At 32.9% G+C, this 71,413-nt stretch overlaps 6 protein-coding genes across 9 annotated transcripts in view; all 6 read right to left on the bottom strand.

Moving 5' to 3' along the window:
• The window catches only part of LOC147804268 (uncharacterized), a 10,035-nt gene extending 1,330 nt beyond the window's left edge, over positions 1-8,705 (bottom strand). Inside the window, exons 1-10 of the mRNA XM_087151484.1 lie at positions 8,690-8,705; positions 7,673-7,918; positions 7,226-7,588; positions 5,942-6,196; positions 5,477-5,839; positions 4,193-4,447; positions 3,728-4,090; positions 2,453-2,698; positions 1,988-2,350; positions 434-1,093 (exon numbers count right to left, since the gene is read on the bottom strand). Coding sequence (XP_087007610.1) covers positions 434-1,093; positions 1,988-2,350; positions 2,453-2,698; positions 3,728-4,090; positions 4,193-4,447; positions 5,477-5,839; positions 5,942-6,196; positions 7,226-7,588; positions 7,673-7,918; positions 8,690-8,705 — 3,130 coding nt within the window. The remainder of the gene's footprint in view (positions 1-433; positions 1,094-1,987; positions 2,351-2,452; positions 2,699-3,727; positions 4,091-4,192; positions 4,448-5,476; positions 5,840-5,941; positions 6,197-7,225; positions 7,589-7,672; positions 7,919-8,689) is intronic.
• Positions 8,706-8,765: 60 nt separating this feature from the next.
• Positions 8,766-10,412, bottom strand: LOC147804267 (uncharacterized). The gene is made up of 2 exons (XM_087151483.1): positions 10,397-10,412; positions 8,766-9,760 (listed from the first exon to the last, which is right to left on the bottom strand). The coding sequence occupies exons 1-2, from the start codon at positions 10,410-10,412 to the stop codon at positions 8,781-8,783; spliced, it is 996 nt and encodes a 331-aa protein (XP_087007609.1). The 3' UTR covers positions 8,766-8,780.
• Positions 10,413-10,476: 64 nt separating this feature from the next.
• LOC147804266 (uncharacterized) lies at positions 10,477-16,315 on the bottom strand. The gene is made up of 5 exons (XM_087151482.1): positions 16,277-16,315; positions 15,884-16,049; positions 14,138-14,989; positions 12,392-13,243; positions 10,477-11,497 (listed from the first exon to the last, which is right to left on the bottom strand). Exons 1-5 carry the CDS (start codon positions 16,313-16,315, stop codon positions 10,488-10,490), a joined length of 2,919 nt encoding a protein of 972 aa, XP_087007608.1. The 3' UTR covers positions 10,477-10,487.
• A 1,078-nt stretch (positions 16,316-17,393) lies between these two features.
• LOC107450705 (uncharacterized) lies at positions 17,394-23,384 on the bottom strand. 4 transcript variants are annotated; one of them, XM_087152222.1, is made up of 3 exons: positions 22,768-23,384; positions 22,582-22,686; positions 17,394-18,400 (listed from the first exon to the last, which is right to left on the bottom strand). In XM_087152222.1, the coding sequence occupies exons 1-3, from the start codon at positions 23,345-23,347 to the stop codon at positions 17,409-17,411; spliced, it is 1,677 nt and encodes a 558-aa protein (XP_087008348.1). In that variant the 5' UTR covers positions 23,348-23,384; the 3' UTR covers positions 17,394-17,408. The 4 variants fall into 4 exon arrangements, with proteins under 4 accessions (XP_087008348.1, XP_087008349.1, XP_087008345.1 ...); XM_087152223.1 differs by having other exon boundaries at positions 22,582-22,683; XM_087152219.1 differs by lacking the exon at positions 17,394-18,400 and adding an exon at positions 19,115-20,135 and having other exon boundaries at positions 22,768-23,383.
• Positions 23,385-38,103: 14,719 nt separating this feature from the next.
• LOC107450707 (putative monocarboxylate transporter 5) lies at positions 38,104-50,328 on the bottom strand. The gene is made up of 5 exons (XM_016066561.5): positions 49,616-50,328; positions 45,251-45,456; positions 43,467-43,610; positions 40,150-41,383; positions 38,104-38,665 (listed from the first exon to the last, which is right to left on the bottom strand). Exons 2-5 carry the CDS (start codon positions 45,441-45,443, stop codon positions 38,515-38,517), a joined length of 1,722 nt encoding a protein of 573 aa, XP_015922047.3. The 5' UTR covers positions 45,444-45,456; positions 49,616-50,328; the 3' UTR covers positions 38,104-38,514.
• A 4,272-nt stretch (positions 50,329-54,600) lies between these two features.
• Positions 54,601-70,479, bottom strand: LOC139426722 (monocarboxylate transporter 12-like). The gene is made up of 5 exons (XM_071186514.2): positions 70,095-70,479; positions 62,909-63,114; positions 62,659-62,807; positions 57,574-58,772; positions 54,601-54,814 (listed from the first exon to the last, which is right to left on the bottom strand). Exons 4-5 carry the CDS (start codon positions 58,298-58,300, stop codon positions 54,663-54,665), a joined length of 879 nt encoding a protein of 292 aa, XP_071042615.1. The 5' UTR covers positions 58,301-58,772; positions 62,659-62,807; positions 62,909-63,114; positions 70,095-70,479; the 3' UTR covers positions 54,601-54,662.
• Between the last annotated feature and the right edge of the window lie 934 nt (positions 70,480-71,413).

Genomic DNA, 71,413 nt, shown 5'->3' with positions numbered 1-71,413 from the left:
GTAACTAGCGTAGTATAGCGGTCTCGATTCTGAGTTTACGACTATCTAGGTTAAACTCCGTACCTTTGAAATTTTGAGCTGAATCCGGAAGTCAAAGAAACACCTGGATCAAGCATTTGATGAAACTAAGTTTTGTATTTGTCTTTTTAAAGAAACAAGCTCGCGTTTCCGTTACGTGGAGCGAAAACCATGAAACTCTCTAACAATTTGAAAAACTGCAAAGGGATTTCTTGCAATGATATGCCAACCACTGAGGATCTTTTATGTCAGTACCGAGGTTGGTGAGAGTCGAGATCAAAATTCATATCGACCAGCAACGCTAAGATTCTATCCCTGGGCGATTCCGTGTGAGAAATGCAATCTATTCCTTGAGCCAAGGCATGGTGAACATATTTTATAAACATATTTATAGAAGCATAAATTTTTAACCTACCTGATTCATTGTTTGGTCCTTCTGGTTTATTAGGTCCTCCTGGCCCGAACGGTCCTCCTGAACCTTTGTTTGGTCCTTCTGGCCCAAATGGTCCTCCTGGCCCAAATGGTCCTCCTGGTCCCTTTGGTTCTCCTGGTCCATTTGGTCCTTCATTGCTTGGACCCTCAGGATATATATTGACCTCAGTGTCTACATTAATAGGTCTTTCGGCATTTGGTCCGTTTGGTCCTCCTGGTCCGTTTGGTCCTTCTGGGTTCTTTGGTCCTCCTGGGCCATAAGGAGACGCTCCTGGTCCCTTTAGTCCTCCTGGTCCGTTTGGTCCTTCTGGATTCTTTGGTCCTCCCGGACCGTTTGGTCCTCCTGGTCCGTTTGGTCCTCCTGGTCCGTTTGGTCCTTCTGGATTCTTTGGTCCACCGGGGCCATTCGGTCCATAAGGTGACGTACCTGGTCCCTTTGGTCCTCCTGGTCCGTTTGGTCCTTCTGGATTCTTTGGTCCTCCAGGACCGTTTGGTCCGTTTGGTCCTCCTGGTCCGTTTGGTCCTTCTGGATTCTTTGGTCCTCCTGGTCCCTTTGGTCCTCCTGGGCCGTTTGGATATATATTGACCTCAGTGTCTACGTTAATAGGTCCTTTATTTGGTCCTCCTGGTCCATTTGGTCCTTTTTATAAAAATGAATAAGTAATTTTAAATTTCGTTTTATTAAGTATCGTAATTAGTGTTACAAAATGAGTACGATTCCGAAGCTAAATCTTTCATTAAATAATGTTCCTCATTTAAAAATTGTAGGAAAAAACTGGTGTTATCTACTGTAACAGTTACTGTTATGTAAAATTATCTGCTAGAAAAAAATTACTAATAATTTTAAATATATTAGACTTTTTTTGAAACGGGATGAAAAGTGTTATTTTAATCTCTATAAAACGGTATAAAAATTTTATTGCAAATGAATTCTGGAATTATTCTTATATTGACATGTTTTTTTGAAGTCTTTGTTAACTAATGTTAATTTTCAAAAGTTTTCAACCATTCCATTGGTGTTATTTTCGGAAAATAGAGTTTTGCCAAATAGGAGTTCTTTATAACTTGCTATTCTTTAATATGTAGTTATTTTTTTTTCTGTTTGTAACTAGCGTAGTATAGCGGTCTCGATTCTGAGTTTACGACTATCTAGGTTAAACTCCGTACCTTTGAAATTTTGAGCTGAATCCGGAAGTCAAAGAAACACCTGGATCAAGCATTTGATGAAACTAAGTTTTGTATTTGTCTTTTTAAAGAAACAAGCTCGCGTTTCCGTTACGTGGAGCGAAAACCATGAAACTCTCTAACAATTTGAAAAACTGCAAAGGGATTTCTTGCAATGATATGCCAACCACTGAGGATCTTTTATGTCAGTACCGAGGTTGGTGAGAGTCGAGATCAAAATTCATATCGACCATCAACGCTAAGATTCTATCCCTGGGCGATTCCGTGTGAGAAATGCAATCTATTCCTTGAGCCAAGGCATGGTGAACATATTTTATAAACATATTTATAGAAGCATAAATTTTTAACCTACCTGATTCATTGTTTGGTCCTTCTGGTTTATTTGGTCCTCCTGGCCCGAACGGTCCTCCTGAACCTTTGTTTGGTCCTTCTGGCCCAAATGGTCCTCCTGAGCCTTGGTTCGGTCCTCCTGGTCCCTTTGGTTCTCCTGGTCCATTTGGTCCTTCATTGCTTGGACCCTCAGGATATATATTGACCTCAGTGTCTACATTAATAGGTCTTTCGGCATTTGGTCCGTTTGGTCCTCCTGGTCCGTTTGGTCCTTCTGGGTTCTTTGGTCCTCCTGGGCCATAAGGTGACGCTCCTGGTCCCTTTGGTCCTCCTGGTCCGTTTGGTCCTTCTGTATTCTTTGGTCCTCCCGGACCGTTTGGTCCTCCTGGTCCGTTTGGTCCTCCTGGTCCGTTTGGTCCTCCTGGTCCGTTTGGTCCTTCTGGATTCCTTGGTCCACCTGGGCCATTCGGTCCATAAGGTGACGTACCTGGTCCCTTTGGTCCTCCTGGGCCGTTTGGTCCTTCATTGCTTGGACCCTCAGGATATATATTAACCTCAGTGTCTACATTAATAGGTCTTTCGGCATTTGGTTCGTTTGGTCCTCCTGGTCCGTTTGGTCCTTCTGGGTTCTTTGGTCCTCCTGGGCCATAAGGTGACGCTCCTGGTCCGTTTGGTCCGTTTGGTCCTTCTGGATTCTTTGGTCCTCCAGGACCGTTTGGTCCGTTTGGTCCTCCTGGTCCGTTTGGTCCTTCTGGATTCTTTGGTCCTCCTGGTCCCTTTGGTCCTCCTGGGCCGTTTGGATATATATTGACCTCAGTGTCTACGTTAATAGGTCCTTTATTTGGTCCTTCTGGTCCATTTGGTCCTTTTTATAAAAATGAATAAGTAATTTTAAATTTCGTTTTATTAAGTATCGTAATTAGTGTTACAAAATGAGTACGATTTCGAAGCTAAATCTTTCATTAAATAATTTTCCTCATTTAAAAATTGTAGGAAAAAACTGGTGTTATCTACTGTAACAGTTACTGTTATGTAAAATTATCTGCTAGAAAAAAATTACTAATAATTTTAAATATATTAGACTTTTTTTGAAACGGGATGAAAAGTGTTATTTTAATCTCTATAAAACGGTATAAAAATTTTATTGCAAATGAATTCTGGAATTATTCTTATATTGACATGTTTTTTTGAAGTCTTTGTTAACTAATGTTAATTTTCAAAAGTTTTCAACCATTCCATTGGTGTTATTTTCGGAAAATAGAGTTTTGCCAAATAGGAGTTCTTTATAACTTGCTATTCTTTAATATGTAGTTATTTTTTTTTCTGTTTGTAACTAGCGTAGTATAGCGGTCTCGATTCTGAGTTTACGACTATCTAGGTTAAACTCCGTACCTTTGAAATTTTGAGCTGAATCCGGAAGTCAAAGAAACACCTGGATCAAGCATTTGATGAAACTAAGCTTTGTATTTGTCTTTTTAAAGAAACAAGCTCGCGTTTCCGTTACGTGGAGCGAAAACCATGAAACTCTCTAACAATTTGAAAAACTGCAAAGGGATTTCTTGCAATGATATGCCAACCACTGAGGATCTTTTATGTCAGTACCGAGGTTGGTGAGAGTCGAGATCAAAATTCATATCGACCAGCAACGCTAAGATTCTATCCCTGGGCGATTCCGTTTGAGAAATGCAATCTATTCCTTGAGCCAAGGCATGGTGAGCATATTTTATAAACATATTTATAGAAGCATAAATTTTTAACCTACCTGATTCATTGTTTGGTCCTTCTGGTTTATTTGGTCCTCCTGGCCCGAACGGTCCTCCTGAACCTTTGTTTGGTCCTTCTGGCCCAAATGGTCCTCCTGAGCCTTGGTTCGGTCCTCCTGGTCCCTTTGGTTCTCCTGGTCCATTTGGTCCTTCATTGCTTGGACCCTCAGGATATATATTGACCTCAGTGTCTACATTAATAGGTCTTTCGGCATTTGGTCCGTTTGGTCCTCCTGGTCCGTTTGGTCCTTCTGGGTTCTTTGGTCCTCCTGGGCCATAAGGTGACGCTCCTGGTCCCTTTGGTCCTCCTGGTCCGTTTGGTCCTTCTGGATTCTTTGGTCCTCCCGGACCGTTTGGTCCTCCTGGTCCGTTTGGTCCTCCTGGTCCGTTTGGTCCTCCTGGTCCGTTTGGTCCTTCTGGATTCCTTGGTCCACCTGGGCCATTCGGTCCATAAGGTGACGTACCTGGTCCCTTTGGTCCTCCTGGGCCGTTTGGTCCTTCATTGCTTGGACCCTCAGGATATATATTAACCTCAGTGTCTACATTAATAGGTCTTTCGGCATTTGGTCCGTTTGGTCCTCCTGGTCCGTTTGGTCCTTCTGGGTTCTTTGGTCCTCCTGGGCCATAAGGTGACGCTCCTGGTCCGTTTGGTCCTCCTGGTCCGTTTGGTCCTTCTGGATTCTTTGGTCCTCCAGGACCGTTTGGTCCGTTTGGTCCTCCTGGTCCGTTTGGTCCTTCTGGATTCTTTGGTCCTCCTGGTCCCTTTGGTCCTCCTGGGCCGTTTGGATATATATTGACCTCAGTGTCTACGTTAATAGGTCCTTTATTTGGTCCTTCTGGTCCATTTGGTCCTTTTTATAAAAATGAATAAGTAATTTTAAATTTCGTTTTATTAAGTATCGTAATTAGTGTTACAAAATGAGTACGATTCCGAAGCTAAATCTTTCATTAAATAATTTTCCTCATTTAAAAATTGTAGGAAAAAACTGGTGTTATCTACTGTAACAGTTACTGTTATGTAAAATTATCTGCTAGAAAAAAATTACTAATAATTTTAAATATATTAGACTTTTTTTGAAACGGGATGAAAAGTGTTATTTTAATCTCTATAAAACGGTATAAAAATTTTATTGCAAATGAATTCTGGAATTATTCTTATATTGACATGTTTTTTTGAAGTCTTTGTTAACTAATGTTAATTTTCAAAAGTTTTCAACCATTCCATTGGTGTTATTTTCGGAAAATAGAGTTTTGCCAAATAGGAGTTCTTTATAACTTGCTATTCTTTAATATGTAGTTATTTTTTTTTCTGTTTGTAACTAGCGTAGTATAGCGGTCTCGATTCTGAGTTTACGACTATCTAGGTTAAACTCCGTACCTTTGAAATTTTGAGCTGAATCCGGAAGTCAAAGAAACACCTGGATCAAGCATTTGATGAAACTAAGCTTTGTATTTGTCTTTTTAAAGAAACAAGCTCGCGTTTCCGTTACGTGGAGCGAAAACCATGAAACTCTCTAACAATTTGAAAAACTGCAAAGGGATTTCTTGCAATGATATGCCAACCACTGAGGATCTTTTATGTCAGTACCGAGGTTGGTGAGAGTCGAGATCAAAATTCATATCGACCAGCAACGCTAAGATTCTATCCCTGGGCGATTCCGTTTGAGAAATGCAATCTATTCCTTGAGCCAAGGCATGGTGAGCATATTTTATAAACATATTTATAGAAGCATAAATTTTTAACCTACCTGATTCATTGTTTGGTCCTTCTGGTTTATTTGGTCCTCCTGGCCCGAACGGTCCTCCTGAACCTTTGTTTGGTCCTTCTGGCCCAAATGGTCCTCCTGAGCCTTGGTTCGGTCCTCCTGGTCCCTTTGGTTCTCCTGGTCCATTTGGTCCTTCATTGCTTGGACCCTCAGGATATATATTGACCTCAGTGTCTACATTAATAGGTCTTTCGGCATTTGGTCCGTTTGGTCCTCCTGGTCCGTTTGGTCCTTCTGGGTTCTTTGGTCCTCCTGGGCCATAAGGTGACGCTCCTGGTCCCTTTGGTCCTCCTGGTCCGTTTGGTCCTTCTGGATTCTTTGGTCCTCCCGGACCGTTTGGTCCTCCTGGTCCGTTTGGTCCTCCTGGTCCGTTTGGTCCTCCTGGTCCGTTTGGTCCTTCTGGATTCCTTGGTCCACCTGGGCCATTCGGTCCATAAGGTGACGTACCTGGTCCCTTTGGTCCTCCTGGGCCGTTTGGTCCTTCATTGCTTGGACCCTCAGGATATATATTAACCTCAGTGTCTACATTAATAGGTCTTTCGGCATTTGGTCCGTTTGGTCCTCCTGGTCCGTTTGGTCCTTCTGGGTTCTTTGGTCCTCCTGGGCCATAAGGTGACGCTCCTGGTCCGTTTGGTCCTCCTGGTCCGTTTGGTCCTTCTGGATTCTTTGGTCCTCCAGGACCGTTTGGTCCGTTTGGTCCTCCTGGTCCGTTTGGTCCTTCTGGATTCTTTGGTCCTCCTGGTCCCTTTGGTCCTCCTGGGCCGTTTGGATATATATTGACCTCAGTGTCTACGTTAATAGGTCCTTTATTTGGTCCTTCTGGTCCATTTGGTCCTTTTTATAAAAATGAATAAGTAATTTTAAATTTCGTTTTATTAAGTATCGTAATTAGTGTTACAAAATGAGTACGATTCCGAAGCTAAATCTTTCATTAAATAATTTTCCTCATTTAAAAATTGTAGGAAAAAACTGGTGTTATCTACTGTAACAGTTACTGTTATGTAAAATTATCTGCTAGAAAAAAATTACTAATAATTTTAAATATATTAGACTTTTTTTGAAACGGGATGAAAAGTGTTATTTTAATCTCTATAAAACGGTATAAAAATTTTATTGCAAATGAATTCTGGAATTATTCTTATATTGACATGTTTTTTTGAAGTCTTTGTTAACTAATGTTAATTTTCAAAAGTTTTCAACCATTCCATTGGTGTTATTTTCGGAAAATAGAGTTTTGCCAAATAGGAGTTCTTTATAACTTGCTATTCTTTAATATGTAGTTATTTTTTTTTCTGTTTGTAACTAGCGTAGTATAGCGGTCTCGATTCTGAGTTTACGACTATCTAGGTTAAACTCCGTACCTTTGAAATTTTGAGCTGAATCCGGAAGTCAAAGAAACACCTGGATCAAGCATTTGATGAAACTAAGCTTTGTATTTGTCTTTTTAAAGAAACAAGCTCGCGTTTCCGTTACGTGGAGCGAAAACCATGAAACTCTCTAACAATTTGAAAAACTGCAAAGGGATTTCTTGCAATGATATGCCAACCACTGAGGATCTTTTATGTCAGTACCGAGGTTGGTGAGAGTCGAGATCAAAATTCATATCGACCAGCAACGCTAAGATTCTATCCCTGGGCGATTCCGTTTGAGAAATGCAATCTATTCCTTGAGCCAAGGCATGGTGAGCATATTTTATAAACATATTTATAGAAGCATAAATTTTTAACCTACCTGATTCATTGTTTGGTCCTTCTGGTTTATTTGGTCCTCCTGGCCCGAACGGTCCTCCTGAACCTTTGTTTGGTCCTTCTGGCCCAAATGGTCCTCCTGAGCCTTGGTTCGGTCCTCCTGGTCCCTTTGGTTCTCCTGGTCCATTTGGTCCTTCATTGCTTGGACCCTCAGGATATATATTGACCTCAGTGTCTACATTAATAGGTCTTTCGGCATTTGGTCCGTTTGGTCCTCCTGGTCCGTTTGGTCCTTCTGGGTTCTTTGGTCCTCCTGGGCCATAAGGTGACGCTCCTGGTCCCTTTGGTCCTCCTGGTCCGTTTGGTCCTTCTGGATTCTTTGGTCCTCCCGGACCGTTTGGTCCTCCTGGTCCGTTTGGTCCTCCTGGTCCGTTTGGTCCTTCTGGATTCCTTGGTCCACCTGGGCCATTCGGTCCATAAGGTGACGTACCTGGTCCCTTTGGTCCTCCTGGGCCGTTTGGTCCTTCATTGCTTGGACCCTCAGGATATATATTAACCTCAGTGTCTACATTAATAGGTCTTTCGGCATTTGGTCCGTTTGGTCCTCCTGGTCCGTTTGGTCCTTCTGGGTTCTTTGGTCCTCCTGGGCCATAAGGTGACGCTCCTGGTCCGTTTGGTCCTCCTGGTCCGTTTGGTCCTTCTGGATTCTTTGGTCCTCCAGGACCGTTTGGTCCTCCTGGTCCGTTTGGTCCTTCTGGATTCTTTGGTCCTCCTGGTCCCTTTGGTCCTCCTGGGCCGTTTGGATATATATTGACCTCAGTGTCTACGTTAATAGGTCCTTTATTTGGTCCTTCTGGTCCATTTGGTCCTTTTTATAAAAATGAATAAGTAATTTTAAATTTCGTTTTATTAAGTATCGTAATTAGTGTTACAAAATGAGTACGATTCCGAAGCTAAATCTTTCATTAAATAATTTTCCTCATTTAAAAATTGTAGGAAAAAACTGGTGTTATCTACTGTAACAGTTACTGTTATGTAAAATTATCTGCTAGAAAAAAATTACTAATAATTTTAAATATATTAGACTTTTTTTGAAACGGGATGAAAAGTGTTATTTTAATCTCTATAAAACGGTATAAAAATTTTATTGCAAATGAATTCTGGAATTATTCTTATATTGACATGTTTTTTTGAAGTCTTTGTTAACTAATGTTAATTTTCAAAAGTTTTCAACCATTCCATTGGTGTTATTTTCGGAAAATAGAGTTTTGCCAAATAGGAGTTCTTTATAACTTGCTATTCTTTAATATGTAGTTATTTTTTTTTCTGTTTGTAACTAGCGTAGTATAGCGGTCTCGATTCTGAGTTTACGACTATCTAGGTTAAACTCCGTACCTTTGAAATTTTGAGCTGAATCCGGAAGTCAAAGAAACACCTGGATCAAGCATTTGATGAAACTAAGCTTTGTATTTGTCTTTTTAAAGAAACAAGCTCGCGTTTCCGTTACGTGGAGCGAAAACCATGAAACTCTCTAACAATTTGAAAAACTGAAAAGGGATTTCTTGCAATGATATGCCAACCACTGAGGATCTTTTATGTCAGTACCGAGGTTGGTGAGAGTCGAGATCAAAATTCATATCGACCAGCAACGCTAAGATTCTATCCCTGGGCGATTCCGTGTGAGAAATGCAATCTATTCCTTGAGCCAAGGCATGGTGAACATATTTTATAAACATATTTATAGAAGCATAAATTTTTAACCTACCTGATTCATTGTTTGGTCCTTCTGGTTTATTTGGTCCTCCTGGCCCGAACGGTCCTCCTGAACCTTTGTTTGGTCCTTCTGGCCCAAATGGTCCTCCTGAGCCTTGGTTCGGTCCTCCTGGTCCCTTTGGTTCTCCTGGTCCATTTGGTCCTTCATTGCTTGGACCCTCAGGATATATATTGACCTCAGTGTCTACATTAATAGGTCTTTCGGCATTTGGTCCGTTTGGTCCTCCTGGTCCGTTTGGTCCTTCTGGGTTCTTTGGTCCTCCTGGGCCATAAGGTGACGCTCCTGGTCCTTTTGGTCCTCCTGGTCCGTTTGGTCCTTCTGGATTCTTTGGTCCTCCCGGACCGTTTGGTCCTCCTGGTCCGTTTGGTCCTTCTGGATTCTTTGGTCCACCTGGGCCATTCGGTCCATAAGGTGACGTACCTGGTCCCTTTGGTCCTCCTGGGCCGTTTGGTCCTTCATTGCTTGGACCCTCAGGATATATATTAACCTCAGTGTCTACATTAATAGGTCTTACGGCATTTGGTCCGTTTGGTCCTCCTGGTCCGTTTGGTCCTCCTGGTCCGTTTGGTCCTTCTGGATTCTTTGGTCCTCCAGGACCGTTTGGTCCTCCTGGTCCGTTTGGTCCTTCTGGATTCTTTGGTCCTCCAGGACCGTTTGGTCCGTTTGGTCCTCCTGGTCCGTTTGGTCCTTCTGGATTCTTTGGTCCTCCTGGTCCCGTTGGTCCCCCTGGGCCGTTTGGATATATATTAACCTCAGTGTCTACGTTAATAGGTCCTTTATTTGGTCCTTCTGGTCCATTTGGTCCTTTTTATAAAAATGAATAAGTAATTTTAAATTTCGTTTTATTAAGTATCGTAATTAGTGTTACAAAATGAGTACGATTCCGAAGCTAAATCTTTCATTAAATAATTTTCCTCATTTAAAAATTGTAGGAAAAAACTGGTGTTATCTACTGTAATAGTTACTGTTATGTAAAATTATCTGCTAGAAAAAAATTACTAATAATTTTAAATATATTAGACATTATTTGAAACGGGATGAAAAGTGTTATTTTAATCTCTATAAAATGGTATAAAAATTTTATTGCAAATGAATTCTGGAATTATTCTTATATTGACATGTTTTTTTGAAGTCTTTGTTAACTAAGGTTAATTTTCCAAAGTTTTCAACCATTCCATTGGTGTTATTTTCGGAAAATAGAGTTTTGCCAAATAGGAGTTCTTTATAACTTGCTATTCTTTAATATGTAATTTTTTTTTCTGTTTGTAACTAGCGTAGTATATCGGTCTCGATTCTGAGTTTACGACTATCTAGGTTAAACTCCGTACCTTTGAAATTTTGAGCTGAATCCGGAAGTCAAAGAAACACCTGGATCAAGCATTTGATGAAACTAAGCTTTGTATTTGCCTTTTTAAAGAAACAAGCTCGCGTTTCCGTTACGTGGAGCGAAAACCATGAAACTCTCTAACAATTTGAAAAACTGCAAAGGGATTTCTTGCAATGATATGCCAACCACTGATGATCTTTTATGTCAGTACCGAGGTTGGTGAGAGTCGAGATCAAAATTCATATCGACCAGCAACGCTAAGATTCTATCCCTGGGCGATTCCGTGTGAGAAATGCAATCTATTCCTTGAGCCAAGGCATGGTGAACATATTTTATAAACATATTTATAGAAGCATAAATTTTTAACCTACCTGATTCATTGTTTGGTCCTTCTGGTTTATTTGGTCCTCCTGGGCCGAACGGTCCTCCTGAACCTTTGTTTGGTCCTTCTGGCCCAAATGGTCCTCCTGAGCCTTGGTTCGGTCCTCCTGGTCCCTTTGGTTCTCCTGGTCCATTTGGTCCTTCATTGCTTGGACCCTCAGGATATATATTGACCTCAGTGTCTACATTAATAGGTCTTTCGGCATTTGGTCCGTTTGGTCCTCCTGGTCCGTTTGGTCCTTCTGGGTTCTTTGGTCCTCCTGGGCCATAAGGTGACGCTCCTGGTCCCTTTGGTCCTCCTGGTCCGTTTGGTCCTTCTGGATTCTTTGGTCCTCCCGGACCGTTTGGTCCTCCTGGTCCGTTTGGTCCTCCTGGTCCGTTTGGTCCTCCTGGTCCGTTTGGTCCTTCTGGATTCTTTGGTCCACCTGGGCCATTCGGTCCATAAGGTGACGTACCTGGTCCCTTTGGTCCTCCTGGGCCGTTTGGTCCTTCATTGCTTGGACCCTCAGGATATATATTAACCTCAGTGTCTACATTAATAGGTCTTTCGGCATTTGGTCCGTTTGGTCCTCCTGGTCCGTTTGGTCCTTCTGGGTTCTTTGGTCCTCCTGGGCCATAAGGTGACGCTCCTGGTCCCTTTGGTCCTCCTGGTCCGTTTGGTCCTTCTGGATTCTTTGGTCCTCCAGGACCGTTTGGTCCTCCTGGTCCGTTTGGTCCTTCTGGATTCTTTGGTCCTCCTGGTCCCTTTGGTTCTCCTGGCCCGTTTGGATATATATTGACCTCAGTGTCTACGTTAATAGGTCCTTTATTTGGTCCTTCTGGTCCATTTGGTCCTTTTTATAAAAATGAATAAGTAATTTTAAATTTCGTTTTATTAAGTATCGTAATTAGTGTTACAAAATGAGTACGATTCCGAAGCTAAATCTTTCATTAAATAATTTTCCTCATTTAAAAATTGTAGGAAAAAACTGGTGTTATCTAACGTAATAGTTACTGTTATGTAAAATTATCTGCTAGAAAAAAATTACTAATAATTTTAAATATATTAGACTTTTTTTGAAACGGGATGAAAAGTGTTATTTTAATCTCTATAAAATGGTATAAAAATTTTATTGAAAATGAATTCTGGAATTATTCTTATATTGACATGTTTTTTTGAAGTCTTTGTTAACTAAGGTTAATTTTCCAAAGTTTTCAACCATTCCATTGGTGTTATTTTCGGAAAATAGAGTTTTGCCAAATAGGAGTTCTTTATAACTTGCTATTCTTTAATATGTAATTTTTTTTTCTGTTTGTAACTAGCGTAGTATATCGGTCTCGATTCTAAGTTTACGACTATCTGGGTTAAACTCCGTACCTTCGAAATTTTGAGCTGAATCCGGAAGTCAAAGAAACACCTGGATCAAGCATTTGATGAAACTAAGCTTTGCATTTGTCTTTTTAAAGAAACAAGCTCGCGTTTCCGTTACGTGGAGCGAAAACCATGAAACTCTCTAACAATTTGAAAAACTGCAAAGGGATTTCTTGCAATGATATGCCAACCACTGAGGATTTTTTATGTCAGTACCGAGGTTGGTGAGAGTCGAGATCAAAATTCATATCGACCAGCAACGCTAAGATTCTATCCCTGGGCGATTCCGTGTGAGAAATGCAATCTATTCCTTGAGCCAAGGCATGGTGAACATATTTTATAAACATATTTATAGAAGCATAAATTTTTAACCTACCCGATTCATTGTTTGGTCCTTCTGGTTTATTTGGTCCTCCTGGCCCGAACGGTCCTCCTGAACCTTTGTTTGGTCCTTCTGGCCCAAATGGTCCTCCTGAGCCTTGGTTCGGTCCTCCTGGTCCCTTTGGTTCTCCTGGTCCATTTGGTAATTCATTGCTTGGACCCTCAGGATATATATTGACCTCAGTGTCTACATTAATAGGTCTTTCGGCATTTGGTCCGTTTGGTCCTTCTGGGTTCTTTGGTCCTCCTGGGCCATAAGGTGACGCTCCTGGTCCCTTTGGTCCTCCTGGTCCGTTTGGTCCTTCTGGATTCTTTGGTCCTCCCGGACCGTTTGGTCCTCCTGGTCCGTTTGGTCCTTCTGGATTCTTTGGTCCACCTGGGCCATTCGGTCCATAAGGTGACGTACCTGGTCCCTTTGGTCCTCCTGGGCCGTTTGGTCCTTCATTGCTTGGACCCTCAGGATATATATTAACCTCAGTGTCTACATTAATAGGTCTTTCGGCATTTGGTCCGTTTGGTCCTCCTGGTCCGTTTGGTCCTTCTGGGTTCTTTGGTCCTCCTGGGCCATAAGGTGACGCTCCTGGTCCCTTTGGTCCTCCTGGTCCGTTTGGTCCTTCTGGATTCTTTGGTCCTCCAGGACCGTTTGGTCCGTTTGGTCCTCCTGGTCCGTTTGGTCCTTCTGGATTCTTTGGTCCTCCAGGACCGTTTGGTCCTCCTGGTCCGTTTGGTCCTTCTGGATTCTTTGGTCCTCCTGTTCCCGTTGGTCCCCCTGGGCCGTTTGGATATATATTGACCTCAGTGTCTACGTTAATAGGTCCTTTATTTGGTCCTTCTGGTCCATTTGGTCCTTTTTATAAAAATGAATAAGTAATTTTAAATTTTGTTTTATAAAGTATCGTAAATAGTGTTACAAAATGAATACCATTCCGAAGCGAAATCTTTCATTATATAATTTTCCTCATTTAAAAATTGTAGGAAAAAACTGGTGTTATCTACTGTAATAGTTACTGTTATGTAAAATTATCTGCTAGAAAAAAATTACTAATAATTTTAAATATATTAGACTTTTTTTGAAACGGGATGAAAAGTGTTATTTTAATCTCTATAAAATGGTATAAAAATTTTATTGCAAATGAATTCTGGAATTATTCTTATATTGACATGTTATTTTGAAGTCTTTGTTAACTAAGGTTAATTTTCCAAAGTTTTCAACCATTCCATTGGTGTTATTTTCGGAAAATAGAGTTTTGCCAAATAGGAGTTCTTTATAACTTGCTATTCTTTAATATGTAATTTTTTTTTCTGTTTGTAACTAGCGTAGTATATCGGTCTCGATTCTAAGTTTACGACTATCTAGGTTAAACTCCGTACCTTTGAAATTTTGAGCTGAATCCGGAAGTCAAAGAAACACCTGGATCAAGCATTTGTTGAAACTAAGCTTTGTATTTGTCTTTTTAAAGAAACAAGCTCGCGTTTCCGTTACGTGGAGCGAAAACCATGAAACTCTCTAACAATTTGAAAAACTGCAAAGGGATTTCTTGCAATGATATGCCAACCACTGATGATCTTTTATGTCAGTACCGAGGTTGGTGAGAGTCGAGATCAAAATTCATATCGACCAGCAACGCTAAGATTCTATCCCTGGGCGATTCCGTGTGAGAAATGCAATCTATTCCTTGAGCCAAGGCATGGTGAACATATTTTATAAACATATTTATAGAAGCATAAATTTTTAACCTACCTGATTCATTGTTTGGTCCTTCTGGTTTATTTGGTCCTCCTGGCCCGAACGGTCCTCCTGAACCTTTGTTTGGTCCTTCTGGCCCAAATGGTCCTCCTGAGCCTTGGTTCGGTCCTCCTGGTCCCTTTGGTTCTCCTGGTCCATTTGGTAATTCATTGCTTGGACCCTCAGGATATATATTGACCTCAGTGTCTACATTAATAGGTCTTTCGGCATTTGGTCCGTTTGGTCCTTCTGGGTTCTTTGGTCCTCCTGGGCCATAAGGTGACGCTCCTGGTCCCTTTGGTCCTCCTGGTCCGTTTGGTCCTTCTGGATTCTTTGGTCCTCCCGGACCGTTTGGTCCTCCTGGTCCGTTTGGTCCTTCTGGATTCTTTGGTCCACCTGGGCCATTCGGTCCATAAGGTGACGTACCTGGTCCCTTTGGTCCTCCTGGGCCGTTTGGTCCTTCATTGCTTGGACCCTCAGGATATATATTAACCTCAGTGTCTACATTAATAGGTCTTTCGGCATTTGGTCCGTTTGGTCCTCCTGGTCCGTTTGGTCCTTCTGGGTTCTTTGGTCCTCCTGGGCCATAAGGTGACGCTCCTGGTCCCTTTGGTCCTCCTGGTCCGTTTGGTCCTTCTGGATTCTTTGGTCCTCCAGGACCGTTTGGTCCGTTTGGTCCTCCTGGTCCGTTTGGTCCTTCTGGATTCTTTGGTCCTCCAGGACCGTTTGGTCCTCCTGGTCCGTTTGGTCCTTCTGGATTCTTTGGTCCTCCTGTTCCCGTTGGTCCCCCTGGGCCGTTTGGATATATATTGACCTCAGTGTCTACGTTAATAGGTCCTTTATTTGGTCCTTCTGGTCCATTTGGTCCTTTTTATAAAAATGAATAAGTAATTTTAAATTTTGTTTTATAAAGTATCGTAAATAGTGTTACAAAATGAATACCATTCCGAAGCGAAATCTTTCATTATATAATTTTCCTCATTTAAAAATTGTAGGAAAAAACTGGTGTTATCTACTGTAATAGTTACTGTTATGTAAAATTATCTGCTAGAAAAAAATTACTAATAATTTTAAATATATTAGACTTTTTTTGAAACGGGATGAAAAGTGTTATTTTAATCTCTATAAAATGGTATAAAAATTTTATTGCAAATGAATTCTGGAATTATTCTTATATTGACATGTTATTTTGAAGTCTTTGTTAACTAAGGTTAATTTTCCAAAGTTTTCAACCATTCCATTGGTGTTATTTTCGGAAAATAGAGTTTTGCCAAATAGGAGTTCTTTATAACTTGCTATTCTTTAATATGTAATTTTTTTTTCTGTTTGTAACTAGCGTAGTATATCGGTCTCGATTCTAAGTTTACGACTATCTAGGTTAAACTCCGTACCTTTGAAATTTTGAGCTGAATCCGGAAGTCAAAGAAACACCTGGATCAAGCATTTGTTGAAACTAAGCTTTGTATTTGTCTTTTTAAAGAAACAAGCTCGCGTTTCCGTTACGTGGAGCGAAAACCATGAAACTCTCTAACAATTTGAAAAACTGCAAAGAGATTTCTTGCAATGATATGCCAACCACTGATGATCTTTTATGTCAGTACCGAGGTTGGTGAGAGTCGAGATCAAAATTCATATCGACCAGCAACGCTAAGATTCTATCCCTGGGCGATTCCGTGTGAGAAATGCAATCTATTCCTTGAGCCAAGGCATGGTGAACATATTTTATAAACATATTTATAGAAGCATAAATTTTTAACCTACCTGATTCATTGTTTGGTCCTTCTGGTTTATTTGGTCCTCCTGGCCCGAACGGTCCTCCTGAACCTTTGTTTGGTCCTTCTGGCCCAAATGGTCCTCCTGAGCCTTGGTTCGGTCCTCCTGGTCCCTTTGGTTCTCCTGGTCCATTTGGTCCTTCATTGCTTGGACCCTCAGGATATATATTGACCTCAGTGTCTACATTAATAGGTCTTTCGGCATTTGGTCCGTTTGGTCCTCCTGGTCCGTTTGGTCCTCCTGGTCCGTTTGGTCCTTCTGGGTTCTTTGGTCCTCCTGGGCCATAAGGTGACGCTCCTGGTCCCTTTGGTCCTCCTGGTCCGTTTGGTCCTTCTGGATTCTTTGGTCCTCCTGGGCCATTCGGTCCATAAGGTGACGTACCTGGTCCCTTTGGTCCTCCTGGGCCGTTTGGTCCTTCATTGCTTGGACCCTCAGGATATATATTAACCTCAGTGTCTACATTAATAGGTCTTTCGGCATTTGGTCCGTTTGGTCCTCCTGGTCCGTTTGGTCCTCCTGGTCCGTTTGGTCCTCCTGGTCCTTCTGGGTTCTTTGGTCCTCCTGGGCCATAAGGTGACGCTCCTGGTCCGTTTGGTCCTCCTGGTCCGTTTGGTCCTTCTGGATTCTTTGGTCCTCCAGGACCGTTTGGTCCTCCTGGTCCGTTTGGTCCTTCTGGATTCTTTGGTCCTCCTGGTCCCTTTGGTCCTCCTGGGCCGTTTGGATATATATTGACCTCAGTGTCTATGTTAATAGGTACTTTATTTGGTCCTTCTGGTCCATTTGGTCCTTTTTATAAAAATGAATAAGTAATTTTAAATTTCGTTTTATTAAGTATCGTAATTAGTGTTACAAAATGAGTACGATTCCGAAGCTAAATCTTTCATTAAATAATTTTCCTCATTTAAAAATTGTAGGAAAAAACTGGTGTTATCTATTGTAATAGTTACTGTTGTGTAAAATTATCTGCTAGAAAAAAATTACTAATAATTTTAAATATATTAGACTTTTTTTGAAACGGGATGAAAAGTGTTATTTTAATCTCTATAAAATGGTATAAAAATTTTATTGCAAATGAATTCTGGAATTATTCTTATATTGACATGTTTTTTTGAAGTCTTTGTTAACTAAGGTTAATTTTCCAAAGTTTTCAACCATTCCATTGGTGTTATTTTCGGAAAATAGAGTTTTGCCAAATAGGAGTTCTTTATAACTTGCTATTCTTTAATATGTAATTTTTTTTTCTGTTTGTAACTAGCGTAGTATATCGGTCTCGATTCTAAGTTTACGACTATCTAGGTTAAACTCCGTACCTTTGAAATTTTGAGCTGAATCCGGAAGTCAAAGAAACACCTGGATCAAGTATTTGATGAAACTAAGCTTTGCATTTGTCTTTTTAAAGAAACAAGCTCGCGTTTCCGTTACGTGGAGCGAAAACCATGAAACTCTTTAACAATTTGAAAAACTGCAAAGGGATTTCTTGCAATGATATGCCAACCACTGAGGATCTTTTATGTCAGTACCGAGGTTGGTGAGAGTCGAGATCAAAATTCATATCGACCAGCAACGCTAAGATTCTATCCCTGGGCGATTCCGTGTGAGAAATGCAATCTATTCCTTGAGCCAAGGCATGGTGAACATATTTTATAAACATATTTATAGAAGCATAAATTTTTAACCTACCCGATTCATTGTTTGGTCCTTCTGGTTTATTTGGTCCTCCTGGCCCGAACGGTCCTCCTGAACCTTTGTTTGGTCCTTCTGGCCCAAATGGTCCTCCTGAGCCTTGGTTCGGTCCTCCTGGTCCCTTTGGTTCTCCTGGTCCATTTGGTAATTCATTGCTTGGACCCTCAGGATATATATTGACCTCAGTGTCTACATTAATAGGTCTTTCGGCATTTGGTCCGTTTGGTCCTTCTGGGTTCTTTGGTCCTCCTGGGCCATAAGGTGACGCTCCTGGTCCCTTTGGTCCTCCTGGTCCGTTTGGTCCTTCTGGATTCTTTGGTCCTCCCGGACCGTTTGGTCCTCCTGGTCCGTTTGGTCCTCCTGGTCCGTTTGGTCCTTCTGGATTCTTTGGTCCTCCTGGGCCATTCGGTCCATACGGTGACGTACCTGGTCCCTTTGGTCCTCCTGGGCCGTTTGGTCCTTCATTGCTTGGACCCTCAGGATATATATTAACCTCAGTGTCTACATTAATAGGTCTTTCGGCATTTGGTCCGTTTGGTCCTCCTGGTCCGTTTGGTCCTCCTGGTCCGTTTGGTCCTTCTGGGTTCTTTGGTCCTCCTGGGCCATAAGGTGACGCTCCTGGTCCGTTTGGTCCTCCTGGTCCGTTTGGTCCTTCTGGATTCTTTGGTCCTCCAGGACCGTTTGGTCCTCCTGGTCCGTCTGGTCCTTCTGGATTCTTTGGTCCTCCTGGTCCCTTTGGTCCTCCTGGGCCGTTTGGATATATATTGACCTCAGTGTCTACGTTAATAGGTCCTTTATTTGGTCCTTCTGGTCCATTTGGTCCTTTTTATAAAAATGAATAAGTAATTTTAAATTTCGTTTTATTAAGTATCGTAATTAGTGTTACAAAATGAGTACGATTCCGAAGCTAAATCTTTCATTAAATAATTTTCCTCATTTAAAAATTGTAGGAAAAAACTGGTGTTATCTACTGTAATAGTTACTGTTATGTAAAATTATCTGCTAGAAAAAAATTACTAATAATTTTAAATATATTAGACTTTTTTTGAAACGGGATGAAAAGTGTTATTTTAATCTCTATAAAACGGTATAAAAATTTTATTGCAAATGAATTCTGGAATTATTCTTATATTGACATGTTTTTTTGAAGTCTTTGTTAACTACTGTTAATTTTCAAAAGTTTTCAACCATTCCATTGGTGTTATTTTCGGAAAATAGAGTTTTGCCAAATAGGAGTTCTTTATAACTTGCTATTCTTTAATATGTAGTTATTTTTTTTTTCTGTTTGCAACTAGCGTAGTATAGCGGTCTCGATTCTGAGTTTACGACTATCTAGGTTAAACTCCGTACCTTTGAAATTTTGAGCTGTATCCGGAAGTCAAAGAAACACCTGGATCAAGCATTTGATGAAACTAAGCTTTGTATTTGTCTTTTTAAAGAAACAAGCTCGCGTTTCTGTTACGTGGAGCGAAAACCATGAAACTCTCTAACAATTTGAAAGACTGCAAAGGGATTTCTTGCAATGATATGCCAACCACTGAGGATCTTTTATGTCAGTACCGAGGTTGGTGAGAGTCGAGATCAAAATTCATATCGACCAGCAACGCTAAGATTCTATCCCTGGGCGATTCCGTGTGAGAAATGCAATCTATTCCTTGAGCCAAGGCATGGTGAACATATTTTATAAACATATTTATAGAAGCATAAATTTTTAACCTACCTGATTCATTGTTTGGTCCTTCTGGTTTATTTGGTCCTCCTGGCCCGAACGGTCCTCCTGAACCTTTGTTTGGTCCTTCTGGCCCAAATGGTCCTCCTGAGCCTTGGTTCGGTCCTCCTGGTCCCTTTGGTTCTCCTGGTCCATTTGGTCCTTCATTGCTTGGACCCTCAGGATATATATTGACCTCAGTGTCTACATTAATAGGTCTTTCGGCATTTGGTCCGTTTGGTCCTCCTGGTCCGTTTGGTCCTTCTGGGTTCTTTGGTCCTCCTGGGCCATAAGGTGACGCTCCTGGTCCCTTTGAACCTCCTGGTCCGTTTGGTCCTTCTGGATTCTTTGGTCCTCCTGGGCCGTTTGGTCCTCCTGGTCCGTTTGGTCCTTCTGGATTCTTTGGTCCACCTGAGCCATTTGGTCCTCCCGGGCCATAAGGTGACGTACCTTTTCCATTTGGTCCTCCTGGGCCGTTTGGTCCTTCATTGCTTGGACCCTCAGGATATATATTGACCTCAGTGTCTACATTAATAGGTCTTTCGACATTTGGTGCGTTTGGTCCTCCTGGTCCGTTTGATCCTTCTGGGTTTTTTGGTCCTCCTGGGCCATAAGGTGACGTTCCTGGTCCTTTTGTTCCTCCTGGTCCTTTTGGTCCTTCTGGATTCTTTGGTCCTCCAGGTCCGTTTGGTCCTCCTGGTCCGTTTGGTCCTCCTGGGCCATTCGGTCCTCCCGGGCCATAAGGTGACGCCCCTGGTCCCTTTGGTCCTCCTGGGCCGTTTGGATATATATTGACCTCAGTGTCTACGTTAATAGGTCCTTCATTTGGTCCTTCTGGTCCATTTGGTCCTTTTTATAAAAATGAATAAGTAATTTTAAATTTTGTTTTATAAAGTATCGTAAATAGTGTTACAAAATGAATACCATTCCGAAGCGAAATCTTTCATTATATAATTTTCCTCATTTAAAAATTGTTGGAAAAAACTGGTGTTATCTACTGTATTAGTTACTGTTATGTAAAATTATCTGTTAGAAAAAAAGTACTCATAATTTTAACTATATTAGACTTTTTTTGAAACAGGATGATAAGTGTTATTTTCAACTCTATAAAATGGTATAAAAATTTTATTGCAAATGAATTCTGGAATTATTCTAATATTGACATGTTTTTTTGAAGTCTTTGTTAAGTAATGTTAATGTTCAAAAGTTTTCAACCATTTCATTGGTGTTATTTTCGGTAAATAGAGTTTTGCCAATTAGGAGTTCTTTATAACCAGCTATTCTTTCATATATAGTTATTTTTATTTCTGTTTGTAACTAGCGTAGTATAGCGGTCTAGATTCTGAGTTTACGACTATCTAGGTTAAACTCCGTACCTTTGAAATTTTGAACTGAATCCGGAAGTCAAAGAAACACCTGGATCAAGCATTTTATCAAACTAAGCTTTGTATTTGTCTTTTTAAAGAAGCAAGCTCGCGTTTCCGTTATGTGGAGCGGAAAACCATGAAACTCTCTAACAATTTGAAAAACTGCAAGGAGATTTCTTGCAATGATATGCCTACCACGGAGGATATTTTATGTCAGTACCGAGGTTGTTGAGAGTCGAGATCAAAATTCATATCGACCAGCAACGCTAAGATTCTATCCCTGGGCGATTCCGTGTGAGAAATGCGATCTATTCCTTGAGCCACGGCATGGTAATCATATTTTATAAACATATTCTGTGACGACTCTTGTCCCTTTGGTCCTCCTGGGCCGTTCGGTCCTTCATTGCTTGGACCCTTAGGATATATATTGACCTCAGTGTCTACATTAATAGGGTTTGCAGCATTTGGTCCGTTTGGTACTTCTGGGTTCATTGGTCCTCCTCAGTAATTCGGTCCTCCGGAACCTTGGTTCGGTTCTCCTTGGCTATAAGGTGATTGTTCGATCTTCATTGCTTAGACCCTCGGGAATTAAATTAATCACAGTGTCTACATTAATAGATTTTTCAGCATTTTTCCCTTCTGGTGCATTTGGTTCTTTTTTATAAAAGTGAACAAGTAATTTTAAATTTCGCTTCGTAAAGTATCGTAAATCGTGTTTCAAAATGAGTATGATTTCGAAGCTATCTCTTTCATTAAATATTTTCCACTGTATTTAAAAATTTTCCGTAAAAAATTGGTGTTATCAACTGTAATTGTTTCTGTTATGTAAAATTATCTTTTAGAAAAAAATTGATAATATTTTTGGTTTTTAAATACTGAGCAAAATTCTGTTAATAAAATGTAATCCGAAAATATTCTAGGCCTAAAAAATTATTAATAATTCAAATTAAATTAGACATTTTTTAAAACAGGATGAAAATTGTTATTTTCATCTCTATATAAGGAAAGTATAAACATTTTAATGCAAATGAATGAAACATTCAAACTAAAGTACTAATAAATAAATAGTTTATAAGTTGATTATTCTAATTTTTAATAAAAGGTTTTTACTTATAACTGTTACGTATCTTTGATTTTATTGCTATTTGGAAAAGTTTCCGAAAGCATGATTTAATTTGCTTGTTTTCTTACGAGTGATTTGATTTAATATATTGTTTTAATTGTTTTTTCAAAACTATAATATAGTTTTTTGTTGACAGTCAGCTCAGATCACAGACTTGCAATCAGATGCTTTCTGGCCGTTAATCTTAAGTGATAGGAAGCAACAAATTACTGGATCCGAGGGTCCGGGATTCAAACCTCGTTAGTGGTCAGTATTTTAAAATTATATTTCATAAAAAATAAATGTTTTTTTTAAAATTTATTTTACAATTTGTAATAAACTATTCTTTCTGTGTTTTGTAAATGAAATATTATTTTGCCTTAAATTATATTTTTTTCTAAGTGCAAATAATAGTGTAAGAATGGAGAAATTGTTGCTCAGATAAAATTTATATAAATGGCCCCATATCTCCCCTTTTTCAGTTAACATCAAAGCTTTTTACGATTCTTTTGGTTATCAATCTTTCGATTAATATCAATGTTTCAAAGTTGATTGGCTGTTACATATTCTGATCAGTAGATTAGAAAAATATTTATTTGTAAGCTACCTGAATAAATTTGTATTATGCTTCAAATTCTACACTCAACTGAAGAAATGTCTGCTTCTGATAGTTAATATCGAAAAATTTTAATTAGAATGTGTATGGAGAAAATTTAATCTTCATTTTATATTTTGATTAATATGATTGTTATACTTAAGAAAAAATTCGATATTTTAATATTTAAGCAGGGACAATATTATTTAGTTAAAGATTTTAATAACTTACCTCCCAATCCATTTCCTGCATCGTTTTGTGCACCATTGGGCTCATAATTGACAACTGTATCTATGAAAATGGGTCCGCTGTCCGATCCGGGTCCATTTGGCCCTGCTTTTACAAAGAAAAATACATAATTGTTATCAATACTTTGTGGGTATTTGAACTCAAAAACTCACCTTTTAATAAACTCACCTATTCCGTTGTTATTACTATTCCCTCCTTGCCCATTGGATCCACCTTCATTGACATTTATGGAGGTCTGTACGCTAACTGAGCCTGATTCGCTATCGATATCGATTTCATTCTCTGAGTCGGAATTATGTCGGCTAAGTACAAATACCATATCTTCTATTTCGCTAATAAAATCTTTGTTTTCTGGGCAATTTATTTGCCGAAAAGTAACTTTTATAGCTTGTATAACAGCTCTCAGTTTAATTGTTATACTGATATGTTTGCTTTCCACTATCGTTAGCTCAGCAATCGATGAAGCTAATGCCCCCAGCATTGCCTTTTCTTTAGCTTTTGTGTAATGCCTTTGCTTGCTGCTTATTTCGGCATTCGTTAAACTTATTATTACTTCATAGTAGTCTTCCACGGATTCATAATTAAACATACCGCAGTCCTTCAGATTGGAAACAAAATTTCTGGCAAATTCCCGAGCCTTTTGAGGATTCGAAAGGAACGAAAAATCAGCATTGTGGTTGGCATTTATCGTATGAAGCTCACAATATGACAGAAGTACCACCGCCACTAAACTAAATGAGCAGTACATGGCTGCTGATTTAGTGATCTGGTTGATGGTTGGCAGTTGCCTACTTTTATACCATATTTAATCGTGACAGTTGTGCACATTTTTGTTAATCATACATGTTATATTTACTGAGAGAAATAATTTTTCATGATCAAATTTTGTTTACCTTCTCTCACTGTTTGCCTATGTCATGTGCTGAATTGATTCGTGATCTTTTTTTAATTATCTAGCCTATGGTATTTTTAAGGAAATGAAACTTATCGAAATTGGAAATGGAATGGAGATTATAATTTTTAGATCCCTCAAATTATTTTAAGGATTTTAATGGTGCAAAACAATTTGTTAATCTGGAAAAATGTTTTTTTTTTAAAATTAATTATACATTTACAGATTGTGACAAATAAAATCAACGTAAGCAAAAAATGGTTTTTAATTGATAATTTGTTAATAAAATAAGAATCTTTTGAGGTTTTCTAGATCGCTTTTGATCTTTTCCAGATCACACAGAAGATCACTTCTTTCTTCTTTTAGTTTTCCTTTTTTAATTAACTAGCGTAAGATATTTTTTAATTAAATGAAACCTATCGAAAGTGGAAATGAAACGGAGATTATATTTTTTAGAACTGTACAAATATTTCAAGCATTTTAATAGTGCAAAACAGTTTATATAATCTAGAAAAATGTTTTTTTTAATAATAATTATACACTTACAGATTGAGACAAATAAAACCATACCGAGTAAAAACTGGTTTTTAGCTGATAATTTGTTTATATATATTCAATTAATTCAATAATAATTGATAGCAAAATTTAATTAAAAAAACAAAACAATCAAACAATGAAAAGTTTTCTTTATTATTTCATTGCATTACTTTTTGATTGATTCTTCGATTTCTTGGTTCCCAGGTGTAGTTTGCAGTTTATATATATAATATATAAAGGTAAGGATCAGATTTTTTTAGATCATTGATTTGCTAGTTTTATATATTTTTATCCAGGGATGTTAACTTTCAAAATTCAATAAAACGTTTAGAATTACTTTAGCTATTCTGTTTGAAAATAATTTCTATGCAAAATTAAATAATAATACAAATTAAACTAACGGTATGTTTGGAAATGCAAAAAAAAAAAAATGTATTTTCATTAAACATATATTTATTTGTGCAACAAAAAAGAAAAATAATTTATTTATAATGAAAAGTCTTAAGTTCAATGCAAAGACCTAAATAGAAAGTTGTGACTAAGTAGTTTTTTTTAATTAAATAGTAACTTTGTGGCGCATTTATAAAAGCTAATGATTACTTTAAAAAATTATCTATTTAAAAAAAAAACAAAAACACTTTTGATGTTTTTATAACATTTTGACCCCCTACTAGTGCTCACGTTATCTCTTCGACAGACGATTCTGTTCACATACTTTTAAAACTAAGTACTCTTAAGCATTACTTTAAAATACATTTTACTAGTTTTGATTTATTTTAACTCCTATTAGTGCTCTTCGGAGATAATTCTATTTACACAGTTCACTTAGAATTCCGTTTTAAAAAAAACGTCTTATTAATTTGATTTGATTTTAATCACCATTGATGCTAACGAACATTGTTTCTTTTTAATGACGATTCTAAAAACTGATCATTAGTTAACGGGTATTGTTTTTTCAACATGAATATGACTAAACTGCTTTCAAGTAATCTGCTCTCCAGTAAGGTACGTATTTAGGCACGATTCTGAGCGGCATAAACTGACTGGAGTTATGTTTTCTACAAAATCATAAATTACGTAATTCAGCAAAAAAGATTTATGCACAGTTTTTTTCCCTTCATAAATTTTATTAATTGCAGCACAAATTAAGAGTTGATAAATGAGCCATTTTCATTTTCAAGTTCGACTCAATAGTAGTTTTCCCTATCTTTGGAAGAAAAGTGTTAAGTTCGTTTCATTTCTTTTTAATTTTGAAATTTGTATTCGGCAAATATTTTCGTAATTACAATTGTTAGGTTAATTGTTTTGCAATTGAGTCTGACATTTAGTTTTGAGTCTGAATTTTAATTGAGTCTGAATTAGAGTCTGATATATTGCTTTGGGTTTCAAATTTCTACTAATAAAACACAATATTATCAGGCAATAATTGCTTTTAGTAATTTACCAGATATATAATTTTAATAAATAGTATTGAGAAAATTGAGCCTTAGGATTTAATAAGTTAAATATAAATAATTATTCGCTATAAAAATTTCAAAAAAGTCGTCTATTTAAAATTTGATTTCTTAAGAAGTATTCTTTCAATTGTCTCCTACCTCCGTACTATTACATTGAAACTTTTTGAAAAGATCTTTCAAATTTTGCATTTTGTCATTTAAAATTATATTCTTTAAAATTGTGTAAAAATTTCTATGTTTTTTAATTCAAATTCTACTATTTCAATATTATATTCTAATATTTCAAATTCTACTAACATTAAATAAAAAAAAAATCAAGATTATAAATAATCATTTAAAGTTATTCTTTGCACGTATTTATCTTTGGAGAAAATTTTTTTATTATTGTGTGCAAAAATGCTTCAGTTGTCGAGATATAGTGGAATACGTAAAAAGGGGGTAAAATATATGTCATTAAGGGCTCAAAACTAAATTGACAAAAAAAAAAAATCAGTTTTTGTAAAAGTTTAGCTAAGTCTTTTTTAAAAAATTGCCCTTTTTTGGCAAAAATATGCACTGGAACCTCTAAACGAATTTTGTAATGATAATTTTAACTAAACAATCTTTAGCAATCTCTTAAACCATTATATGAAAATTATATCACAGTTACAGAAAATTAATAAAAAATTAAATAGAGCAGAGATTGAAAGTTGAAAAAAAAATAAGAAAAGTAAAAATAAAAATTTCACGCTACTTTAAGTAAAATATAGTTATTATATTACTTTTCTAAACTATTTTTATTGATAAAAATGTTGATGCTGGATGGCAAACATGATTTCATTTGCTTTTTAGACAAAATTATTTTTTTAGGTTTTGTGTCTTTTTTTTAGTAAGGCAAAACAATATTCAGAGATGTGTCTTTTTTTTTTTAAAAAAAAAAGAAAAAAACCTGCTCAAATTCGCATTAATTGGAGAGGAACATCAAGTTGAATAAGTATGCGCGATTTTTCTTTTATCTATAGTTCACCCACCGTAAGAAGACGACTGACCTTCAGAGAGAGTTCATATTGTCTCGAGCATATCATTGTGCTCAGGGATCAGCATTGGGTCAAAGCTTTTAACCCGTGTAATGATAGACACTTCTTGAATTCTGTACCTTTGTTTTAACCATGGCGCGTAGTGTTTTTAAAAAGTGCTTAAAGGTGCTTATTTTCGATTTTCGTTTTTAAAAGCCCTTAAAGGTGCTTTTTTTATTGGGTGTTTTTAAAAAGTGCTTAATGAAAAGGAAAGTCGATTTTCGCCACGTATTATGTAAAAACGTGCTTTTCATATTTTTCTGTTCAACGTTTTCAGAATTCATTCAATCACAATCAATTTCAGCGTACCGTTATAGCGTATGAAAGCGCTAATCATTTTACAGGTTTGGTGAAATACTTACGAGACCGCTTGTGCGTCTAGTGAGTTATGTTCGATGAGATTCTGCTGCATTTTGCAAGATATTCTCAATTTCAAGCATTATTTTCCACCCTCTGAAATCGAACCGAAAAATCTCTCGATCATTTTTTAATGGCTAATATAATCAAGAAAAGAGTTCTATGTCAAATTCTAGTTATTTTATCATGATCATGTAAAGTCTTTGAAAATATTTTGCATTTTGTTAGTGTACATAGTGCTTAAAAATATTTTTTGAGTGCTTAAAAGTACTTAAAAGGTGCTTATTTTTTGTTGAAAGATTTGGCTACGCACCCTGTTAACTAATAGACTCGTTCTATGATTTACTATTGGGAGTACAAATTAGTTCGATCTGTTTTCAACAGATGGCTCTAGCTGTTATGAATGTTTCATAGTGACAGCTAGATTCGGTGGTTTAAGAGAGGTTAGACATCTGTCAATAATATTCAATTTATATCGCTTTGAGTTTCATACAAAAACAATGTTTTTTACTTTGTTGAATATGTCAAATTTTGTGGTAACTAAGCAGCATATGCGAGAGGTTTTATGTTTCTGCTTTAATTGGCAGAAAAGTGCAGCTAAACAGCATCAAATGCTTGTAGAAGTTTATGGTGACAATGCTCCAACTGATAAATCATGTGTGGAATGGTTTCGACGTTTCAAGAATGGTGAATCGCGATGTATACTATGAACTGCTACAACCTGGCGATTCCATTCCGGGCGATCGGTATAGGCTACAATTGATTCGTTTGAGCCGTGTATTACGAGAAAAACGGCTGGAATACGAGCAAAGTCATGACAAAGTTATTCTTCTGCATGATAACGGTCGGCCTCATGTCGCAAAAGTCGTAAAAAATTATTTGTAAACGCTCAAGTGGGATATTTTACCACACCAGCCGTATTCACCGGATATTGCTCCTTCTGTTTACTGGCTGTTCCGACGGTTGCAGCAGGATTTGTTAGGTCACCGGTTCACTTTTTTCGCAGAAATCCAAAATTGGCTCCTAGCTTGGATCGCCTCAAAAGACGAGAAATTCTTTCGAGATGGAACTCGAAAATTGCCTGAGAGGTGAGAAAAAGTAGTAGCCAGCGATGGACAATACTTTAATTAATCTGCCCATTCATTTTGTTCTGAAATAAATGCATTTTTGATCACAAAAAACGGACCGAATTAATTTGTACTCCCAATATTTAATTCTCGTCAGGCGGTATATTATATTTCCCTTAAATGATCTTTCTAAAAATCCTTTATTTGAACTAAACTTCATATTTTTAATCGGAAAGAAAGAATTATTTGTAATAGGAAGAAAAATAATATCTCAATAAAATTCTAACAAACGTAGCAAAAATTTAAGAAAAACCCGAAAACGTGTTTTCTCTATTAAAAGATAACGAGTTTTCACTGATTGAAAGATAATCGACTTTATGCACGAACTGATTAGAAAGATATTACTTGCGTGAGTTTATTTTACTTATAAACAAACTGAATACGTTGCGGATTGATTGGTTATATTAAAGTAAATAAACTGTTTTGATGAATTTCACGATTTCAATGCACCGATTTTTTCGGAAATAATAAGATATTTGTTTTAATTAAACGCTTCTATTCTTAGAATATTGGAAGTGAAGTGCATCATAAGGCAACTGCCAGTACTATTTTGTGTCTTTCCGTTATGCACGGTAAGTTCGAATTCTTTGTAAGGAATTATAAATTATTAATTTTACCTATTTTTTCCGTTATGCATGGTAAGTTCGAGTTCTTTGTAAAGAATTAGAAATTTTACTTATTTTTTTCCGTTATACACGGTATATTCGAGTTCTTTATGATGAGTTTATTAATTTTACCTATTTTTTTCCGTTATGCACCGTAAGTTCGAGTTCTTTGTAAAGAATTAGAAATTTTACTTATTTTTTCCCGTTATACACGGTATATTCGAGTTCTTTATGATGAGTTTATTAATTTTACCTATTTTTTTCCGTTATGCACCGTAAGTTCGAGTTCTTTGTAAAGAATTAGAGATTTTACTTATTTTTTTTCCGTTATACACGGTATATTCGAGTTCTTTATGATGAGTTTATTAATTTTACCTATTTTTTTTCGTTATGCACCGTAAGTTCGAGTTCTTTGTAAAGAATTAGAAATTTTACTTATTTTTTCCCGTTATACACGGTATATTCGAGTTCTTTATGATGAGTTTATTAATTTTACCTATTTTTTTCCGTTATGCACCGTAAGTTCGAGTTCTTTGTAAAGAATTAGAAATTTTACTTATTTTTTTTCCGTTATATACGGTATATTCGAGTTCTTTATGATGAGTTTATTAATTTTACCTATTTTTTTCCGTTATGCACCGTAAGTTCGAGTTCTTTGTCAAGAATTAGAAATTTTACTTATTTTTTTCCGTTATACACGATATATTCGAGTTCTTTATGATGAGTTTATTAATTTTACCTATCTTTTCCGTTATGCACCGTAAGTTCGAGTTCTTTGTAAAGAATTAGAAATTTTACTTATTTTTTTCCGTTATGCACGGTATGTTCGAGTTCTTTATGATGAATTTATTAATTTTACCTATTTTTTTCCGTTATGCACCATAAGTTCGAGTTCTTTGAAAAGAATTAGAAATTTTACTTATTTTTTTCCGTTATGCACGGTATGTTCGAGTTCTTTATGATGAATTTATTAATTTTACCTATTTTTTTCCGTTATGCACCATAAGTTCGAGTTCTTTGAAAAGAATTAGAAATTTTACTTATTTTTTCCGTTACTCACGGTAAGTTCGAGTTCTTTATAATGAATTATTAATTTTACCTATTTCCCGTTATGCACGGTAAGTTTGAGTTCTTTGTAAAGAATAAGAAATTTTACTTATTTTTTCCGTTATGCACGGTAAGTTCGCATTCTTCGAAAAGAATTATAAATTATTAATTTTACCTATTTCTTTCCAAAATCTTTAAGAGTTCTCTCTCTGATTTATATTTGTAAAATTGTAACTGGTTTTTGGCACCAGTTACGTAGTTTCTAACCACTAATGTGAAAGCTTCAATTGAATAAGGTTAGTGGAAGAATGAACTTAGTGACATTTTTAAAAGAATTGCGATTTCTCGGGAAAAGCTCTTATTTAAACATACAGCATTCATTTATATTGCTAAATCTATTCATTCCGAAGGTACTCACTGGAAGAACTGGCTAAGTGACATTATTTGAGTATTCTTTGGATGGAAGAACCAGATAAGTGACTTTGTGATAAATAGTCAATAAACAACCCTAGAAAATCATTTGCTTGACATCGAACGTTAAGGCACAGGGAGAAAATAATTGGCGGAAATAAAAAAAAAAAACTTGAAGCAGCAGCTACCGCGCATTAAGGAGGAATTTATATTTCAGCTTCAATATACAATTTTTTTGTGTTTGGTTCGCATGCGTTTCAGACACACTGCCCAGGTAAAATATTAAATTTTTTTTCTAGGCAAAGTCGCCTTGAAAATAAATACTATTTTGTGCTCAGGTAACTTTCAGTTTATTATAATGGTTACCAGCTGAATACTCGTTTTTCTTTAGGAAATAAAACTAAATAATCAATAAATCGTTAATGATCAATATTAAGAAATCATGCACAAAATTCAAAGATATATGCGGACACAATTAGTTAACTGAAAATACCAGTTTTTATTTATTTATTGTTATTTGTTGCTCTTCCCGATGGCTTTGCGTTATTACATTAAGGAAAACATGTTTTTAGAAGTTCGTACTCTCAAAATGAAGACTAACAATGTTCAGTATAATTTGTCATAATTCTATTACCAGAGGCCAACTCCTGATAGTTAAAAACTGCCATAACCAACAATTTTCTCCTGTACTTATCCAATTCGGTAGGCTGTAAAAAACCCATTTCTTCAGTACTCATAGTAGATATCGTGATACGTATTTATATTAGTATATATATAGTTCATATTAAAAAGCAGCGCCAATAAACATAATATCAATAATACCTATCACCAAACATTTTTCTATTTTTCTGATTAATATTTTTCAATAAGGGAATTATCAGCAATCTGTAAGATGTGCACATTTAAAATATTAAGTGATAAATCCGACTCAATAAGTGTACTTATATGTTTGCAGAATTAATGACAACTTTTTCTTAAAAATCGGCATGGATCAGCGGAGACAGATGAAGTCCACATCTGAACGAATCACAGAGATAGACAGTTAAACTTAATTTTGCTCCCTGCCAGCAGAGATTGCAGTGACTATGCAAATTATACTTTGGTAGAAGCATTTCAGAGCTCTACTGGTATCGGGCTAACCGCGAGAGGTTTTCGTGGTTTTTATCTCCTTTTTGCTCAAATTCTAATTAATTTCAGTTAAAAGAATTCTTTTTGACGGTGAATATGACCTTGTTCTTTTAACAGGTGTTCTTTTGTCTTCGAGAGTCGAGCATGGTGCGTAGCGTTTTTAAAAAGTGCTTAAAGGAGCTTATTTTCGATTCTCGTTATTTAAAAGCCCTTAAAGGTGCTTTTTTCATTGGGTGTTTTTAAAAAGTGCTTAATTTTCCCTTTTCGAAAATGAGATTTTTTTCTTTACCATGTAGATTTTCCCCACGTATTATGCAAAAGCGTGCTCTTAACATTGTTCTATTCAATTTTTTTCACGATTCATTCAACCACAATCTATTTCTTGTGCCGTCGGTCCATAGCATATGAAAGCACCAATCATTTTACATGTTTGATGAAATACTTGCGAGTTCGTATGTGCATCTACTATATTGAGCTGGGTTCGGTGAGATTAATGCACTCTAATGTGCAACTCGGTTGCATTTTGCACGAGATTCTCGATTTCACGCTTCATTTTCCACCCTCTGATGTCGAACTGAAAAACCTCGTGATCATTTTTTATGGCTAATAAGCTAATATAATCAAGAAGAATTCTTTCAGGGTGGCCACCCACCTGGAAAACTTTGAAAACCTGGAATTATCAGGGAATTTTTTTTTTATACTGGAAAAAACCTGGAAATATCTGGGAAATTTGAATAAAAACCTGGAAAAATCAGGGAATTTTAAAGAAAAGCTGGAAATTTTTTCTTTGATAATTTTTTTAGCTTCACTAATTTAAATTATTTACTAATTTTCTTACTTTAAATTATTTCATCAGTTATACCCACTTTCTTTAAACGGAAATGTATCGTCAAACAGTTGAAATATCATCAACTTAGCGATACTTTGCTTGCATCAAAATTTGCTCCATTACAGCTCTGTAAACTAGAATGCCACATAAAATTTTCCCACCGTTGCTAAATGAATGTAGAAACCTTTGACCGCTATGGGACCGTGCAATTTAGGAAAGATTCTGGTGGAGGCGGAGAAAGGGATTAGGATATTAGCTTCTGTTTTTAAATTCTGTCCTTGGGCTGAATCCATTTATGGCTCAAGTAATTATTGGTGGTAATTTTTTTTTCTATCTACAAAATGTTTTTGTATTTTTAACTTTATAAAATTCTCCAAAAATTAGTTGGTTATAATTTAATAATAATAGATTTTATATTGCACTCTTTTTCTGCTCCCATTCAAAGAAATCTGTGAATTATTTTTTCTCAGCAAACCAACCAATCACACATTTTTTTACAATCGCTCACAGCAATGTTTGTCTACAATTGTTGCATTAATGCTAATTTTTTCTATTCCTTTTTAACCTTTTATAACATATTTTAATTTTAAAAAAAGGTTTTTTTAAGAACCAACTATATATTAATATTTAATTTTACTCTTTTGTTGGTCAATAAATGATTTTTGATTCAAAAATTTGTACCAAAACATTAAAAAATAATTAAAAAATCTTGCCAAATTGTCAAAATAAATTATTTTTTTCAAGATGATATGTTAAAAAAATAACATTTTGATTTAAATATTTTATAATATAGACACTTTTCTTGTACACATCCTACACGTTATAAGAAAAAAGAAACAAAAACCTGGAAATTTTAAGATTTTTATCTGGAAAACCTGGAAAAATCAGGGAAATTTGAAATCTGATTTGAGTGGCCACCCTGTGTCAGAAACTAGTTATTTCATCATGATCATGCATTTTCGTAATGTATATAGTGCTTACAAATATTTTTGAGGGCTTAAAAAGTACTTAAAAGGTGCTTATTTTTTGTTGAAAGATTTGGCTACGCACCCTATCAAGGTTAAGAAGTTGAAAGTGGAAAAAAACCTGCTTATTTACTGAGTGGATTGGCGTTCAACGGCGACATGATGATATTAAAGAATTTTCCCAACATTTCAGTTAGTGCATGCTGAATGTTGGCGTTTGCCAAAGTAAACCAATACTGAATTTTCTATATCGTGCCATGAAAATTTTTTTTAAAAATTTCACCTTCATTCCATGTTGTTCCATGATATTTGTTTGCGTAATTAAAAGTAATTGGTATTTAACAGATATTTTTGACATTCACTAAAGTGTTTAAGTGATTTCACTTATTTCATCTTTATTTATTTATCAACGACACATATTTCATCTTTAACATTGGGGTAATTCACGTTAACCTTAAACCCGTGTTCAGCTTACGTAAACCTTAAGCCTGCAATTAAATATCAATGTTTTCTCATAAAGATAAAACTGGATATCAGAGTACTGAATAGCTTCTTGCTCTTTAAGTTATCGCCCAAAAAATATTTGTAAAGATTTTTCAGCGCTTTAATTTCTGCTCCAATCGACCAGCTTTTGAATATTCCAGAAACGTTTATTTTTTTGATCGAATTCTTATTAATTAAATTTAAATACCGGTGGCAAATTTTAATTGCTGAAAATAAAATTTAATCCTAGTTGCTGCTGCTTTTTTAACTTGAATTTACTGGTATATTTCCTTCTACTAATAAATTTTTTTACAGTTAATGTAATGCGTTCAACTGATTACATTCTGTTAATTTAGTTTGTTTCAGTTTTAATTTTCAAATTTTTTTAGCTTCTGGTTTTGAAAGCGGATGTCTCAATAGTCTATGGTTTTTAACCGGAATTATTTCATTTCCTGGTGTAATATCAGTCAGTTAAAAAATTCACAGCACTGGAAAACTAAATAATTTTCCATTTCGCCGGCGCAAGTACATTCAGCTATTTTATTTATTGGATGAAAAAAATATCATATCCTTAAAAAAAAGAGCAGAACTTAATTGTTTCCGACGACTTTGCATTGGCGATTTCATCACCTGTGTCCGCAGTATGGAAAACTACCGAGAAACGGAATTATCCGGAAAAAACCAGCAATTGTTTTAATATTCCTAATTTTTTCTGACTTTTCCTTTGTCTTTATTCAGTATTTTTTCTGTTCTTGTCGTAGAACGCTATTTCGTGTCTGTTGTAACTCAATGTCTGATGTAACTCCCCAGTACTACGGTCTTAAAATTTGGACATCGAATACACGGAGTAATTTTAGTCCCCGATCTTAAAAATCGTTTGAAGATTTTAATTAGTTGGTTTGAGAGAGATGTACGTAAATTGAATTTTTCGAATTATTCGTTTAGGGTTAGCCATTGTTATAAATTAAACTGTGGATGATCCTGTTATCAGGGCCTGCCTAGGTTTTTGTGAAAGGTACCTATTTTGTGAAAATTTAGACATAATTTGTGAAAAATTAAAAATTATATTAAAAAATCAATACAAAAACTTGGCTAAAATATAGATTTGTAGTTTCTTAAGGGATACAAAAATGAAATTTTAGGAAGAAGTATTTTGTGAAACTACCGTTTTTCCTAAAGTTGAATTTGTGAAACTACCGTTTTACCTAAAATTGAATTTGTGAAGGTACCGATAAACGGTAGTAAATTCGGCCTGGACAGATCCCTGGTTATTGTGCGTTTTTGCTATGTTCGATTATTTTTTACAAGCTCGGTGATCAACTTGAATGGCATGGGGATCGGTGATGCTTCACCGAATTAATATTTCTAAAGTTTTCTGAAACCACGTGCTTAGTTTGCTTATAGTTTTGCTTTTGAAACGCATTTCGATGAAACTTAAAAGTTTAAAATAATGGTTATTGAAATAAAGAATAATAAGTTATGTCCTAAAAAGCGAAGTTAATGACGAATATGTACTAGTTCGTTTAGGGAATCGGCATATTACTAACGCGGTGAAGCATTATAAATTTTGATAATTAGTACTACAAATATTATGGTAATTAATGCTGTTTACCAAATATACAAATATCGTATATAGATACTGTAGGTACTGCAGTAATATGTTTTTGAGGTACACTGAAAAGGATAAGTACTCAAGAAAATTGCTTGATTGCATTAAATTTTGACGATCATGAGATGGACTCAAACAACAACATCACACCAAAAGATATTGATTACAAATAATTTTTATTGCAAGGAGATGAACTTCTACAAAAATAAATAAAAAACGCTAAATAAATATAAAAAAAGGGAAATATGTCTTAAGTAATTGTGTTATGGCTTTAGTAATATGTCTTTCAATTTTGTGCATGATTTTGATACTGTATCAACAGTACAAAATCATGCGGAAGAGTTGTGTGTCGGTGCATTGTAAAATACTCCGGATCAAATTATGGTATGAAGTTCCGGTACTTTGCGTGCACCATCTGTAAAATCTGTTTTATACTGTAAAAATTATAGTATATTAGTTAGATTTTTTCCTTAACAGGTTCTGATAAAAAACGGATTTTACGATAAAAGTGCCGGTACTTTTTTACCACAATTTGATCTGGAATGAAATGTTGTCTTAATTGTGAAATATATTTTGGTCTGTTAGTGAGACAGAAGAGGGAAGTAGTGAATCTGCGTCTTTCTAAGGAAGGAAAATTTAAAGTATTTAATTCTGCTTTAATTCCGTTTTTCTTTAAACTTATAGCAAAACGACCAAGTTATTATATGCTACGTTTTTTTTTTACCAAAGATTTTTTCAAGCTTTAAGTGCAGAAAATCTATCAGTTCCTAATTTTCTTTCTGAATGGTTACGTAATTTTTCAAAATTCAATTTTAATAAAATTTAGTTCATTATACTTTTAATAACTAGCACTCTGGAACTAAAACCAATTCGGATGAAATATTATTTACTAGGAGGCTCCGCCCCCTGCTCGCTAACGCTCGCCAACCCCCGAGAATTGCTACGCAATCCTATGTGGTTCACGCCGTGAACCATGGCTCGCTGCACTCGCTCGGCAATGAACACAATGTTCTAGCACAAAGACATAATATATTATCATTAAAGACATAGTATTTTATCATCAAAGACATAGTATTGTACTTATGTAGAGGAATTCTATCAATGTTCTTATTGGCTTTTAAAAAAGTATATTAGCTATTTAGATTGTACATGATAAATAATCAATACATTAGCTAAATAAGAAACATATTAGCAAATTAAATTATCAAATATTGCAGTTACTCACCTAAATTCAACTAAATGTGTATAATAAATTAGTTAATGCTAGAAATTCTGAAAGTTTTAGAAATTTTTATTATTTTAAAATATAAACTTTAAACCCTAACTTTTCCTTGTGAGATAATAACCTTCAAAAAGTCTTTCATTTTCAAGAACACAAAAATTTGTTTTATCGCCAAATGAAATATTTTTTGGTGATCAGCATTATTGAAATCAATTTCTATATTAATTATCATGTGTGATAAAGTACATAACATATTAGAACAGAATAAGGATGTTTTACATACAATAAATAAAATGCATGGCTGTAAGCATTACCCGAGAAATACCACGTGGAGGTCGCCATGCTGAATTTCTAATCGGGGAGTTTTGATTTTGGCAGTTCCCCTTGCCTACTGCCAATAGAAATTTCAATTAAATTTTTTTCCAAAAAAACATTTTTTTCTGTAAAGCGCTAAGAAATTAGCACTAAGCATTTAGAATTTCTTTGAAAACACAATTATAGATTTGGCATCTTGGAGCAATTACTGAAAGGCTGTCAAATGACTTAACTCTTGACAGGCCAACATAAAGTTGTCCATGACTAAAAACTTGTTTAGTCAACACTAAACTGATTTTCTCAAAAGTCTGACCTTGTGACTTATTTTTAGCTATGGAGAAGGCCAGCTTAATTAATTCCTAATTGAGTTTAAATTAAATATTATCATGTTCTTAGGGCATGAATCTGAATTGAACAACCTGACAATGCTCACTCTGGTTATTGTTTCCGTTTTTAAAAGCGCTATATGTTGAGCCACCTCATGTGACATTTGCCATGAGACATTTTTAGCAGCAATCATTGGTCGATTTTCTAACGTTGCCATTCGGGGAGTTGTAATGAGGCTTTTTTTTGGTGCCGTGTACGAGAAATATATATATAGATATCTGAATTAAATAATTTATTTGATGCTAAAAGTTCTCTCTTCTCTAAAATAAATATCTGTTATAAATGAAAATAACGATGTTCTTTACTCTTATCTTTACTCTTGTTTGATTCCTATTTTTTTGTTTCGAGTTTTTATCATATATAGTTTATAGTGCCGTTGATTTTGTCTTTTTTAATAAGTAAAATCGCAATCGCATCTTTCTGAATGGTTATGTAATTTTTCAAAATTCAATTTTAATAAAATTTAGTTCATTATACTTTTAATAACTAGCACTCTGAAACTAAAACCAATTCGGATGAAATATCATTTATATCTGAATTAAATAATTTATTTGATGTTAAAAGTTCTCTCCTCTCTGAAATAAATATCTGTTATAAATGAAAATAACGATGTTCTTATGAATTTTTAGTGATCTTTACTCTTGTTTGATTCCTATTTTTTTTGTTTCGAGTTTTTATCATACATAGTTTACAGTGCCGTTGATTTTGTCTTTTTTAAAAAGTAAAATCGCAAGTATTTTTATTATTTAATTCAGCGTATTACAAACGCATTCATCTAGAAAGTTAGCGTATCCTCTGTGGTAGACGGATCATTGGTTAGAGTGCCCTTGCCATCAGGAATTCGAATATTTTCGTAGTTTTCTACACTATGTAACTCAAATTCGCTAGTTCCATCTAAAAAGTCCTCCACGAAAGCAAATTTCACCCAATACTTGATCCAGGAGTTTCCTTGTCTTCTGTATTGGGTTAAAAATTACAAAGCTACGCAGTTGAACATAGGTAGTGATAAATTCAAAATTGAATTGATTGTTCACCCAATGATATAAAATAAAATAAAATATATTGTCAATATGTCTCATTCATTACTTTTCATTGTGTCACATATTCTGCTTTCCTAAATTTAAATATTTTTTTTCAAATACAATTGATTATTTTTCAAATCCAGATATCCTTTCTTGTAGTTACTGTTAACATATTTAAAAAAATGCTTACATGAAGTTATAATCATCATATGTTTAATAAACAAGAAGATTTTTTTATCGACTTTTGAAGAAAAAGAAAACAATGATGACCAACCACCGGGATTGGTGAGCGAAACGCACAGGGGATGGAGCCTCCTAGTCTTTGTTAAATTAACCATGTAATTATGTTAATATTTACACAAATGCTTTGATTTTTTAAATTAAGTATTACAAAATTATGTACATAAAATTAATTTCTTTCACTTTATCGTAATAATATCAATTTATTTCAAACAATGGTGCTGATCTTATATCTTTTCCTTTTTTTCTCTCATATTAGCTAGCATTGGAAGCATCAGAACAATCAGACTGCTGGCAAAGTTCATCACAGCAAGCAAATAATAAAGTCCATCGTATGATCCTAGATTCTCCCTAAAATATCCTGAAAAATGTAAAAAGATTCATGCATTATCAATGTGATTTATGCAATGTTTTGAACATTTGTGACTAATTATGTTGTGTGACTAAATAATATGCGGTTAGCTATAAGGAGAAATATGGCCAAATCTACTTCGGAACAAATATGACAAATGCAGATTTGAAAATTTTTTTAAAATAAAAGTTAAAATGACAATTTTAAATGTTAGTTCGCTATTATTCTCATTATCAAAGAGTCAATTCAAAGAAGGTAAGTAGATTTTTTGGGGGGAAAGGGGGGGAATGCAATGTTATTGTCGCTTATTAAAATTGTTTAGGACAACACTTTTGGTAAAAACACCAAATCTAAAAGTAGTATTTACGTGTAAATACGACTGTTATTTAATAAGAATTCCTTAAACTTATGAAGTACTGATCTGGAAATAATAAGGAACAGTTTTATTTAAAAATGTCCCATTTGGAAAAAGTGATTTATCTCTATATTATACCCAAATACTTTATATTCTGTTTTAAATAAAGTAGAGAAGATCAGGTCTTGCTATCAAAAAATACTTTCAATTACTTAAATTGATGTTTTTTTTAAACACCAATCCCGCAATGAACTGATCTTTGATACATACAGTGTTCCTAGTAGAACACTAAAATCAAGCATCACTGACTGCGGTCCGAATGCGGGTGGGTGACCACTTAAACGAGTCTGCAAAGGGACAGAGGATGAACGGTATTGGCCCTCGTTAAATTGTTCTTCCGTAAAGTGCTCGACGTCGAGCGCAGGTCGTTAGGCTACCAAAGTGGGGTAAAAATTATTATTAAAATTTTTTTTTGTAAATGAGAAAGAATCTTAATTTAGTTTCATTTAACTGTACAGCATTCATTCACTTTGATGAATCTTTTAATATCGCAAAACTTGGTGAATGAAGGGACAGACTATCTTTTGAAAGTTTTTGGAATGCAAGAAATGCATTTAGCAACAGATAGGCGATTTATCTTAAAAAGGATTACCAAACTTGCGGATTTTGCACATTTCAGGGGTTGAAGTTACTAGGCAATCTTCGAGTGTTTTTGAAGGGGAAAAAGGCTTTAAGTACCATGAGCTACAAAAAGTGGACCAATAACCTGAGAATGTCTCTCTTTTGGCAACAAATTTAAAGCCAAAAACGCGAACGCTATGTTGCAAAAAATAAAATTAGAGCTCTATATTTATAGACCTCGCCAATTGAACGAATTGAAATAAAGTAAAATTTTTTGTATTCTATTGTCAACATATAAACTTAACAGGGTGATAAAAGTAATCCACGCTCTAAGTGAAATTAGATTGAAACTGATTGATAAAATTTATTTTTTAAAAATTTTAATCCACTTGACTTTTCGCATATTTTCCTCACCAATCTGTGCCTGCATAACGCACAGAAATTGCAGAAAAATTCTTAGAATTGCCTTCCCTTAAAATTTTTTTACAATTCCAAAAAACAATTGCCATAGAATTTCTCCAAAATTAATGTCACTATAGCTTTATCAAATAAATAGAATAATTCTTACCTATTAAGGGGGACACTGTAAAACTTAAGGGTGCGTACAATGAACCATAAGAGGCAATGGATAGTATCTGTTTATCCTTTTCAATATATGCATAACTCATTCCAGGGCATATGCTCAAATATGCTCCACTAGTAAATGTCATTAACATATTGCCCGATGCTAACATTGCAAAATCTTTTGCTACAGCAATCCAAATGCTTGAAATAGAAAGTGACATAAATAAAAGTGCGCCCATCTTTGCTATTGAAAGATAGCCTTTATCTGTTACCCATGCGAGAGCTACGCGTCCAATTATGTCTGTGATTGGGTTTAGTGTCAAAAGGTATATTTCGAAACTCCTATCGATTTCTTTATCTCTGGAATAGTCTATTAGTGTAGTAAGCCACACATGATATGTGTAAACAGCAATACCCTGTATGAACGTCAAAACTATAAACGTTGGATCTCTTAGAACGTTTAATGAGTGGAATAAGTTTTTGTTCTTTCCTTTATATTTGTCAGATGTTATTGCATTTGAATGTTTCGCATTGGTAAACTCTTTTTGGATGATTTCTTGCACGTTATTATTTGAAGGAGCGATATCAACGTCTTTTAAAACTGGTTGAGGATGATCTTTTTTCTGTACTTGTACTTGGTAATTTTCAGAAATTATTTCAATTTTGTTTGGATGTGAAAACCTTTGTGAATCAGGTTTCTTTAACAGAGTTAAACATGAGCACCCTTCTTGGCTATGCTGCATACATTTTGGAATTTTCTTTTCAATGAAAGTTGAAGTTATTTTCACGATGTTAAGATCATCCTTTAACTGTAGCGTTTCTGAATGACCTACACTATCTTTGTTGGTCCTAATGCGATTTGTTTCTGTAGCAAATGTTTCCTCGTTATGAATTTTGCCTTGCTGAGAAATGGTTTCATGTATCATGTTATTTCGGGTTACTTGCATTTCAACTTTAGGTGTAATTTTTTTCGGCTTTTTCAGTATCATGATTAGAGGAAGTGAGTTGAGTAAGATAGCCGAAGAAAGCAATAAAGCTCCTGAAACACCATACACGTCTAAAAAATACATTATAACACCGGGAAAGGCGATACCACATATGCCTGGTCCAAGGTTAACTATTGCATATGATATAGTAGTTGCATTGTGATCAAAATGACTTCTTATGATAGATGGCAGTAGCGCTGTACATGTCATTCCAAAACCTATGATAGAAAAAAAATTAACACACTGTGTTGTCTATTTCCCTATTTTAGTTTATACGCAAAAGAAAATTGTAAAATCGGAAAAAAGATGTCAAAATTAATTCCCGCGATTGTTTTCCAAACAGTAACATTTGCTTATTTGATAAAAAAAAATGATTGTTGCTTATGATGGTTCGATAAAATATCAGTAAATAATTGCGATTTGTAGTATATTTAACACAATATTAAATATCACTTTTTAACGAAATATTAAATTGATTCAAATTAAGCAATATCGCCAATTACATTTGTTAGCAAGTATAACAATAGTAAACCGGTTACCTATACATTTAGAACCTATACATTTATAAACATCGTTCTGTTCGTTTTGTTATCACGAAAAAAAATGCTTGAACAATAGTAAAAAAATCAAGAGAAGATCAGTAAAATGATGCCAATTGGCAGTATCTTCTTGTATATATGATTAGGGGGTGAAATATCTAACAATCATATTTTTAAAATTGAAATTAAATTTCTAGTCAAAAATAGAAAGCTTGGATTTACAACAAATTATGAAGAGATTAATAGTAGAGTTTATTTTAAGAGAAGTACATTGAAATTAAATATGTTGGGAATATCATTGTAACAAGACAATGCCTACTTCCAGTTTTTAAATTTGTGGTGAATTCCAATTTGGTTAGTTCTTTCGTTTATTCGTTTTTATATACATGTCTAAAAATGTTATTATAAAATACTGCCTACTGTAGATGCTTTTTTTCCAAAAATAATTATGCTATTTCGGAACACTCCTCAATTAAATTAATGGATCATTTTTGAGATTCGTGATTATTCGCTGATGAAGTACGTTTCTATTAGCATCATCTATATACGGTCATATCTATCATGGTTATATCTGCTTTTGCTATTTTGAATATCAGCCATATAGCTAAATAAAAACACAAACATGTTGTTGTTGTGGCTTATCCTACAAATGCCTGACGATGTCAGACAAGATCCATCAGACCGTTGACCCTAAGAAAATCGTGGACCAGAAGTGGGATTGAGCATATGCAGGATTGCCACAGGCGACTAAAATGCAACTATTTTCAGCATGAGGCGACTATGGCAACTTTTTTTTGCCTGAAAAGACTAAAAAAGCAACTATTTTCAGGAAAAGGAGACTATTAGGAGACTTTTCTGTACTCCTAGCAATGTTTTTTTAGCATAATTGGGTTGAAAACCTGCCGCGAAATCTTCTGAAGACGCTGAATTTCTTTTCTTAGGAAATGTAAAATAAAAATAATAAAATTTAAAGAAATTAAATAAGTAATTAAAAATTAAAAAGTTTTAGATTGCAAATTTGAGTCATCACTTTTTAATGCGTTCAATTTGCATAGATTCTAAGTCTATTTCATTTCTCGATCGCCTTTTGAACGATTATTGCTAAGAAATTCTGCATGATTTTAAAAATCCCAATTTTTAATACGATGCATGAATTTTGAATTTGAGTATTCACTTTTCACAATATATATATATATATATATATATATATATATATCTATATATATATATATATATATATATATATATATATATATATATATATATATATATATATATATATATAGATATATATATATAGATATATATATATATATATATAGATATATATATATATATATATATATATATATATATATATATATATATATATATATATATATATTATATATATATATATATATATATATATATATATATATATATATATATATATATATAGATATTTTTTTTATATAAAAATTTAGTGCTAGAACACTAACGTTTACATAAAAATTATCGTATTTGCCACCAACTTGACTAAATGTATGATGGTATATGACAATTAAGTCATTTAATAAAATTTTAGAGTTATTTTTGCTGAATTTTTGTTCTTATTTAGGCAACTATTTTCATGCTTTAGGCTACTAAAATCAACTATTTTGTTCATTTTTTTCTGTGTCAACCCTGTATATGTCGTCTCTAGAAAGTCCCTAACAGTACAGGATAAACAAACATAAAATTTACAATATATTGAAAATAATTTATTCTTAACAAAATTTACCATAGAATAATCCTATAGTGACGGATAAAGCAATGACATCTTGGGCAAAGAAGCTCGCTGTTAATCCTATTACACAAAGACAGCAACCAACCAAAGTCATGCAACGAAGACCAAACCTTTCCCCCAGAATTCCATAGATCGGACCTGATGAAAAAAACTTTTATTGGTTTTCATGCTGTTATTCAATAAAATTGATAAGCAGTGCGCAAAATAAAAAATCTTAAAGGTTTCAAAGGAAGACCTCAAATATGCTAATTAATGCAGAAGATGTTCTCATTGGATACTAAATATGCTTTTAAACATGAAATTCTATAGAACAAGGATAAGGTCAGTAGCCTTTTAACAAAAATGTCAGAGAAAAATTAATTTTTTAAAATATATAGATTATTGGAAAAGTCTGAAATTCAGCATTCTATAGAATATCTAGGCATATTTTAGAATACTTGAAATTTGTGAGCAGAGTATGAAGTGAATAAACATTCAACACATCGCTTACTCATTCACATGATCAGACCGAAGTATGAAATGCATCAAACATTTGTTAAGATGCATGAATATTGCTTAAGAAAAATGTGAGAATAAACTTTTTTTATAACATATAGGTTAGTAAAAAAGTCTGAAATCCGGCATTCTATAGAATATCTAGGTATTCTATAGAATATCTTATATTGAATGTTTAAAATTGGTGAGTAAAGCATGTAGCGATTTAATATTTAACACACTCCATACTCATTTTCATGAAGAACAAACTTGCAAAGTATGAAATGCATCAGGCATTCTTTAAAATACATGCTTTTTTTTAACCAAACAATATAAAACCGAAACCGCGAATAAAACTGATTTTCTTATAACATATAGGTTGATGAAAAAGTCTGGAATCTGGCATTATATAGAATATCTAGGTATTTTATCGAATACTTCAAAGTGGATAGCAAAGTATGAAGCGATTTAGCATTTAATTCATTGCTTACTCATTCGCAAGAGAAATAATCAAACAAAGTATGAAACACATCAGGCATTCTACCTAGACCTACAAAATTTCTAGATCATCTGTAGAATACCGGCTTACCATACATTTCTTCTTGTTACATATCAACTGCCAGCGTTTGTTCGTTTAGTTTAGAGGAATGATTTTTTAGCGGGTAATGATATAAAAATTACTGAGATTTTTAAGTTTTTTTCACACCTAATACCATTTCAAGTAATTACTAGACTTTTTATATATGTGTTTATATAATTCGTCAGAAGTGTGGTTAATATTACTTTAAATAATATTAATTAAATTAAGTATAAAATATCAAAGTATAATTTTACATTTCAAGGACTTTGGAATTGAGGAGTCAGAGAAAATTTGCAGCCTGAGAATTTAAAGAGATTTTTAATTTATGAAAATCCTTTCCTCTTCTTTCACTACAGCACGTTACTAGCCAAGGCAATCCTGAGTTGTCTTTGCTGTCTGGTCCTATCCACAAAATCGTTTAGATAAATATTCATTAAGTAAACAAAATTATTATTCCAAGGAATATTAAGGCCCTTGTCACAAGCTTAATACCACTTTTTGAGCCTATGTTTAACAGAATGATTGAAAAACATCACTGTGAAATGCCTGGGTATTCTATACTTAGGCATTTCATAGAATACCTTGCGTTCACACATATTGTCAGCATTTCATACTCTTCTTATATTTTTAACGTTTTGTCAGCAAAATCTGAATGAATTAATAATATTTATAAAAAGTTAGAAGCAACTAAAAATATTCAATAGTAATAAGGGTAAACGCTTACCCGATGAACATCTTACAAATCCTAACACAACGAATGGTATAGATGCACTTTTTCTATCGATGTCGAAATTGTCTACGAATTCTGCATAAAATATTGCAGCTAACCTGTACACAGGTGCAAATAAACAGTAAATAACAGCACAAGCAACAGCAACAATCCAGCTTCTCCAGCTATTAAGACCGGTCCTTTTCATTACAATATTAGGTCTGGAAAAATTGAAAACTTAATTAAAAAATCAGATGATAAGCATTAAGACTAGGAAATTATATTTAAATATTTGTAAAAAATTCATAATTAATCAGAGAACAGACATTCCTTACAGACTTATATTTTAAATTTGAATATCTTTGAAACATACATTAAATTTAAAGTTTGTATTATTTACTTAAGGAAACATTCATGTACCCCTCTAACTCAGAATTTTTATTTAATATATTTTAATACATTTTTCATTCTTTGTCTTTAGGTCAAAATAATTGAAGTATTTTATATTAAGCATTTTGATAATTTATGGTTATAAAATACAGCTTGAAACATCGGTGTCTTCTTCTGCGTTAAAAGTAAAATCTTCCAAACACGGCTGGCTCACTTCAAAACAAATTTTTTTTTCAAATCTGCACTTATATATATATATATATATATATATATATATATATAAAATATATAGAATAAACACTGGTGTAATGTCTGCTTCAAAGAGAAACCTTTTGAAATTAATTATTTAAATTTATTGGGCGTAAAACACTAGTGATAAATAATTCATCAATCAAATTTATCTATTCTTTTATGACTAAAAAAATATTTCAGCTCTTTTATTTTTTTGTGCTAAATGTATTTAAGTATTGCATTTTGAAAATATTCGGCATTATTAGAAGATAATTAGTATAAACTATTTAACGAAGTTCTTCAACGAAGGAATGGTAGATACTAGTTTTTCATTACGACAAAATCTTCTCAATTAAATTTCATAATCACACTTTATAATAAATCACATATAGCTGTTTTTGAATATTATAATCTTTTCCCAAGAATTAAATATATAGAAGTATATTACTGAAATATAATACATAACTGATCTATCTGGTGATACTTTATTTTATAACTGTTGTTGAAAAGCCGATCTAATTTTGCGTTTGCGATTACCAATGTTCAACTCAATAATGCTCAACTCTAATTTATCTTGTTGTTTTGAACCCAATTCAAAAGGCAAGGATGAGAATTGGGAAAGAATTGGGCGAAACTTGCCTTCGTGGAGGACTTTTTGTTGGAACTAATCTACATTTATGTTACACGGAGGAGACCACGAGAACCTCTGACGGCAAGGGAACACTAACCCATAATCCGTCTACCACTGAGGATATTTCACTTCAGCACTGTGGTCGATGCAAGCCAGATGCGGAATTTGTATCGACTAGCAATCGCTGGAATTCGAACTCGGTTCATCTCATTGGAAGGCGAAGGCTCTGTCCCCTGAGCCATCGCGGCTGTAATGAGCTTCATGTAAAACAGCGCTCAATCAACATATGTGGTTAAAATAATGAATACAAAATTGAAAAGGATTATTATGAGTATAAATTAACTTTTAACTATACTATTCAACGATCTCTTTGGAGAAAAACATTAAATAACTTCTTGTTGTAACCAAAATTTAAGTAAGAATTTATCAAACAGGTTTGTGGATGAAATTGCATTTTCAACGGGGTAAAGTGTTCAGATTCAAAATTTGCCCCTATATATAATACCATACAATAATGGAAGAGAGGCTTTCAGATGTTGAAATTTTTTTAAATTTCTCATTGAAATACTTAGGATTATTTTGTAATATTATAAGTGTTTAGTTCCTGCAATTTATCATACTTATCAATAATGGTTAATGGTTATCAATAATGGTTTGAGGAATTGGAAATAAATTACGAAAGAAAACACGCACCCTATTTTTAAACACCCTACGTCAAAAAATTAAGCAATACTCTCGTGACTTGTATCGATTATTTTGGTTATTATTTGCAATTATTGCATTAAATTTCGTATTCTTAGACAAATTATTTATGGAGATAAAGACATTTTTTATAAAAAAAGTATTTTTTGTCTTACATATTTTTGCTATAACTTTAAAAACATTCAATAAAATTAAACAAAACTTTTGGAGTATTTTAAAGTTGATTACAAAAGTATTGTTTTAAAATGTGAAGAAATTTCATTAAACACGCTCGGAAAAATTTAAAGTTTTTTCTTTTTAATTTTGTAGTTGTTCGCAACTAATAGAAAACATCTGATTTGAATATCTTAAAAATTCAGAAGGTTTCAAGAAATTTTCTAAGAAGTTTTTGTACTTTTTAAAAAGAAGTTTAAATTGATCGGAGATTTTCTAAAAAATGTATTATGTAGTATGGTAAATTACACAACTCCTTAATAACCTATACGGAACCGCATGTGCCTTGCAAATGAATTACTTTAAGTACTCATATCTTGCACAGTTCTTAATGAATTTTCTTCAAATTTTGAAACAATAATTTTGTAATTAATTTAAAATTACTCAAAAAATTTTACATTTATACCAAAAAAACGTAAGATAAAAAATTAGTTTTTATTAAATGTCCATATTTCCATAAATATTTAAGTAGGTTCACAAAATTTTATGCAATTATTGCAAATGACAATCAAAGTAATTGACGCCAGTTACAGACTGCTTAAGTTACTTATTGCTTAATTTTCTGCCTTATAGAGTTCGAATATTTTTTCGTAATTTATTGTCGGTCCCGCTAACCTCCGAAGGCTTCAAACCTTATTGCTAAGTATGAAAAATTACATGAACTAAACATCTCTGAAGTTACAAAATAGATCTCTTAATATTTTTTGAAAAATTTTAAAAAAATTATCAAAAACTGAAAATGTCTCTTCCATTATTGAAGGGTAGTGTATTTGGGAACTAAATTTGAGAACCAAATTTGTGTCAAAACAATGCAAAAAACTGAGATAATTTAATACCGTAAACCGGGGCGAGTCTACCCATTTTTTCAGTTTGTCAACTTTCAAGTGGTCAAACTTTTGTAAATATTAAAGAAAAAAGGCTTTTAATAGGTGTTTCGGAATCGCTATTTATCCCTCTTTAAAGCTGTGAAATCGATTTTAGAAAATATTAACAGTTACGCTGTTACTGTATATTTTTATAGAACTGCTGACAAATCTCTCGTATGGGGCGAGTCTACCCATTCTACTAAAATGAATGTTAACATTGTAAATAATCAAATTTTACTATTAAATTGTTATTTTAGTTACTATATAGGATATTTATGAAGCAAAATTCATAACTTTATTATATATTCCATTTTTTTATTCATAAAATAGCACAAATTGAGTATTTGATCAATTATCACATTTTGATCACAGTTTTGTCTTTATAATCATTAACATTATAAAAGAACATTTTTTTCTGATTATTGTTGATAAAAATAAATTAAAATGAATATAAATTTGCAATTAAATAATTAATAAATAATAATAATTAAAGATTATTAACAAAATCGAAATTCAAACATTGGGAATCATGAAAAATTTCGTATGAATATAATTTTGAACCATATGTAATATAAATAATAATTTATTTAACTTGCATTAAATAAAAAAAGTTAATTTTGTAATATAAAAATTTAAAAAATAAGTAAAATAAACATATTTTATATTTACATTTATATTTAACCTATAAATTTTCTTATTAATGATAAATTTATCGATGCAGAATCGAAATAATATACTCAAATTCATTTAAAATGACTTAATTTTAATATAAACAAAGTTCTAAATTATATTATTATGCTTTATTAAAACTAAATACGAATGGGTAGACTCGCCCCGCGAATTCTGGCTTTTTGTTTACAACAGCAAAACTTACATTCTTTTTGTTTTTTTTTCATATAAAATTAATGTAATCTTAGTCTTAGATAAGTTTATCACTTAATCAAAGTGAAAATAGTAATAATAATAATATACTTACGGAGCACCAACTAAAAGTTTGCTGATTTTCAATACAAATCTATCAAAAGACGTTTGAACAGGTCTGTTAAAAAGACACCAAAGAAATAAAAACGGATCAAACTACTACAGCGCCATCTTCCTTAGAGTCTGAACTAAGTCCTCCGTCGGTAAAAATTTTTTTATTTTCAATTTAAAATAGTGAAAATTAAATAAAACTAAAATGGGTAGACTCGCCCCGGTTTACGGTACATCTTAATTTGATGCAACAAATTATTTATAATGAAGAAATAAAAATTATTGCATAACAATAGAGGAGGTTGCTTATGGAAATGTAAAGGAGGCAAAGCCTTCTACTTAATAATAATTATATGAAATGAAATACATTCTTACCTTCATTTGAGTATGATGAGAAAAAACCTTTTCCCCATACAACTTAAAATCTTTTTTCCCATCAAACACACAAATCTGATTATCGACTGTATTTTCTTTTCGTCAATTGACACACCAACAAGATTACAGTTGGTTAGAGATTAATATCTACTGACATTGAAAGATTACCTCCCTGAAATAAAGTAAAGCCAGTTTTTTTCGATGTTTGATAGGTTTAAGAATCCTGTGTTTAAAAATAACTATAGCAACTATAAATTTAGCTTATCAGGCCCCAAGTCCTTGATTTTCAGGAACGTGTTTTTCTTTTCTAAGAAATAAAAACTGAAAACCCAGTTATATACTAATCAGAAATTATTTTATTTAAAAAAAATAAGGAATTTCGTTTTCACCCGCTATATATAAAAAACAGCCCTCTCTCCATTCATTACTAATTCTCTCATTTCTCAAGAAGTTAGACAGCTAAAATGAGGACCACGTGCTCTTTATGAGGTAAATAAAAAAAAAAGAAACTGAAAAAAATTAATTTAGATATTTTGTAGTTGTCGGGGTATTTAGGGGTTATTAAAATAATCGACTGTTATGTTGAAAAACTAAGAAAAAAATTATTTCGATATTTTGTAATTATCAGGGTAGTTGATATCAATAAGGAAGATTGAAAAATTTCAATTTCCATATTTTTTTGTTATCGAGGTATTTAGGGGGTAACTAGCCTTAGCGACTGTTATGAAGAAGAACTAAAAAAAGTTTTTTTTCGATATTTTGTTTTTATCAGGTTAGTTGAGATAAATAAAAAAAAAAACTGAAAATTTTTAATTTCGATATTTTGTTGTTACCAGGATATTTAGGGTGTAATTATCCTAAGCGACTATTTTAAGAAAAAACAACAACAAACTTTTTCTCGATATTTTGTGATTATAAGGATAGTTGAGATAAGTAAAAAACTGAGAAATGTTTATTTCGATATTTTGTAGTTATCTGGGTATTTAGGGGGTAATTAGCCTAGTAGAATGTTATGAGGAAAAACTAAAATGAAGTTTTGTTTCGATATTTTGTAGTTATCGGGGTATTTAGGGGGTAATTATTCTTATCTACTGTTCGAGGAAAAACTAAAACAATGTTTCATTTCGACGGTTAACACGATAGCTGAAATACTGAGATATTTTAAAACATTTAAAAATTTTGGCAACTTATTCGGCAACTCGTTCTCTTTGTAGTGACTTGACGCATCGAAACGCCATTTCAGAAGATTCAAAATATGCAGATTCCTTCTATAAAATTTTCATCCTCATTTTTACATTATTTAAATATACATGTATAAAGTGATAAGTATATTATTCCAAATATACCCATACTTATGAAAATAATTGAAATTGAAGCATTCATCAATGAATCACCTAAAAAATAAAATTAAAGAAAAAGCGGATGCACAGTGTGCAAAAAAAGGACGAAAAAACGGACCACCCGGAATAACTTTTGATCTATCTTCACGATTTAGGACTTAATCTTAATGGTTCGAAGGGAAGACCTGAAATATGCTAATTAATTAGTGATAATGAAATTTTAAGTTACGAAATCAAACACAAAAACGTACTTTCTCCGAATAAACAAACATTTTTTTGACGAATTCAAATTTTTGTTTGACTAAATATAGGGGCCGGCCGCAATCTGGGAAATACCTTTAGTTTAGTCCATAGTTTGGTCGGGAAAGCGATCAAAAGTATAGACCACTCAATGATAATTTTATTTTTTGCGTATTTCACCATATGTTGAGAGCTTTTTAAGTGAATTGAAAATTTTTTACACACAATTATAAAATTCCTTTATCCAAATCACGTTCAACAAGTCATAAAATCAGTAAACGTATTTCTTTTAAACTGCTGTTTGTAGAAAATGCAACACCATGAAGGAATCATCAGAATCAAATGAAATTCGCAGCAAATGTCAATTATAGGATATTATGCAAATTAATAAAGTTTCAGAGCCATCGCGCGTGCGTGGCGCACGCAGCGCCCTCTGAATTGATGCTGAAAGCGTATAAATAAAGTGCTGTAGCGGGACGTTGAAAATAGTCTATGATTATTTGTTAGTGGCAAACGTTTAGTGAGACCTGAGTATGCCTCCACGACGGAAGAATAAGAAATTCAAGCAACTTACGGAGTTTGAACGAGGGAGGATAATCGGCCTTCGAGAAGGAGGATTTTCCTATCGCGCAATAGCAGCTCGTATGCAGCGGAACAGTTCCACAGTGATGCGAGTTTGGAAGCAGTGGACCGACGAGCACCGAACAACTCGAAAAACAGGCACTGGACGACAGAAGGTGACGTCAGAGCGCGATGATCGACACCTGCTCCGCATGGCGGTGAATGATCGCACAGCTTCCTCCAGGCAGCTGGCAGCACATTGGTCTACTGCTACAGGTGTACAATTGTCGGATTCGTCAATTCGTCGTCGTCTGCTGCGCCGTGGATTGCGTGCAAGGGTGCCATTATACAGGATTCCCCTCACGGCGGATCATCGACGGCTGCGTCGGCAGTGGGCTCTTGAGCACAGAGACTGGCGAGCTGATTGGCACCAAGTTGTCTTTTCAGATGAATCACGCTTCAATTTGTGGACCCATGATGGCCGTGTTCGTGTTAGACGTTATGCCGGTCAACGCTGCCTTCCTGAGTGTATTATTGAACGACATAGTGGTCGAACACCCGGAGTTATGGTCTGGGGTGCGATTTCGTATCATGGACGATCCAATTTGATACGAATTGAGGGTAATCTCAATAGCAACAGATACGTCCGTGAAGTGCTACAGCCCGAAGTCGTTCCTTTCCTTCAAGGCATCCCTGGAGCTATCTTTCAGCAGGATAATGCACGCCCACATGTTGCGTGGACTGTTAGAGACTTCTGTTCAGCACAACGCATGCAACTTCTTCCTTGGCCTGCTTATTCGCCGGATATGTCGCCTATTGAGCACGTGTGGGATATGGTTGGTCGGCGTCTCACTCGTGATCCGCGTCCTGCAGTTTCCAAAGACGAACTTTGGTTGCGCATACAAGCGATATGGAATTCTCTTCCTCAAGCAGATATTCAACATCTGTTTGACTCCATGCCACGTCGTATAGCAGCACTTATTGCAGCGCGTGGTGGCTGCACCAAATACTGATTTCGGACGCTTAATTTGTTTCTTTTGTTTTGAAAATTTCATCATTTATTTGTATCAGTACAAGTCGTTTCTGCATTAAATTTCATTTGATTCTGATGATTCTTTCATGGTGTTGCATTTTCTACAAACAGCAGTTTATTTAATGAAAATATTTATATACCAATTATGTAGGATTTGTTTATCTCAGAAGAATGTTTATTCCATTGTATTTTTGCAAAATAACAGCTGCGACTAATCGTAAAACGATGCTTTTTTATTCAAAAAATACCGTTTGCGTTATTTAATCAACATAAATATGGTATTCAAAAAGATAAATTATATTTTTTAAATTGCAAGTCTACTTCGCAGTACTACTTTGTATACACAATGATAATACTGTAAAATGCAATTTGTAATCTCTAAAAATATTTATTTATGCACAATAATTTCGTATCTCAAAATGAAACAGACAGAACATTTATTACTTCACTGTTTATGGCAGAATTTTTTTTTCTCATACTTTAGAAAACCGTTTTGAAATGTTCATAACTAGAACAAATCTAAATTTAATTCAAACGAAGTTAGATAATATATATTTTCCACTTACAATACTGAAAATGGTAAATTAACATAGTTATATTGTGTGTACAAACGTACGTACATAGAATGCATAAATTATGGGTACATATATAATAAAATGTGTGTTTGTAGGTATTTAGATATGTAACCGTATGCATGCATGAACGGAAGTATATAAAATGTACATACAATGTAAATGTGTACATACGTTTGTTCATACGATGTACTCACGTATGTATGCACTAAGTAATAAAAATGTATGTACTTATGTATGTGCTTTTGTACATTAAATGCATTTGTGTGTGTACACATTTGTGTACAGCGTACTTATGTATGTGCATGGACACAAATACATACAACTTTTAGACATATATAATATTGTACATGCAATGAGAATTCATATAATGTACCTGCGTGTGTACGTATTTTCATACAATGTATTCATACAATGTATGTGCTTGTACATACATACTTATGCATGTACATACAATTTGGGCGTGTATTTATGTGCATACAATATATTTATGAACGTCGTATGTTGCATGTAATTTATTGTTTAAAAGTTTTAACTTCTAAACAATAAAATTCATTTTTACAAAGAGTTCATACATTGTGATGATAAAAAAAAATCAATCCTGAATACAATGCAATGGACCAAAATTAAGATTTCATTTATTTCTGCTGTAACCATAGACTATAATTACTTGTATTTAAGTTTGCTAATGATCGTTTTATTAAGATAACTTACTGAGAATTGGGATTTCTTGTATTCGTACATTATGATTAAAAAAAGTCACGACTATTCATTATTACTATTATTTGTAGTCATGGGTTATAATTTCTTATAATCTTGATTCACTCTTTGCTGTGATTAGAAGTAATCTAAACATATTGTAAGGTAAAATTAAGATTATTTGTTTCGTAATTGCTTGTAATCATGATTACAAATTTGATAAATAACTAATTTATAACTGCAATTAATTAATAACATCTGTAATCTATTACTGGAATCGGTGAAATGAAATGACGTTTAATAAAAATGATATAATATTTCCATTTTGCTCTCGTTAATTAAATTCATAAAAATATAGTCAAGACTAATAAATTTAGTCATCAATTATTATTCAAAAATTTATATAAATTCTCATAATGATTAATGAATGATGACTAAATTTGCATATGAATACTCATTCACAATAAAAATAATTTTGACTAAATTTAGTCTGGACTAAAATTTCCATGAATAAAGCTGTCGACTAGTAACAAATAAAAAGCTGAAAAAAACTGCTTTATTTTAAAAATGTGCTAATATTTGTCCAAATCTTATAAATTATGTCAATTAACTATTTCAACTGCTGCAGCTTTTTTCCTTTCTCTTCTGTTGGCCAGCTTAGGCAGCATTAAAACAATTAAGCTACATGCAAAGTTCATTGCAGCAAGTAAATAATAGAGTCCATCATATGATCCTAGGTGTCCTCTGAAATATCCTGTAAAGAAGTGAAGGTTACAAATTTTAATATGATTGACAAAAACAAATATCTTTTTAATGAGTACAGTAATTCTTCCGATGATCGGATTTCAACATACTACGTAAGGGCCAATTTTAATGATGTAAAATATTGATCTCAAATATGCCAATTAATTAGGGCTGCTTGTTAATTAAGTAATGAAATCAGACACAAAAAGTGATTAGTTCTGATAAACATGCTTCTTTTTCTTGTCATTTTAGGATTTCATTTTTCATGTATTTCATACAATTTCTGTAACTAATTAGGAAAATCAATTGCTTTCTTCACACAACTATAAACACTTTTTTTTTCAAAGATTTTATGTCATAAATAATGTTTATTTCTTATTAATTATTTATTAACTGGCTGAATTCCTGCTTTTCGTACGGTTCGGAAAAATAGCAAATAACACTGGGGGCCTTTTTTTTTGTTGTATTTTTACGAGTACTTGATCTTGCCTAATTCGAGTGTGGGGATTGCGAAACGAAACTGGTTTTGCTCATAAAGCCACAGATTTCTTTTTAATGACTATTTTAGTCTAATTTTTGTATCTTGTTACTAACACTAGTATATTTACTACATATTAAAAAACACCAATTGATGTAATAAAAGTAGCCAAAAGTAGTAAAACCAATTGATGTAATAAAATAATCAAGAATCATTGGCGTTAATAACAGTGATGCGATTTTTATACTACAGTTCTCATGTACGAATTAGTACCTCTTATCCATTAATTTCGCTTTTTTACGCAATTATTTATATTTCAATTTGTATCTAGTACCAAAATCAATTAACTGTAATTACCAAAAATTATTAGTAATGACGCAAATATTTTTGTAATAATTTTTTGCGAACTAATGTTACGTAATAAACATTTTGAAAGGCCGCAAAAATCACCTACTATTATTTGCTTCTTTACAGGTGTTGCGGTAATAAGAATCTATTATACTAAATTCGGTGTCTATTATGTACAAACTCTCCGAAACTTATAAGCACCCTAATATCAACATACTACTCGTTCACTGTGTTATAAAAATAATTATTAGCTTTTTTATTAATCCACAAGAACATATTTGAGTGGCAACGCTTCGTTGAAATACGTGTATTAAAAATAAATGTCGTGGAAATGTTTTAAAGGGGAAAACGGCAAACTCGAAAAGTAAAGCCTATGGTCTACTCTGCGTATGCTGCCCGGGATAGCCTGGTTTACAGGGCGCTGGACTCACTTTTGTGAGAGCGGGAGTTCGAATCCAACCAACCGGAGACTCCTCGTGTAGTAAATGGTGATTGGGGCACGTTAAATCTGTCCTGTCAAAAATTCCTTCATATTCCCATAACAAATCAATACCTCTGGGGGTATTAAATTGGAGATTGATCATTCTCTGGTTGAGGTCAAAATTACGATCTGTGGACAAATGAATAGATGTATGAATGAGTCCGCCCTATAAACGTGTTTGACGTATGGGTGAGGTAGAAGTCGAATTCTTGGCCATACATGGTGGCACATGGAAAACAAGAACGATCGCACCTCCTCTGCCTTAATGGGCCACGACAACAACAACTCTGCGTATGTTAATGAAAATATTTTGTGTCATATTAACTGTTTTGTTTGTCTCAACGAATATAGAATTCTTTCGTCAAGGCATTGCTCCAAACATGCCATAAGCCTCAGAAAGTAGAGACAGAACAATAGCTCCATAAAACTGAAGAATAATAAATAAAAGAAAAAATATGAAATTGGTAAGTAGTGCTATAATTATTATTGAAGATTTAAAGATAAACTTTTGCAATATGGAAATTTCAAATAACAGTTTTCTTAAAAGGAAATGCTTTTTACGGCATCGTAACTGATAAGAAAAATGGCGCAGAAACATCGGATGCCTAAATTATGTGGACCAAAAATAATGTCAAAGCACGATGAATAATAATTGGTACAATTGATAAAAGAGGTAATGATACATATTTAAAGATATAATACTGTTTTTAATAGGATTTCAAAGTTACGTAGTGTTTTTAAATGAAATTCGGAATAACTAAAGTGTCTTTATTTGTAAAAAATTTTCAATTATTGATCGAACAAAGACTTGGATATCGCCACTAATATAAGCAAATTCGAAGACATCGCCTTACTTTAAACGCATTGGATAAACAAATCGACGAGGAAATGGTTGTATCTAAATTTTTATTTATTCTTCCAGAATAATATAAGCAATTTTAAAGTGCATGGAAATCTACTGAGAGAAAAGAAGAAACTTTAACGATTTTAGTAGCAAGGTAATTGAGCGAAGAATAAAATATAACAGTGGCTGAATATAAAGAATCGCATGCTTTTAAAACACGAATTAGAAGATGTTTTAAATGTGAAAGTACTGATAATTTATTAAAATCATGCAAATTTAAGATTCAAACTTGTTTAAGGAGAGAAAGTGTTTCAAGTGCAATAGCTCGTCACATTTAGCAAAAAACTGAAAAAGTTCATCATGCAACTGTAATATATGTAAGAAGAACAATCATTTTGATTAAGATTGTTATTTTTGTAAGACCAACAAGAGCGAAATCGAAGTGCATCGTTTTTAACTTTAAATAAAGGTTCTGATTTTTCGCATGTTTGGACAGTTGATTCGGGATCTTCTTTTCATAAGATAAATAGTAAAAGTTGCTTAAAAAAACCCTCCAACTATTTCATCAGAAATTGAATTGTTTCAGAATTTTTTACACATGAATATTGTTATTCTTACCAATTAGGGGAGAAACGGTAAAACCAAGAGGGGCATACGCTAGACCAATTGAAGCAATAGAGACTGCCTGTTTATCTTTTTCAATAAATTCATAACTCATGGATGGATAAATGCCCATGAACGCTCCTATTGCGAAAGTCATGACCAGAAGTCCTAAAGTCATTATTGCAAAATCTGTTGCTAGGGCGATGCAAATACTTGAAAGACCCAACAAAATGTACAAGAGTGCACAATAATTAGGGACAGTAAGGAAACCTTTATCTGTTACCCAAGCTAAACCTAAACGGCCTGCAATATCCGTTATAGGGTTTAGTGTTAAAATATATATTTCATAACTCTTATCAATTCCTTTATCTCTGGAATAATCAATCATGGTAGTCAACCATACATTATAAGTATAGGCTAATAAACCCTGAACGAGCATTAGAGCTATAAATGTTAAATCTTTAAACACATTAAAAGTATAGAAAAAACCCTTTTTCGGTTCTTTATTTCTTTTATCCATTGAATTATCTTGTTGGCAAACGATTTTTAGTTCTTGGGAATTAGTATGCTTTGAATTTGTGATATTTGATGTTGCATTTTTTGGTTGCTTATCTGCATTACTTGCTGATGGGTTAAAAACCTCATTAAAGACCTTCTGGTGGTAAATATTTTGAAGACAATTTTTATATTCTCTTGTCGATGCACTTATGCAAGGGCAGCCTTCTTTATTTGTAAGGAACATTTTGGAATTTTTTTCCTGATGAAAGTTGTAGTTACAGTAATAAGGTCAATTTTTTCTCCACGTAAATTCAAGTGCCTTTTATCTTCCTTTTCTTCGTCAGTGTTTAAATTTGTGATGTTATCTTCATTATTGAATGGTGCATCCAAGTCTCTAAGACTGCTCAAAGTTTTGTCTTGGCTATTATGTGATTCACTTTTTTCAATGTCCAGGGTTGTTTTACGAAATTTTGTTACCTCATTTCTCGGTTTAAGCATCATGATAAAAGGAATTGCGTTTAATATAACACCAGATGAAAGTAAAAATGAGCCAGGCACACCATAATCTTCTATAAAATAAATTATAAGACCGGGAAATACTATTGCAGTAATGCATGGCCCAAGACCAATTAATCCATTCGATAGAGTTGTAGCAGTTGCGTCAAAATGTTCTCTAATGATATTGGGTAATAATGCTGTAGCAGTAAATCCAAAACCTAAAACACAAGGAAAGGTAATATTACATAAGGTTTGTAAGATATGAAAAGGAATATTTCGTTAATAATAAGATATGAAATATAATATTTTAATAAGGTATAAAAAGAGTATATAAAATTAATTTTGATAGTTCTTTTTAAACTAGAAGTCTTCGCTATGCTTATAAAGGGAAATATATTTATCTTTAAGAAAGTGAATATATTCTTTCTTACATTTCTGATCAAAATAGAATAAAAAAGTGGTAAATTGTTTTTCCATCAAAAATTGCTCATGACTGTCCGTATTCAGGTTTCTCAAACTCATGCGAGAAGTAATTTTAAATGGAATCTCAGATTTTTAAATTGAAAATTGTAATTTTTTTTTGGTGCATGAAATATATAGTTTAGAGTTACGTATAGAGGCTAATGTTGTTCAGCAAACGAGAACTTACATACTCAGAGAATTACTTAATACTGATAAAAAACTAAAACGTGTTGTTCTTTCGCTCAATTTTCAATAATTCTGAACTGTCGAATATTCCACTACTTTTTTACTTTATCGGCAACGAAATTCAAATCTTGGGTGAACTTTGAGGCACCCTTTAATTTTATCACGATTTTAGAAAATAAAACAAATTAAGATAAAGGTGAGTTTGCTGTATATATTCAGAGTGTGTAGGAGAGTCAGGGTTTCGTTATTAATATCATATTGTGTCTGCAATAATTATTTTGAATGTCTGTAGACTACGGCTAAAATTCTTTCTTTCTCTGTTTTATTATCTTAAGTTGTAGAGATAGTAAAATTTATTTAATTATAATTGGAATTATTAGAAAGATTTCGAAACAGAAAATATTTGTCATTTCACGATTATTATAGAAAATGGTAATTAATTTAGCCTACTATTCTGCAAATGATTAACTTAATAGCTTTTATAGTGTCTTTTATTTTGCAAAAGCAAGTGTGTCTATAGAACTACTTTTTGTCAGCTATCAGCGTACAGTACGAACAGGGGTATCAGTTTGAAATCTCCATATTACGAAATACACTTTACTGCAAATTGTATTTCAATAAAAATATTTTCATACGTATGAACTTTTTTGCCTATTCTGATATAACTATGCTCTGTTTGAGGGGATTTGGGGTGCTAATCAGCCACGAACTTCACACTAGAGTTGTTGGGGTTGACGAGGCTGGGGGTTCTGAGAGAAGGGCCATCTTTGCCATAGAGATATCTATTTGAAAGTTTGTTTTTCTGTTCTCTTATGGCAAAATGTATTTTTCTGACCACAATTATCTTAAGCCGATAGATGCCCCTACGGGGACGTAGGTGAGGGGTCGTGTGTTGGTGTTGCTGTTGGACGGTGTGTGAGTGATGATTAATTTTACTAAGCAATTCCAAGCACTCATGCGGTGACATCAGGCATACCTAGTGTCCCTTTTTTCTCCACAACACTCTGTTAAATTGGGTATTATTAAATACTAGGAGGCTCCGCCCCCTGCTCGCTAACGCTCGCCAACCCCCGAGAATTGCTACTCAATCCTATGTGGTTCACGCCGTGAACCATGGCTCGCTGCGCTCGCTCGCCAATGAACACAATGTTCTAGCACAAAGACATAATATATTATCATCAAAGACATAGTATTTTACCATCAAAGACATAGTATTGTACTTATGTAGAAGAATTCTATCAATGTTCTTATTGGCTTTTAAAAAAGTATATTAGCTATTTAGATTGTACATGGTGAAAAAATCAAAACATTAGCTAAATGAGAAACATATTAGCAAAATAAATGATCAAATATTGCAGTTACTCACCTAAATTCAACTAAATGTGTATAATAAATTAGTTAATGCTAGAAATTCTGAAAGTTTTAGAAAAAAATTTTATTATTTAAAAATATAAACTTTAAACCCTAACTTTTCCCTGTGAGATAATAACCCTCAAAAAGTCTTTCATTTTCAAGAACACAAAAATTTGTTTTATCACCAAATGAAATATTTTTTGGTGATCAGCATTATTGAAATCAATTTCTATATTAATTAACATTTGTGATAAAGTACATAACATTTTAGAACAAAATAAGGATGTTTTACATACAATAAATTAAAATGCATGGCTGTTAGCATTACCCGAGAAATACCATGTGGAGGTCGCCATGCTGCATTTCTAATCGGGGAGTTTTGATTTTGGCAGATATTATACTCTTCGACATCTACTGTTACATCTTGAACAGTTATTATTGCACTTGATCTCTGCAATCTACGTTTTCCATAACATTCCTCAACACTTTCTTGGGCTCTTCGAACACGTTTTCTTTCATTACGTTTAAAAATCCTAGCAGCTTCACTAATATTCTGCATTTTAAAGCGTGAAAATTCAATGCATAAATAAACGCGAAATATAAAAAAATTCAATGCATTCAATACAAACACTTAGACGTTTTTTAGACGTTTAGGTAGCTCCCAGTAGAAAAATATCAATTCAACAGCGGCCTTTTAGAGCATTCTCACTTCAATTAATTAATTAATTCCTAATTGAGTTTAAATTAAATATTATCATGTTTTTAGGGCATGAATCTGAATTGAACAACCTGATAATGCTCACTCTGGTTATTGTTTCCGTTTTTAAAAGCGCTATATGTTGAGCCACCTCATGTGACATTTGTCATGTGACATTTTTAGCAGCTATCATTGGTCGATTTTCTAACGTTGCCATTCGGGGAGTTGTAATGAGGCTTTTTTTTGGTGCCGTGTAAGAAAAATATATATATATAGATTAATTTTAAAAGGCTGTTTCAAGCTCAAATGAGAACCATTCACACTTAATTTTTTCTTTATTCCCGGGAATAAAACACATTATCTAATTGCCTTTGTATATTTGAATATTTATCGTTACTTATTTATATGCCTTGTCTTGTTAGATCTAACATTTTCAATTTGACAAATCGTGGCTTGTAGTTAGTAATACCATGAAAACAGTTTATTTTATAAATAATAATATTTGTAATATCATAAGGTAGTTCATTTTTTAAACGATACTCTTTATATAGTAGGAACTCTTTATGTTATAAATACTCTTTATGTAATATTTTTTTATAAGTATTCTCTCTGTAATAAGCTATTTCAAGTAACTGAAGGTGTTTAGTAATAATTAATTTATAAATATTTACCATTGGTTTGTTATTCTTAAATTTATAGAACATAGAGATGGTTTGTTTAAATTTGATTCAGAATCAATTATTTTTGAAACCATCATTAAGAATTATCCAATTTTTAATATTTAAAGTTACTTCAAGAATTTAAAGGTATCTAGTAATCATTGATTCTAGTAATGAGATTTTTTATTATTAATTCCGGTTTCATGAAATACTGTACTTGTTAAGATTTGAAACTGCAGTAGATTACATTATTTTGAATTTCACAAACTCTGAAATTTAATTGGTATAAAAATATCTCAAGTATCCAAAGTTATCTAGTAGTCATTATTTTCTGTATTTTTATCCTTGTTTTTGATGTCCCTGAACATTAAAGTTTTTTCAAAAATAAAAGAAAATCTATCAACTTAGATTAAGCATTTCAATTACGCTAATATTTTACAATTACTTAGTAAAAGCACCTAAATATATCAATGAACAACTGATTAGGGGACATTTATCAGGGATTTGATATGATTTGTTGTGTTATCTAATAATTAAAAACTAGAACAGAAGTTTTACATTTGAATTCATAATTTCAAATTTTGCAATTTTTTGAAATTTAACAAGTAATGTCTGTAATATCGGTGAATAAAAATTTTTAAAATTTTAATAATTCCAATGCTATTTTGGAACATCGTTTTGCTTCAGAATTAAAACCGAAACATTATGAGAATCTCTGATTAAGTATAATTACTTTAGCATAATTACCATAAATCAATCCAAGAGTTGAGTTACAGATAAAGTTATTATGTTATGGGCAAAATAACTAGCTCCGACTCCTAACGCGGATAGATAGCAACCCAGGTAGACCATTCGTTGTAATCCAAATCTTTCACCTAGAACTCCAAAGATGAAGCCTAAAGATAACGAAAAAAGTATATAGTTATTATTATTATTTTTTTGAAAACGATATAAATGTTTTCATTTTAACGAAAAGATTAGGCTTACGGATCGTTACCTGAAAGGCATCTGACGAATCCCATAACGACAAAGGGTATGGAAGCTGTTTTTCTATCTACGTTGTATATTTCAATTACTTCAGCATAAAAGAGTGATGACAGTCTATACACAAGTATTAGTAAGCAGTAAACAATGCAGCATACCACAGCAATTAGCCAACTCTTCCAAGTGTTGAAAGCCTTCTTTTTCATGACGAAGCCAGTTCTTGAAATATAAAAAAGAAGAACAACGTGCGAAATAAATAAAATAAAAAAAGAGAGCGTCATAATAACTTACCATCGAATGATTCAGGTTTTCTCGTACTAGGATTCATCTTTACGGCCCGAGGGTCTAAGCCAGTGATTCTCAACCACTGTGCCGCGGCACTTTTGCGTGCCGCCAAATTCTTAAAATGTACCGCCAAATATTAGAAATGATACATTAAAAATTATAATATATATATATATATATATATATATATATTCACTATATACTATATACTTTTTAAAATTTTTTCGCGCTTTAACCGCGTGAACATCTTTGTCGGCGATTGTATTGTCTCTGACAATCTTAAAATAAGATGGAAGTGTTTAAATTGTATATGACACACAATTTTAAAAAATGTTGTAAGAGCTAATCATTAAAGTACGCTATGCAATTATCAAAGGATAACTAAAAAGCAAATATATAAAAAACAGATTAACAAAGGATAACTAACAAAAATTTAGCTAACAATTAATAATTAGCAAAAGAACTAGTTAACGAGAAATCACAAAAAAATAACAGTTAATAATTATAGAAAACAAGCTAACAATTAATAACTAGCAAAAAAATAAATAACTATTACTAACTAGTTAAAAATTGGTCGAAATAAATAATTAATCCCTTAATAAATGAGCTTTTGTAGTACATATTATTTTATTTCACATTCAAAATTATTATCACAAACTATGTAACACAGTGTAAGATGGGTAATTAAACAACTTTTAATCTAATTTTTTTCATTGTGTGCCGTCAAATTTCGAAATCGTTGATAGTGTGCCGCAACAAAAAAAAGAGGTTGAGAATCACTGGTCTAAGCATAAATATGCAAATTAATTTGTGCAAACAATAATTTATGGTACGAAATTGGACACAAAAACATAGTTAGTTTGAATAAACATATGCTCTTTCTTCGATAGAGTTGGATTTTTAACCCTCAACCTATAGATAGTAGCTTCCAATTGGAAAATATGGTAATAGTTATGCGGGAATAGTTTATGCACTTCCCAGAAAACTATCAACGACAAAAAAAATATTAAGGTATTCGCTTTTTATATAATAAAATGTAATTTTAACAAATATAATTCTGCAACACATATACTTTTAACACACATAATTCTGTAAGACATGTAATTTTAAAAACAAGTTATATTATGACGTTAGATAGAAGCAAGAAGTATTAAATATACTTATTTTGAAAATCAAAAAACGAAAGTGTAGGGTCAGTTGGGGTAAAGTGGGTAAAAAATCGAGCTCTTTTTTTAAAGAAGGCTATAAAATTAAACCGTTAAATTTATTTTACTGAAAATTTTGATGCATAATTGGATTAATAAAGATTAAATTTGAGGCATAACCTATTAATTTTGGGGGACTTTCTTACTGTAATGCATTTAAAGTTTTGATCTATCCACTTTACTCCGGGGTAAAGTATATATAGTTATAAAATTAATATATATTTCACTAAAAAATAAATGCAAATATTGTTTTAGAAATAAAAATGCTCTTAAATAAATGTATCATGATAATATTAAAAAACAAATGCTAAGAAATATTTTTTTCGTATTATTAAATTAAAGTAATATTAAATTATTATTTCGTATTGTTAGGTCTATCAAAATTAGGTTTCACTTTGAATGCTGAATATTTTGCTGCACTTTTCACAATATCATCAAAAATAAAGAAAAGTAATAGTTTTTGCTTTTTTTGAAATATAAATGAGAGAGTAAAAAGTAATATCTATGTAGGAAATTTAAAGTTTTTTTAAAACTTTTTATACCAGAAATATATTTGTAGTGAATTCAGTTACTTTGAGGAAATAGTTTTGTTTTCCCAGAAAAAACTGCCATAGAAAAGTAGAAACTTGCTTGAATACTTATTTACATCTTTAACTATGCTCATTAAGTTGTTTCATTGCGCTATTTTCTTAATCCTTTTTTAATTGTGCCTATTATATGTTGTTAAATTGGCATTCCCCAGATCATTCCTTTCTTTGTAAAATGAAGTTTAAAAGAAGTTTTTCTTATCGTTAAAATTATTTTGCTGGGCTATAATCAAACAAGTAAATTATTTTTTAGCTATTTCATTATACAACATAGAGCATTAGATATTTACAAGAGCTAACACAGAGGCAAAAAATATCCAATCACACAACACTTAGCTAAGCCTAACCATGTACGCACTTTGCCCCACCTAAGAAAACAATTCATAATAAATACAATTTTGAAATGTATTCTTAAATTTTCTTGTTAATTTCAGATGTCGCTCTACCAGTTTAAACCGAAATTAATAGTTTTCGACAGTTTTTAATGATATTAGAAGAAAGTTCGTCAACAACTCAAACTGACATACTTTAGAAGTTGATCATAAACAGATAGTTTGAAAACATTAAATTTTTTTTATCACTTTTTAAAATTGAAATAAGAAATGCTTGCTATAATCCCAGTAAATGTCTCTAAAAATAGTAAATAAATTATTTCAACTTAAAGGGCGAAAATAGATGTTTTTTAATATCTACCCACTTTCCCCCAACTTACCCTATTTCTTTAGTATTTATTTAATAAATATCACTTTGAAATGTGTATTTAATTTAAAAGCAGCTTTTTTTAATAAAAAATGGTTTAAAAATGTACTTTTTGATTAAATCCAATCCCACCTTTTACCAATATTTGGAAATCTATCCAAATTTTATCTTTTGCCTCCTGGGGTTCCCGCCAAACCCCCTCACACCTGTTTTTTTATTATCCTGTTCAAACTTGTTCCTGTTTCCTGATTGATTAAACCCCTTTTATACGTTTATCTCCTTGCTTTTTAAATGTCATTTGGCGTTTAGTCACTGAGGAGCATTCTTGCTTAGGGAACCGAAACTATAGTATGTCCGTTTTTGTACTTTATTTGTGCTTTATTCACGTGGTCTTTAACTTCCTTAAAAATGCAATGTGCTAATAAAATAGAGAAATATGAGTTTGTTTGCATCCTTATAGTTTTATTAAAATTAACAAGCTATTTTAAAATCGAAATAGTAAGATGTTAAAAATAAACTCTCTATTTTCTTTGAGCTAACTAATTTAATGTTAAACATAATTATTTGTCATATTCCGAGTTATATAGGAGCCCAAAAACGCAACATTTTAAAGATTTTTTTTTCCGTTTGAGACCTTGCTTTTAGTTAAAATGTACATCGGTTGATGTGATTTTAGGGGGGGGGATATAGAAAGCGTACTTAATTTCTGACCTCTGGCAACAATAGGAACAAAAATGTTACATTCATCCCGACCCTCCTCTTTCTAAAATTAGCGAAAAGACTCTTTAAACATCTTTATTAATTTGGTATTAATTTGGTAAAACGACAAATTATGGCATATGCTTAGTAGGGTAAACCGACCAGGGAAGGAACACTACCCAGTGAAGGAGCATTTCTTATATATTGATTAAGAATTTGAAAGTTTTTCTGTAGATTGATTGGTAAGAATAACTTACTGCCAAACAATAAGAAGTCATCTATCAATGCTTTGGATTACCTGGTCAGATAGACCTCTCAGGAAAAAATTTTGAATTTGTTATTATCTCTGCAACACCTTGCTTCTTTGAAAAAATTATAAAGTGAGTTTTATATGTTTGAAGTGGAATTAATTGTATGCAATAGTTTTATTTTTCTCACTGTGAAAAAGAGAATTCAAAATATAGTTATTGAAGTTACGTTTTATTTTTCTTAAGCATCATAGTATAATAAAGTACTGAGATAAGGGGCTGTTTATTCACTGGATCACCAAACGATGAAAAACCAGTGAAGGAACAAGTGTTCCTTTACTGGTTTTTTTTCTAAGTTAATGAAAATAAAAGAAAAACTTTAATTTTCTTGTACCTATAGTGATGATCAGCGTCAAAAATATGTTTAAAATACGAAAAACAACTTCTAACCAGTGAGGGAACATGCATGTTCCTTTACTGGGCGTAGATTTCCCCGTGAATGAACAGTATATGCTAATATGTTGACACTTTAATTTTCAACTCATGATTACAAAAGAAAAGTCAACATTTTCCAAGTATTTATATGTTATAATTTCAAGATTATGCTTAGTTTTAAATATTTCTATGGCCTATAAATTCATAAAGAGCATTAAAAAATAACCAAAATTAAGTGTTCCTTTACTGGGTGTTCATTCACTGGTAAGAGCTGTTCCTTCACTAGGTCTTCTTACTACTTGTTATTTTTACCTCCAAAACTTTAAAACAATATTATGTATGTTCTCTACAATTTTTTTGCATAATTTGCAATTAGTAACAAATATGTCGACACTGTTATTTAAGTAAAATTACAAATTTTGAAATTAATATGATTTTTTAAAAGGCAAGCGAAGCTTAAGTGTTCCTTCACTGGTTAGTTTACCCTATAAATATTTGTGATAAAGTTTCGTCCCTGTTGAAAAGTAATAAAAGAAATGCACCAGATCATATGAATTAGGCTAAATTACAAAACCAAGTTCTGTAAAAAATATATATATATAATACACATATTTTTCATACATTTCTATCTAAAAATACATAATCTATAAAACATATTTGATTCGATTTATTTAGACAGGTGTAATTTTTATGGAGTAATTAGCCAAAACGTAAAAATTTACATAGTTTCTACACTTTCGAAAAAATAAACTGCACAATTAAAACGATAATAAAAATATGTACTTTTCGGTAAATTAAAATCAGTTTCTACCGTCGTCGTTTCGAAAAATTTTCTCCCCTGTGTTTTTTCTTGACATAACGTCACAGTTTAAAAATATAAGATTTTCAACATTTTTAAAGAATTTTTAAGGGACATTCTTATATTAAAAATATATCAATGCGAATATTAGTTTATGATATATTTCACGTAGACTGTTAGGAATAAAATTTAGCTCGCTTTCATCAATGATTTTATTTTTGAGAATTATAAACTGAAAAACTGGATAATGTTTATTAATATAAAAAAAGTTTAAAAACATTTTCCGAAGATTTTTCACTTTCAAATCTGCAGTTTACGTGACTTCAAGTTTTTGACAAATTGCCTAATTATTAGATTGGATGAGAATGAAGTTCAATGGTTTATTTCTAGCTTCTTTTTCTGTCCTTTTTTTTAATTCTGACTAGAGCAGAAACATTATTTTGGGCAAAATTTTCGAAAATGAGTTTATTATATAAATAAAATTCCTGTACTGTTAGCTTTCTAAAAATACTTTACTTTTGTTTGTACTACCAGCATTTACAAAGTTATAGCAGTTTTTTTGCAAGGAGATAATAGTAGTAGATTAATGATTTTTAGTCTTTAAAGGTGTTTATCTAAAAATCAGATTTTTTTCTTCTCAATTTTTCATCACCTTAAACACGATATCTCTTGTTTTTAACATAGTGATCTACAATTTTTTATGAGTGTTAATGATTATAGCGCACGTGTTTTGAACCGCAGACTAAGAGGAAAAAGTAGAATTTAAATTTTGTATGCATTTTTGTCTCAAATACAAGTAGGGAAATTTTTTAAACTTGCTTTTTTAACTACATTGATCCCTAACTACATTTTTTTAACTACATTGATACAATGTATACACTTGATTTTAAGGTAATAGTTCAAAACATAGTTGATAGTCTTCGAAATAAAATCTTAAAGGATTTTTGGTTTTATGCGATATAAATTTTTTACTGTGTGCAACGTATATACAAAAATTGGCTTATTTTTAACTAAAAATGGCTATTTAAAAAATAATAATAGTTCCAAGTTGCAATAAAACAAATAAACTAGCTTTTTTTAAATTTTATATTAATATTTAAAAAAAAGTTGTCAAAACTGGTCGGAAACCTTTACATGCCAGCAGAATTAACTGAAATAAATATTCACATTTTAAGCCGTTTTTAGCATATTTCACTTAATGTATAAAATTAGAGGTCATTTTTTGGTATTATATAACAATGGTTAAAATATAAAATTCAAATCCCATAAGCGAATATCAAAAGATAAACTTTAACAACTTCTTTACTTCTAAACTTCAAGTTTTTAATTTGCGTTTTAGTGTTGATAATTAATTCACACCAATATTTTGATTTTTTTGGCTGCTGTATTTAAAAATCGTCCTGCGCAAGCAATTCCGAGGTTTGCTAGTAGAAACCTCCAGGTATCTCATAATTTTTTAAATGCGTGAAACGTATTTTAGTGTTAATTACTGCTTTTTAAAATTTTAATTCCTTGAATTCAAAATTTACCTAAAGAACTTTTCTTCAGTAAATTATTTCCCTTGTCATCTTATTTTGCTACTTGCACAAAACATGTGCTCAGATGTAGTACGCAATAAAATCTTAATAATTTTTTTCAAATGTTAAAAATAAACCACGAAAACTAATTAAAATTTAAAAAAAAAAGTGTTTTTTGCTCTGATGATCTTACTTTTAATTAGGAAACACACATTTCCATTTGAACATTTTCGAACTAAAGTGGAATAAAGATCTTTAACTCCTCACTGCAATCAATAGCATAGCTGTGTGATATCGATACACTAACACTAATTTTAACACTTATTTACGTATTTATTTTCTGACTTCATTACTTTAAATCAAAGTCAATGATTTAATATTTTACAATTTCAAATGATTTAACGGTGAACATTTCTTTTACATATTGCATGAAATCAGCATCTGTAATTATTTTTAAATGGAATATAGAAGCAAGAATTTCGATTATACATATCGTTACTATCGTGGCTAAAATTTAATTTTAATTAAAATTATCGGCATGTTTCACATTTGCGTTTAGCTTTTCAAACTTTTATTTAAGAATAGTCCAAAGTTTTTTATTTGAATTTTTAAATTAAATACACACTATGTTAGCTTCATAAATGCAGCATAAATTAGTTAGATTTAAGAAGATTTGAGTGTGAAATTTATTGATTTAAAATACAAAAAATATGTTACATTGTTACCTGTTTTTCCGAGACAATAAAGTATGGTTTTATCCAATAAATTTATAAAATCATTTTAAAGAATAAAAAATAAATTAATAAAAATAGCACACTTCGAGTTATATTTCGCATAAGTCGACAACATACATCTTTACTTTTAAGAAAAGGCGACCATCTGATTATTTTATTTCCCATCCCAGTGTTGACTTCAATCCTTCAAGAGATAACAGATTAAAGTTTTATGACGATACACTTGCATTTCTTTGGAATCTTTTCGGGAACTGAAGAACAGTCTCATTGCTTGCACAATAAATAAAGCCGAAAATAGAATAGTAGATTCTTATTTTGATTATTATTTACTTGTTGTTACGTTAATTATTAGGTTGTTATGTGAAAATAGATTAATAATACTATGAATTGGGTGTTTGAAACTTAAGTAAATGAATGCAAAATGAACCAAAACATTATAATGGTTACTGTATAAAATTATTTTGATTTGGTTTAATTACAACTTTAAATAATTAAAAAAATTACAAATTCGTTATATAACAATTCACAAATTAAAATGCCATGGATTAAAGGCGTTAAACTGTGAAATTAATATAAATCCTTTTTAAAATTAATTATTTTATTAAAAGCGTAGTAAAAAGAAAAAAAATTGTTTTTTTATTTAGAAAAAATAAAGTATGAATCTCATATTAGAGAGAGGATTTCCTAGTGATAGTGCTTTCATGACCATATTGTTTTACAATTTTTGAATAAAAAATTCTATATTTTTTCCCACACTATGAAACAAGAAATTATCTATAAATAATAGGTTGCAAGTACTATTTATATAAGATATTAAATACGTAAACTAGGATATATATATATGTTCAAAATGAAGAATAAAACAAAGAAAAATAATAGACATATGAAAAAAAAGGGGGGGGGAAATAATAAGTAAAAAAATAACAAACAACAGTTTATTTAAAAAAAAAATTAAAAAAAAAAAGAAATATTAATTAAGAAACCGGAAAAAAAACCGAAAAAAAAGATATAATCTTTTCTTCAGCCCACACGATTATATCCGCAGAACAGAGTGCTTTCTGATATTGTATCAATAAAGCCAAAGCTAAATATATTAATACAATAGTGTGAGGAGCACTCAAGAAATATTTTTATAAAAATAACAACAAAAAATAGATCACAAAAAGTAAAAATAACATGTAAAAACAGATAATAAAATAAAATAAAAAGAAAAAACATTAAAAAGGGGGGGACTATAAAGCGAGCAGCAAAATCAGATTAACTTACATGGACGGATATTTTTCAAGAATGATTTAAAAATGTTTTCGCAG

Source organism: Parasteatoda tepidariorum, chromosome 9 (genome assembly GCF_982258835.1).
Source record: "Parasteatoda tepidariorum strain Cologne lab strain chromosome 9, Ptep-v5.0, whole genome shotgun sequence".
NCBI classification, from domain to species: domain Eukaryota; kingdom Metazoa; phylum Arthropoda; class Arachnida; order Araneae; family Theridiidae; genus Parasteatoda; species Parasteatoda tepidariorum.
The sequence above is the reverse complement of the archived record's forward strand: the minus strand, read 5'-3'. Positions and strand labels throughout refer to the sequence as shown.

Coding starts and splice junctions, on each gene's coding strand:
- LOC107450707 (XM_016066561.5), bottom strand. CDS start 45,443: ATGAAAAGGACCGGTCTTAATAGCTGGAGAAGCTGGATTGTTGCTGTT. Junction 43,611..45,250: donor ATTTGTAAGATGTTCATCGG/GTAAGCGTTTAC, acceptor TTTTTTCATCAG/GTCCGATCTATGGAATTCTG. Junction 41,384..43,466: donor CACTATAGGATTATTCTATG/GTAAATTTTGTT, acceptor TTTCTATCATAG/GTTTTGGAATGACATGTACA.
- LOC139426722 (XM_071186514.2), bottom strand. CDS start 58,300: ATGTTCCTTACAAATAAAGAAGGCTGCCCTTGCATAAGTGCATCGACA. Junction 54,815..57,573: donor TACCGTTTCTCCCCTAATTG/GTAAGAATAACA, acceptor ACTTCTTTACAG/GATATTTCAGAGGACACCTA.
- LOC107450705 (XM_087152219.1), bottom strand. CDS start 23,347: ATGTACTGCTCATTTAGTTTAGTGGCGGTGGTACTTCTGTCATATTGT. Junction 22,687..22,767: donor TAGTAATAACAACGGAATAG/GTGAGTTTATTA, acceptor TCTTTGTAAAAG/CAGGGCCAAATGGACCCGGA. Junction 20,136..22,581: donor TGCAGGAAATGGATTGGGAG/GTAAGTTATTAA, acceptor TTTTATAAAAAG/GACCAAATGGACCAGAAGGA.
- LOC147804266 (XM_087151482.1), bottom strand. CDS start 16,315: ATGAAGGACCAAACGGCCCAGGAGGACCAAAGGGACCAG. Junction 16,050..16,276: donor AGGAGGACCAAAGGGACCAG/GTACGTCACCTT, acceptor ATATATCCTGAG/GGTCCAAGCAATGAAGGACC. Junction 13,244..14,137: donor AGGACCAAACAATGAATCAG/GTAGGTTAAAAA, acceptor TTTTATAAAAAG/GACCAAATGGACCAGAAGGA.